Here is a 72,089-nt window from a genome sequence, read left to right as displayed (position 1 = left end):
CCTAAAAAAGGAAAATGTGTATTAAGCAGTCAACCCCTATGGGAGAGTTGGTCACTGCATAGACCAAATAAGGACTATGTATTTGGCGGGAGGGGGTGTTTGAAACCCCTAGACTCAATTAGACACAGTTCTGGATGGACAGCCAGAAAAAAGCCATCTTGGAACTATTGAATAGGCTGCCATCTAGATGGACATTGCATAACAGGAACAACACTCAGCAGGGTACAAGTACTAAACAGGTGTGGATCAGTAAGACACAGGTAACTTAAAGGAACAAAAACAAATTCATGCTACTGAAAAATGGCCACCTAAGAACAAAACCTAAAAACCCTGATTTAGGCTTTTCCTGAAAGTCTTCATTGGTCTGCAATTCTTGGCCCCTAACAATAATAGCAAAACTAAAACCTAAGGTACTTTGGTGCACAATCTCCCAAGATTCTACAGTAAGAGAAACTGTACTCCATGTTTTTTTTTAACACTGTAAAAGTAAAAATCTAAACCAGGGAGAGTTACGGCAACATAATCATGGAGAAAAGACGAGGAAAACTCACAGAAGGTGTGCTGCTTCTTCACGACAATACACCGGTTGACATGTCACGTCAATCACAGGCTGCCATCGGTGAATGTGAGTTTCAGCAGCTGAACCATCCACCCTATAATCTTGACCTGGCTCCCTCAGGTTATTTCTTGTTCTGAGTTTTGAAGAAATCTCTCCATAGATGGCGGTTTTCAAGTGATAAAGACGTCAAGGTAGCTGGGATGTCCTGGTTGGAAGGTCAAACACAAGATTTTTTTTCAAAGGGTTTGTCTTTGCAGGAAAAGTGGATGAAGTGTGTGGAGCTCTCAGTGGACTATATTGAAAAATAAAACAAACATTTTTTTGAAAACTTTTTTCTTTCCTACTGAGGTAGATAAATTATTTAACACCGCTTGTAAAATTACTCCACTAGGACTACTTTATGCCTAAGTAAAATATGTTTGATTGATAGGGTTTATTAATTATGTGTGCAAATTGTCTGTTTTTTAGTCACAGGATGAAAAAGTTACAGTACACTTGTTTGAAAATGGAAGTCTCATTCATGAAATGTTTGTCGAAAACGGTTACGCAGAATATATTTAGTGTTTGCAGGTAAGTAGGTCTTGCCTTTCTTACTACGATTGTTAAATGTTGTATATAAAGCACGTACAGAAGGTCATTAGTCAATATTTTTAATTTCAAATCGGTACTTTATTTCTTCCAAGTTCTGATCCAAATCCTTTATTCTGAACATGAAATGTACTGTATGTTATGTTTGTGTGTGTGCATTTTTTTAGTTTATTTTTATGGTGCTTTCACTATATTTAAATATCAAATATACTACATAAAGTAAATACTGGATTGAATTGCTAATGCTGCCAACATTAGCATTTTAACACGGCTTCTCACAGCACTATCCTAACATAGTGTTTCAGAAAATTTGAACAGCCACACTAAATGTGCTTTATTTTAACAGAGTATCCATCAATTTACAATAGGATTGTTTCTGTATATTACCAAAGTGGTCACAGATAAAATACCTGTGACTGAATAAAAATCAAAATGATCTTAACTTTGTCTAGAATGTGAAGCCAACAAGAAACATGATTCAAAGCAGCAGCCATTGTCAAGTTATGAAGTATAATTAATATCACACATAATAATTACAATATGTTTCTGAGGTGACTGTTAAGCACAAAAGTACTCAAAGTTTAATATCCAAAAGAAGCCAGGAAAGTCAGAAGTCCAACCAACATGCTGCAGAACATAAACCTGGCTCTTTTCACATGTGACCAAAGCCAGGGTTGCTATCATAGAAATCATAATCCAGTAGTGTCCCATGTCATGAACCAGTTTGATTCGCTCAATTTTACTCTGTGCTTATATATGAAAAAGCCTTTAAAGTAGCAGGACTTGGCACCTGCCCACACTGCCAAAAGTACCTGGTTTAATGACTATGGTATCACTGTGCTTGATTGGCCAGCAAACTTGCCTGACCTAAACCCCATAGAGAATCTATGGGGTATTGTCAAGAGGAAGATGAGAGATGCCAGACCCAACAATGCAGACGAGCTGAAGGTCCGCTATCAAAGCATCCTGGGCTTTCATAACACCTCAGCAGTGGCAAAGGCTGATCGCCTCCATGCCACGCCGCATTGATGAAGTAATTCATGCAAAAGGAGCCCCGACCAAGTATTGAGTGCATACATGGACATACATTTTTAAGTAGGCCAACATTTCTGTATTAAAAATCAATTTGTAATATGTAATATTGTAATATGTAACCACTTCTGTTATATTCTAATTTTCTAAGATACTGAATTTAGATTTTTTATTACCTGTAGACCATAATCAGCAAAATGAAAAGAAATAAATGCTTGAAATATATCACTGTGTGAAATGAATGACTCTGTATAATATGACTTTCACTTTATGAATTGAACTACTGAAATAACTTTTCAATGAAATTCTTAACTTATTGAGATGTACCTATATACTGTATAATCATATCTTAGTTTGATTGTACTCACAGCTACTCTTTTAGTGATAATCCATATGTCCTGTAAACCTTAGATTTAATGGGCTTCACTTTAACAGAGATTGAAGCCACAAATCATGACCTATGTTTATCTTTCTTGACAAATGGCCCAAAATCTCTACACCACCAACTTTACAAACACTGCCTTATTTTGATAAATGTATGTTACTTAACATTAGCAGCTCATTGCTCAACCTCATGCACAGAAAGCTCTGGCCCATAAAGTAAGTTTATGTTGCACCCATCTACCTGCATGAGAATATATTACTGTCACTTTACAACAGCTACTGTAAATTGTTGGGGTACAGAAAAATTAGTCTTGCAATGCACTTTTACATGAGGAAGAACCTCAGTATTTACATCTTTGTGTTTTTTAAAATTATTTTCATTCTTTAGCCAACATCATTATGGAAATTGTAAAATGTACTTTATTGAATGATTGATTGATGGTGTCTTGTCTGGTGTCAATATAAAAAATAAGCCGTGGGAAATGAGACTTGTATCAGCCGATTGTAGTGCTTACAGCGTAAGAGGAGAATAGCATAACAACACACAAGGACAGCTGTAAAGTGATATCCACTATGTTACTTAAATCACAAGCTGCAGAAACCTTGAATGAATGATTTTAAAGAATGCCACTTCCCTGTATTTTTTAAACTTTTTAACACACAGCCTGCATAAGTCAGTGTCTTTTGGGGACTGTAATTTAAGCCTATGTTACATGATACTGATAGTATGAAATGGCACTTCTCTATTTTAAGCTAATTTCTTCCAAAACAGATTTCTGACATTCAAGCATTTTGTAAAGCTGTGTTACAAATACATAGTAAAGTGCTCTGATTTGGTACATGATAATGCCAATTCAGAACCTTTAGACATCCTTCCTAAAAAAACATGTTTGGGCTGAAGAAGTCCTGTCTTAAATGACAAGGAATTGTCCAGATCATTTGGTTTCCTCTATGACCCCTCCCTAGGATCAGCAGAGTAACATAAACTAAAATATGATTCAGTTTATATTCTATGTAGCCTTCAATTTTAATTTTTAAAGTGCTCTAAATTTGTGCAATAAATCTTTCATCCATCCTGTTAAGTTTATATTTATAGTAACAACATGCATTTTGGTGCTGTGCCCACTTAGTGGCATTCACGTTTCTGTTTCTATAATAGAATGTACAACACACTGGATCTTCTTGTTGTCGATTCCATGTGCACTTGAGTTACTACTCCATTTAGGAATCACCCTCACTGTTTGACACTCAAAGTACAAAAAGTATCATGAAAACTCGACTCTAAGACTAAATGAAACATTAAAAAAGAAGTGATATAAAGAAATACATTGTTGTATGGATCATTATTTACTTTTATCAATAGAAAGAACCAAAAACAAAAAAACTGTAAATGTTGTCTCTGGGTACAGGCTGAGGAACAGACTGTGTATGGTAAGCCAAACTGACAAAGTATAGAATCAGGCCCCAGAAACACATGCCTTTCTGACAATGGATAGGAAAATGTTGTTCATTAATTAAAACATACTGAGACTCTCCACACCCTGCCAGATGTTCTGCTATATTCCATTTTCATTTTTTCCTGATATTTGCTCTGTTTTGTAGTTCAGTATATGGTCTGTACCAAGACTAATACCCAAAAAAAAATTGGTGTAGAGAGATAAGCCTTGGTCAGTTTAAAAATATTATCTATAATATGTGGTCTGTGGTGAAGATGTTAACATTAGGTTGTTTTCTTACTCCTTTCACATTAGTTTTATTCTTTTCTCAGCTTGTGTTCTTCAGGTAGTGTATCTTTGCTGGGATGAAGAGTGTTGATTCTTTCATCATTTTGGGACCCCTGTGTTCAACTGGGAGTCGTACCTCCACTCATAGGAAATGCACTACAGAAACAACAATAATAGTATTACATTTTATTTATATATTACAATGGATGAAAAATTACCACCACAACAACGATCACAACACAAATTTATTTTTATTACATGTGTTAAAGGTTCAGTCAGCCAGGTTCATGTCAGGCAGTGGTTGTGTCCTTTGAGTCTTGGGTTCAGCAGTTGTGAGGTACTCAAATAACTTTAAGATATTGTTTTGCTACGAAGCACTATGAGCTTTGAAACCCCTACTGCCCCTGTCCCAGTTCTTCATTTTTAGAGTTTGCTAGAACTCTCTCAGTAACTCCCCTGACACATCCCAAGAAATAGTTCACTCATAGACTGAGACAAAATAATAATTAAAACATACTCAAGAATGAAATGAGAACTATTATTTCATAAGCAGGTAGTATCTATGAGTGCAAAGTTTCTTGAATCTCAAACTTCACGCTGCTCCCAACCATGCATTTCTTACTTAGTCTCCTTACTGCCTGCCTAATGATTCCCTCATGTTGGCTGTGCCTTTGCCACTCTGCCCTTAGCCTTCTCAGCACTGTCCCCCGTCCAGTCTCTGTGCAATATAACATGAAACTGAATTAAGATGAGACGATTTGTCAGCTGTGGACATGGTTTCTGTTTTGACACTTTTGTCATGTGGAAGACTTGGTTTGGGTGCAGATTGTGAACCCACAGTTAACTTCTTTCTTTTGACATCTAGTACTTGTCTGTTCTTTGTAGTTCAGTTAAATTGTGACAGAGTGCCTGCTGCTTTAAGTGTCTAAAGGAATGTGATATCAAAAAACTTTTATTGATTTAAAATTTTTATTGTCTTCCAGAAACCAGGAATTTGAAGTCCAGAAGAAACTACGAAAATGTGTTATTGGGCATATGTCCTCCTATTTTTTTGTTGAGAACAAGTTGTTGTTTTTTCATTTATGAGTCTTCAGTTAAATTACTAGAGTTTGGTTAAAACGTTTCTGTACTGAACAGAAGAATATTGTTTATGTAATAAATAAATGTTACTTGAATAACAGGAATACTTAACAGTATTGTTTGTTGTCGCCTGAGTTAAGATCTCATAAACAGCACCGGGAGCAAGGCAGGATTCAGCTCATCTGTGAAACCTTCAGTTATACTGGAATCTTAAAAATCACAAGAGCCAACATTGCTGGCACGTCTACAAGCTTAGGCCAAGTCCGAATTATTCTTTTTGTTCATTTTTGCTCTGTCTTGTGTAATGTTGAAGCTCATGGAGGGTCTCTCAGCCTGTGTACTGTAGCATTCATTCAGATATGCAAATATGGTGTCACTTTCTTTGAAAATAACTGGGCAGAGACTTTATGACCAACATTTTTACACATTCACTTGTTCTGTAAGAAGTTTGTACCAAGATACCAAGGTCAGGCATCTGTCAGACTCTCACCATGGTTTGTACTTAGCTGCAATCTGTTTCACACTGAGAAGCCCAGCACTGTAAGGGGCTGTAAAACTGGTAACATCTGTACTCGGATCCTTCCTCTTCCCAAGTTCTAGTCAAGACAACAAACCATGTAAAACAAAATGCCTAAACTAGTTGGGAGTACATTGTTGTTGTCTCCCTCTTTGTTTCTATCCAAGGAGTTTAGTCCCATCTAACAGTCAAGATTCAAGCTTTAGTTACTGGTGACACACAACATCTGCATGAATTTGGTTCACAAAGGCCTAGGCCTACAGTTGAGGAGGTGAGTATAACTTAAATATTTCAATAAATCTTTAGCCCTCATTGCATGACAGACCATCTGTGTTACTTAATTGCTGTTATTTTTAGGAAAGTGAAGTTGCTGATCATTTATGGTACAGTATGACAATAAGGAAAAGTGAGTGTGGTACATTACCTGGGGACTGTTGCACTTTCTACTGTAAGCATTTGTAAAATATTTGTATGTCTTAATGTTAAAGGTGGAATGGCCTTCACATGAAGTTCATAAATGAAAACCAAATTAAATTAAATAGCAGCACTTTGGACTGTAATGTGCGGACATTTTATGGTTCTGAAATAAGCATTTCTTATGCAAGCTTGATGTTGAACCGTGGCATTGATTGCAGCTGGTGAGAAATTAAATTGTAGGACATAGCCATTTCTTAGGTAAGGTGGTTCTGCTCGCTGATCATGGGGCCGGGGACTGGAGATGTGTTGCATGTTGATTAGTACATGTAAGGTAGAATTTAACTGCACGCGTGACATGACTGACCCTATAAACCTATGCCACTTAACCAAGTGGAAACAAACCTAAAGATAAAAGGATAATGTGTGGACATCACTGAGGTCTTAAGTGTTGGTGTTTCTGTAGGTCCATCATTTTTAATTTAATGCCACAGAAGTTGGTTGGCACAGTGGGCAGCACTGCCACCTTGTGGATCAAGTTTCTGGGGTTCAGTGTGCGGGTCCTGCTCCATGCTACCTCTTCCAGATTTGGGAGCCTCTTGAACCTGACAAAATAACCAGAAGAACCGGCAGATGGGGACAAAACACACATGGAGCAAGGGAATGGTGTAAAAGTGTTCAGTGCTTTTATTAAAACAAACCAAAACAAAATGGTTTCCATATAGTGCAGTGCATCAAAACATTTTCAATAAATAATCCATAAAAATGTGAAATTGGTGAATCCTTTAATGAATAAATCCTTTAAAATGAGGTTAAAACTATGGCAGGAAGTTGTCCTTTTTTAATAAAAAAAACAAAACTGCCTTCTCAATTTAACTGCCGGCTCCCCTGCTTATCCCATACAGGCCTTGCAGTAGGGGAGTCGCCCTATCAGCAGATGCAGCTGACCTTCAACTGGTCTGGTTGCCTTCCATCCCCTACCTATGTACAGGTCTGTCACCGGACCGAGACTCGGGTCCCCAGCGACCAGGGCACAACACACTGGGACTGTCCCTCCCAAGCCTCCTCGACTTGACTTCCATGGTGAGCCGTTCAACCTCCTGGTCGCTCCTGCTCCTCGGAACTGTTCAATAGGAGTGACTGCTTCCAACTGCCTCGAGTGTCGGCCATATACTTCTGGGGTGCCTGCTGTCCTCAGCTTGCTCATTCACAAACCGGCTCCTTCCATCTCCTGCCCTCTGTTTCTTCCAACCTCTGTCTTTTTTCTTTATTTCCTCTCTTCCCCACTCGCACTTCTCCTTTTTATATGGGGACATGGCACAGGTGTGGTGATTAGCAGCTCCCGGGAACCTCTCCCACCACACTACCACGTGCCCTCCTTAACGGAGCGAGTTCAGGAATAATTTATTAAAAAAGGCAATCGGCCCCAGACCTCACTTTACCACATTCAGACTCTCTGCCTGGTCATCTACATGTTCCTTCTGTGACAACTTAAGTTTTCATCCTGCATCACTTGCTACCAATCATTTAGAAATTGAGCAGAAACCTGCAAAATTAAGTTGAATGTTGAACCTGTGAAGCAGTAGAACCAGGTTAATGATGTAGACAATGTGGAGGAAGAAAATTCTGGAAAAGACTGAAAGGTTAAAGTTGGATAATACACCAGAAGAGCAAGTGTTGCGTCCTGAGTTTGTATGCCTGTTGCTCTTAAGGTTATGAATATTTTATATGGGATTGACAGAATTCCTAACACAAAGTCGAGACTGTTTAGGGTGGGTCAGAATGCTGAACCCCCACTGCAACTTTTAATTTTCTTAGTGAAAGAAAGTTCAAAATGTAGAAAGGAAACATGGATGGCTGCTTCCAAATTGTGCAGAAATGGGTCTGTAAAGATGTAGCATGAGAGTTGTGCTTGTCATTTTGGTTTTGTCCCAATAAGAGGAAAAATCTCTCGAGAGGTGAGGAGTGCTTTCACTGGCTGTGGTGTAACAATTGATGATTTGAAAGTTGAACTGCCACGTTTGCCACACCCTGCATTTTTAGTTTGGTGGTACTTCGCCCACTTCGATTCCTTCTGTTTCAGCTTCCATTTTACCAGTTTGGTTTAATCAGCTCCTTATGTCACTGATCCTTAGAACCTGCTTGTTACCTTTGTTTAGTCACAAACTTGGCCACAGTCATCACCTTTTTATTTGGAAAATTGTCCATTATTTAATGTTACTTAATGAAATACAATTCTCTTAACATTTCATTTTCATCGAGACATTCACCCAGTATACTCAGAATGGAGACGAATGCGGTCTTCTCTCCATTGTTCATTTTGACAATACATTTTGATTTTGTTTTATTCTTAGTCTTTTGACTAAATTGCATTTTAGTTTAACAAATTAATTTGTCGAGAAAAAGTAAATCTGTTTTAGTCGGCTAAAATTAAATTAGTCAAAATGAGATGGATGTCTTGTTTAACATATGAATATGCACAGGATATACTATACCTGTAAACTATTGTACAGTACTAACATGTACACGAATGAGCCAAACCACATGAAGTGATTATTGAACATAAAATGAAGAATCAGCATACAAAGGGTTTACTTCAAAAGATCTTGGTCTGTCGTCGCAGTTTTCTGGCCTTCAACATGACTTAGTTATGCTGCTGTAAGTTTTACTAAAAAAGGCCGAACTGAGCAACACACATTTCACTTCAGCATCAGGTTATGAAAGAATGAGATCATCATTGGACTATGCGGTTCATCTGACCAGGTGCACATTTTAAATTTATTCTCTAATATTTTATTTCTCCAGCAACTGAAAAATACTGCTTAAAATACTAAAAATACAAATTAAGACATTGTTACACCTGTACTGCTGAATTATCCATCCATCCATTTTCCAACCCGCTGAATCCGAACACAGGGTCACGGGGGTCTGCTGGAGCCAATCCCAGCCAACACAGGGCACAAGGCAGGAACCAATCCTGGGCAGGGTGCCAACCCACCGCAGGACACACACAAACACACCAAGCACACACTAGGGCCAATTTAGAATCGCCAATCCACCTAACCTGCACGTCTTTGGACTGTGGGAGGAAACACTGCTGAATTAGTAAATTCCAAAATAACGTAGGATACATACATTTAAACAATCCCTTAAAGATGTTTAACAAAATACTCTTAAGAGTTTCTCTGACAAACAAGATTTTAAGTTTGCAACATTTGCTATTGTAAGATTTATATCATTAACAAAACTTACTAAAAAGTAACATTTAACAGACTAGTCTATTTTTTTTTTTTTTTACATTAATCCAATATTTCTGAGCTCTTGTAAAAGAGCCTTTGCTGGGCCGTGTCCACGAGTGTTATTGCTTAGCTGTGTGCTCATAAACATTATTTCACCCTCAAAAACCAAACAAATAATACAAATTGACTGTTGGTGTTCAGATTTGTACTCGGCAGTGAAGCGATGCTGTTTTGCTGTACTGCATATGTACTTATCATATTAATTGGGATATGTACTGAAATCCTAAATCCATTTTATGTTAGTATTCACAAATGAAGAATTTGAGTTGGCCCTTTTTCCAAACTCACTGTAGATTTGCTACAATTCTCACATTGCTCATTGTCAGTGGGTATGGATGCCTTTGAGTGGGCGAATCCATCTGCTAAAGTGCTTGGAGTGTTTCTTAGCCACTTGAACCTAATGGACTGCCATTAATCCCTCCATTAAAGGACCGTCCGTCTTCTCATACCATCACAAAACCCAATCTGGAGTGGACTCTGTCTCTCTCAATCCCTTTTTCTGTCATCTGCAACTCTCAACTCGATTCAATGTAATAGTCAGACCAAAAGAAGTAATGTGACTTTGTAAAGCTCCCCCTGCAAGCCCCTAGGTGGAGATTCTATAAAACATTGCTGGAAAATGAACGGCTTTGTTCTCAGTTTAAAACAAATCTAGAAGAATTTATTTTAATAAACAAGTATCATTGTAGACCCCTTGGTTGTATGGGAGGCAACCAAGGGATTCATTAGAAATGACTGTCTCTCAAATGAACCAAACCAACCGTAAGAATATTTCTGCTCTTTGGAACAATCGCCCCATCTAATGCATGACTCTGACTCGAAACACTGAAGAACCCAGCCCTGCGTAATACGGAAGCTCTGAACCGCACAGTGAAAAAAAATTATGGGATAACCCTTATCTCGTACGTACGGGATGATGTTAGATAAAAATATTACAAAAGTGCGTTTCGGGGCTACCTAATTACGTCTTTACCAAGGCTTCGGCGCTTCAGTTTGACGTCACTTCCAGCTCTTGTAGCGCAGTGATATAAAAAAGCAGACGGCTGGGCTTTCATTTATGGGTTGGTTGGAGATGGGATTAACAGCAGCTTGCAATACCTGTGACGTACGTCAGGCACTGCCTAGAACGTCTGTCACGGCACGAAATGCCCATCGCATACCCCGTTACACTATGGTTAAGATGATTGGGGGGGGGGGGGCACGAGATAGTAAGTTGTACGCACTAAATTGTTTCCCAGGAAGAACAAAAACACCACATCTCCTCAGGTGCTCCGTACGAGTGAGCAGACGAATATCTGTAAACATAAAGCACGTACCCAAACCCTTACCCTTCATACAAGCCTAATCTTAACCACAGTGTAACGGGGTATGCGATGGGCATTTCGTGACTGACGTTCTAGGCAGTGCCTGACGTACATCACAGGTATTGCAAGCTGCTGTTAATCCCACCTCCGACCATTCCACACTCCTTTAATAAATGAAAGCCCAGCCGTCTGCTTTTTTATATCACTGCGCTACAAGAGCTGGAAGTGACGTCAAACTGAAGCGCCGAAGCCTTGGTAAAGACGTAATTAGGTAGCCCCGAAGCGCACTTTTGTAATATTTTTATCTAACATCATCCCATACGTACGAGATAAGGGTTATCCCATAATTTTTTTTCACTGTGCGGTTCAGAGCTTCCGTAGCTTAAGGCCCGAAGGAGTCAAACAAAAATGAATCTTACATCTGCATGTTCCCCAGTTACAATTCCTTCCATTAAAGCAAGCAAAGAAAAATCTTACATAATGCCTTAAAGACATGCGCTCTGAGGTTTGGGTTTGGCGCTAATCCTCTCAATTGTTTTCCTCAGAGAATGTTTCAAGCTATGAAGATTTTTTTTCTTTTTTAATCTAACCTTGATATGCCTGGTATCTCAGAACATGAGGCCTTCTTATCTGATGTCCAGTTCCCTTTAAGGAGCTGCACTTGGCTGTCACTGCCAGCTCCGGCATTGACGACATGCCACCATGTCGTGGCATTTTGGGAGCAGTTAGTTGAGCCTTCACGTCAAACTCCTCCATTAACATCTCTCCTCTTGAACAAGGCGCTGACCACCTTAACTGGTACACAGAACTCTGACCCCTCGTCGATACAGATGTTAAATTACGAGCTAAAATGCTAGCTAGGCGTCCTGAAAACTACTCCACCCTCACCAAACTGACTTCATTAAATCTCACAAGTTCCTTTTAACTTATCTACTGCTAAAATTAAAAATTCATAACAAATCACTCGACGTGTGGATGGCGGTTACTAAGGCCCTGAAATCCTATGTGGTGCAGCTTTCACTCCAATGTTATCAGCATTTTTAGGCCCAGTTTTACTTCTCTTTACCTGAAATCTCGGATGGCTGGCTGGGATGGGGTTTTGTTTTCGATTGTTGGGGATTGTACTGGGTGGGATGGTATTTTTATAAAGTGGTATTACGTTTGTAATTTCAAACTCTTAAAACAAAAAACAAAATTTGATCACCCAAAAAAAAAAAAAAAAAAAAAGATAAATAAACCGTGGTATTTGCTAACTGTAGTCCCCCATCACGGTCACGATCAGCCACCTGTGCTATAGGACTTTATATATTGTGGCACTCTGCTCTCCAAAAAGTTAATAATAATAATCATTTAAAAAATCAGCTCTGCAAATGTCACCAGACCAAAAGTGTGACAAGAAGTAAAATGTGGTTGAAGAGCAAGACTGCAAGCTGACCTCTTTGTCCCCACAGATGGCCACAGCTGGAGTTTCTCGCAGTAACAATGAGGTGGGCTTTGGGCCTGCACCTGACAGTGCACACCTGGGCACACTCCTCTTGGTGTGCTGCTCTTCAATGCCATAACTTCGTGAAGGGCACACAGCCAGACAAAGTTGCAGAAGGGCCATACTTTAAGAAGGGAATACCAGAGGCCGAACTTTACAATAAGGGACACAGCAGTGGGTGCCATGAAGGGGCTCCGCATAGGGAAAGGCAAAGTGAGTGCAGTTCACTGCAGTCAAAGGTCCCACTGGAGCCCGAATGAGAGTTTAGGACTCTCCAAGAAGGACCTGTAATCGCTGTGGCAGGTAAATTTGTGGAATCCAACTGCCAAAGTAGACATCAGGAGTTTCGGAGCCAAAGGCTTGGCATATTCGCATTAGAGTACCAAATATCACATCATACAAAGCCATATGGCAGCACCATAAGATAACTTTGTCAAATGTACGTCATTCTGTTCAGGGTCACAGGTGCAACATGGCATACCCTGGCAAGGTACGGGTCACAATCACCCCACAACAGCAATTTGCAATTGTGAGTTAATTTGGATGGCAGAGATGCACCGAGAACAAGCAAATGCCACTCGCAGAATAGTGTGATTCGAATCGGCACAGTGGCAGCAGCAGCAGCAGCAGCAATGCCATACACTGCCCAGCTCTGGGCAAAGCCAGAAAATAGCTAAGCAGTGGAGAAGAGACAATTTCACCTTCTGGTTATTAGCTGTCCTTCTCCCTTCCTTCCATGTCAGTGTATATAAACAGTCCTCCTCCTTGTTTTCTGTATCTAACAGTAAATTATTTTTATCTTATTTTTGGTACAAACCCAACCTCTGGGACTCCTGATTCACATCACTGCTGGAGCCAATCCCAGCCAACACAGGGCACACACACACACACACACACACACACAACAAGGACAATTTAGGATCGCCAACACTCCTAACCTGCATGTCTTTGGACTGTGGGAGGAAACCCACGCAGACACGGGGAGAACATGCAAACTCGAACCCGGGTCTCCTAACTGCGAAGCAGCAGCACTACCACTGTGCCGCCCTTCTAGAATACAGTTCTTAGTTAAACTCATTTTTAAGTTTTATAACACAGTAGAGGTTTTGGTATCTGAGACCCTCCAGCAGCACCACAGCTAACTGCTACCTTCTTCTCAGTCCAGTTTCTAACTGCATTTCCAGCACAGCCTCATGTGGATTGAATGCTGAACAAAATACAAGCCAAGTATAAAATTATTATTTATGTCATGAGGACTTATTTTTGTTGTGACTTTAAGGAGCACAAATGCCAGGACTACTCGTCCTTCAGCAGACTTGAAATTGCAATCAATTGATGACAGTAAACCAGCGGACTACGGACCACACGACATCACACGTATCAAATGTCCGTTCTGAATTATGAGAGTGGAATTGATATGAAATAACTCATCTCATGGATTTCTCAAAACCTACACAGTTTAATAGATATACAGTATAGTGCCCACTCAAGAACTGGGCAAAGTACAAACCAGTATAGGCTCACAGAATAACGAAACAGCCAAAAAAACTGTGCAGGATGCTCTTCTTTACAGTGTACTCTGGCGGGCATCAGACACAGGTGATGCGGGTGGCAGTTTGAAGTCGAGCTCGAGGCCTGCCCTTCAGCAGAACAGATATTAGGGTCCTTCCATGTGAATCTTCTGCCACATTGACAGAAAACATGAGCAGAATAAAATGGATTTGCTTACAGAGCAACATTTTCATTTATATAGCCATACGGATTTCCAGCAGCATCATCGGCAGTTGTTAGTTTTTAGTAAAATGTGCCCCGAGACCCCCCTGCGGTTCAAATTATTTCTCATTAAGAGATCATGTGGCACCTTTACCAAGGAAAGCTGGACACTGTTATCAATAAACTGTCACAAGTGGAGATACAGTGATGCCTGAAAACATCAAAGAGGAACAAAGACAGCAGCTTATCTACGGCAATCCTCTTTACTGAACTGACACCTCAAATTAAAGTCAAACCAGGCATGTGCTACAAAATCAGTGACTTTTATTAAAATATTCTGAATGGCACGAGCAAAGATGAGGGACACATGAATGACAGGACATAAATAAAATCAAACCCATACCACACACGGGTTTTATCGCCTTTCCCTAAATAAAAAAGAGCCAAGCATAGACAGTTAATACGTTCAGTTCAGCACATGCTGCTTTAGAAGAAAGCTCTCCGCCTCTTAGGACATCCAACTGCGCCACCAAACTACTGCTAAAGGTCCTCACCAGTCCAGTGACACCTCGCAGAGCCTCCTTTTTAGTAGATGCCAGTGACCATTAGCACCTTCAACAGCATACACACGTCCACATCAACCGCAGTGCGCTGGTCCCGTGGATTTCACAAATATTTCTAAAGATAATTTACAGTGGTAATTTAAATTAAATAGATTTTAAAAGTACATGACCTCTCCAAAATTTACATTAAGCATAATTTTTCAATTCTGAAACTGTGTATAATACATGTTATATACATCTATATATATACACACACATAATTAGCAGAGGTTCTGTTCCTACAGCACTGGCACAACGGCAGGCTTAGAGCTCACTGTTTGTGTGCATACACTTCATTACGGTTACAAATGTAATTCATCTTTGATTTTTACGTGACTAAACTGTGCACCAACACCACCGGTGTTAAACGTGTCCATCTCTTAACAAAAAACAACGTACAATTTCATGGTCACATTTGTGTGTCGACAATGATGTTTCCATCTTTATCTTTTATTCTTACTCTCCCTGTTGGGTAGTGAGTTTCCTGTTGTCCGCTGGCATACACCGTTTTAACGGTTCCGTCCGGATACTCTCTTCTCTTGTACTCCGATGTGTGAAGTTCCCTTTGACCATTGATGAATTCTATAATTTTGTTTCCGTTTCTGTAGGAAATTTCAGAACAGAAGAACAAAGTTAAACACCTAAATATTCGACAACCGTTCAGCTACACACATACCTCACACTGTAAGCAGCAACTGTACAATATAATGAAACACATGCCCAAGATGGCACCATTTATTGCTGTGCTAACACTAAAATAAGAACAATGCAGTACCCACCACTACCTACCACAACTGCCTTGCGATGTCGACACGGCCCTACTGCTAACATTTCTATGCTACAAAAGACACCTTTCAGGTCTTCATATCCCATCACACTTTACATCGACTTCCATTAAGCCTCATCTATGAATTCTGTCCTAGTCCAGATGGTGCTGTCTGTCACCCATCACCACCAAGATCAGGGCCATCTGTAAACAACACCAGCTTGCTAGTTACTCTCCTCAAAGTTACTTACAGTGCCTTGCAGAACTACTCAGACCTTTGACTAAAATGAGCAAACTTTACTGAGCATCAAATCCTGCACTAATGTTTATGTTTTAAAGGGCTGAATGTCAAAATTGTTTTATATTGGGGGGGGATGATTTTAAGGAAATAAAGAACTTGGAGATATGTTGTTTGTGGAAGGGCTGGTTTATACTTCACGCTCAGAATGCGTACGCGCGCGCATCATGGCTGCCAAGCGTCCTCTGAACACATCCTCAGAAATGAATGCGATATGTGCGCAAATCGCAGTACCAGCAAAAAATCAGGGGGAGCAGTGCGTTCAAGTTGGAATGTGACGTTAAGAGTCTCCGTGACAGCAAACCGCAGGTCCTGCAGGGTCGATGTGCACACTGAAGTTTGATGAATGGTTCGATGTGGTGCAGCAAATCATCACACTTACAGTAAATGCTGCCATATAAATGTATTCATGGTGCTTTTCTTCATCTATTTCTTGCACAGACAATACTAGCATCGCATATTCCCCATCGTAATACATTTTAAAGGTCTCACATTCCATCTTCTGTGCCATCGTTTCTGCACCTTCACAATACCATCAGAATGTACGGCAGCATATTTGAGCCACAGAGGAAAAAAAATAAAAATCAGGGACACGGTGAAAAAGTCTCTTGTGATTACAGTGGAAATTTCGATTTTCATCTCGAATTTTCCACTTTAATCTTGAAGTTTATTTTGTCATTAAAGCAGAATGTCGTAAACGTCACCTTAAAACCGACCCAATTATTAATTGCTACGTGCCTCTGGGGCTTCCTCCTGCACTGACAGCAGCGGCAAGCAGCACTGCCACACCAAACACATTAAATTAATGATAGTCCAGCTCTCTGCAAATTTAGAATCCTTACATTTATACTTGGTATCACTTTCATGATGAAATGTGTTAAAGGATACGTTACATTTTACACATAAATTGTTAAATGACTGCACCTCAAGAGACCCGTCTGTTAAAATCCTGAAGTTCACAGATGATATGACAGTCATTGGCCTCATCAAGGACAGTGACGAGTCTGTATACAGACGAGAGGTCGAACAGCTGGCCCTCTGGTGTGGTCAAAACAACCTGGAGCTGAACAAGCTTAAAACTGTGGAGATGACAGTGGACTTCAGGAGGAGCCCCCCAGTGCTGCCCCCTCTCACACTACTACTCAACAGCATTGTGTCTGCTGTGGAAAACTTTAGGTTTCTGGGATCCACAATTTCCCAGGACCTAAAGTGGGAACTAAACATAAACACAATTGTTAAAAAGGCCCAGCAGAGGTTGTACTTCCTGCGCCAGCTCAGGAAGTTCAACCTGCCTCAGGAGCTGCTCATCCAATTTTACTCTGCAGTAATCCAGTCTGTTCTCTGTTCATCTATCACAGTCTGGTTTGGCTCAGCCACAAAACAGGACAGGAACAGACTTCAATGGACAGTCAGGATTGCAGAAAAAATCATTGGTGTTAATCTGCCCTCCATTCAAGATTTATACAGATCTCGAGTCAGGAAACGGGCAGAAAACATCATTGCAGACCCATCACACCCTGGTTACAACCTTTTTCAACTTCTTCCCTCTGGTAGGCGCTACAGAGCACTGTACGCCAAAACTACCAGACATGTGAACAGTTTCTTTCCTCAGGCCATCACTCTCATGAACACTTAAGTCAATCTCACAGCATCAGGGACAATACTAGGTAAAACCAGAGTCCAATTCCTTGTATGTGTACATATACTTGGCCAATAAAGCTGATTCTGATTCTAATAATCAATATTGTTAATAATTACACGTGGGGGCTACACAGAGGCACAGTGGTCCCTGCCTGGAGTTTGCATGTTCGTCTGGTGGGTTTCCACAGTGTGCTCTGGTTTCCTTCCAAGAACATGCAGGTTTGGGGATTTGGTGAGCTAAAATGACACTAGTGTCTCTGTGTGCTCGATGAGCTGATGCCCCATCCACAGACTGTTTCTGCCTCATGCCCAATGCTTGCTGGAATGGGCGCATCCCTGGATTGATGGATGCAATCATTAAACATCCATCCTTTTCAGAGATATTGTGGCACGGTGTCCTGAATTTAATGGATGTTTTGGGCAGTTTACAACATAGTGAAGTTGAACTGAGCACAAAGACATCAGAAGGCCCACTCACACACATACCAACACTCATGTGACGTCAGATTGGAGCTGCAAATTAACACAACCTGAATCTTATGAGCGTAAAGGAATAAAGCTGTTTGACAGATCCAGCATCTGGGTTTGAATCCTGCACGCGCCCAGCAACTGTTCATGAGGAGCTTCCAAATTCTCCCAGCAAAAACGGTCTTTGGAAGAGGAGGGATAATCTACCACTCAGAAGGTTAATTCAAAATCTCCAACTACACTAACAAACACTAAAGCAAAACCACCATAAAGGTCTCAACTAAGAAAAAAGTAATATAAAAATGTCCAGTCACCTGCTTCGCATACCAACGAGGAAGCAAGTCATTTCTACAGTGTGAGCCAAAATGAAGTACCACGTTTCTTAAGGTCACTGCGTGAGACAGAGGCAGCTGAGTGGGTTGCGGTGGGGGTCCTTTGATAGGCGATCCCTTTTGTAGTTTTCAATTGGCAACATGTCTTGATCCGGCGTGCACCGTGCTTTCGCTGTTGAAGCGTTCTTCAAAAACAATGAATCCATCATACTACACAACACGCCTTCCATACACACTTCAGCATTCCTTGCTAACGGTGACGTCCCAAATCGGAAAACAATTCTTCAGTAGGTAGCTAAATTTAGACAGACGGGTACAACATTGAACAGAAACTCTCCAGGCCGTCCTCAGACTGTACGAACACCTGAAAACATCTAAGCTGTAAGGGCATCAATTTTGCAGTCTCCTAGACATTCAATGCGTAAACATTAGGCACTTCCAACACGTCTTTGAGGAGGATTTTGCATGAGGACCTTAATTTCCACCCATGATGGTAGTGCAGGAACTCACTGAGACAGAGCGGGGGAGCCGTAGAGAGTAGTGCACAAACATACTGCACACCGTTCATCGAGATGCCATTGTCACATGGAGCGACAAGGCACATATCCATTTAAATGGTTGCGTAAATAAGCAAACCTCTCTCTATTGGGCTGAAATCAACCCTCGTAAACTTCATCAGAGACCCCTGAATAGTGAGTGTATTACAGTGTGGTGCACCGTTGCAGAATGTGGCATTGTAGGCCCTTACTTTTTTGAGGAGGGGGGAGCAATGCTCACCATCACTTCAGAACGTTACACTGAAATGCTAGAGAACTCTTTGTGGCCCCAACTAGAAGAAATGGATTTGGTAGATGCCTGGTTTCAACAGGATGGAGCAACAGCTCATACGGTGTGGAGATCCATGCAAGTTTTGTGGGAGATGTTTCCGGGGAAGCTGATCTCCCTGCGCAGAAATGTCGGGTGGCCTTCATGTTCTCCTGATCTCACTCACTCACTCTTCTTGTGGCGCTATCTTAAGTCAAAGGTGTACACACACCAACCTGAAAACCTTGAAGCCCTCAAAGATGCTATTCACCACCAGGAAATTGCCGCTATTCCCCTTGAATGGCTGAACGAGTCCTGTGAGAGTTTAGAAATCGTCTCAAAGAGTGTATCACTAATGATGGCCACCACCTTGAAGACATCATTTTTAAAACACAGTGAAAAAAATCTATTTTGTATACCGTTTCTTAAATCATAATGAAATTTATTTTATCTTGTAGTGATTTTGTAGAATCAACGTTTGAAATGTGGTACTTATTTTTGGCTCACCCTGAATTTATAACTTCAAAATAAACTCTTTTAATTCAATTAAATTAATATTATGCATATGTGTAGAATGAATGTGAATGTGTAAGACAGGACTCACTGTGCCACTCTTATTATTGTGCCATCAGGCAGTAAGCTTTCTTCCTGGCCATCTGGATACACATTCTTTATAGTCTGGTCAGGAAAAGTGATTTCTTTTCTTCCATCAGGAAAGTGTTTTTCTATGAACATAATCAAAAAAAAAAACAAACTGGTTCATGGACTGTGTATATTCCATTTCTCTGACAAGAAGAGGGTTGCCAAAGGCAGAATAGCTGAAAAACAAGAACAAGTCAGGACAAAGACACAACTAACACACCTGGGACAGCTAGTTCTATAAAGTATTGCATGCACCTTACAAGTGAGTATCATCATGGAGTCTAGCATAAGGTCTTCCATAAATCCTTTTCACTTAATGACAGTTTAGACATGTGTGTAGGTGGTAATTGTGTTTCTAAACAAGGTCACAGAAGTGTATTACTACACACCTAATACTATGGAAATGGCATGTTCTTAACATTGTGCAGCACAAGTCCAGTTGCCATCACAGTACAGCCCTAAGCACACCCTCATTCGTGTTTTTATTTCAGGTACTTCATGGTAAATCTTACCTATTTGATTGTTAGGAAACTGCAAAACCTCAAGACCATCTGGATAAGTAGTATGGGTTGTCTGTGCATCAGCATAAAAATATATCTGAAAAGAGAGACAGCAACCTTTAAGTTTACTAATACTCGCCCCATTTAAAGCAAAACACCACAAGGTACTCACCACTCTCTGGTCTGCCATGATTTGTTTAATATCACCATTGAAGAATGTCACTTTTACCGTTTTTCCATCAGCACATACTTCCTTTCTGCTTCCATTGGGGAAAATGATGACTTGGTCACCATTTTGTAGAATCTGTTCAATCTGTAAATATATTAAAACAATAATAGCTGTTGCAACACATCTTTTGTAAAGAGTATTTCTGATTAATTTACAGTTCAAGGGTTCAACACTGCCTGTATCACTCCACTGGAATACAAATGAACAAAACACAAATCTCAGTGAATGCATTTTAAATAAAACTGATATGGGAATACCACCTTTAGAAAACATTAAAAAGTAAACTAAAGAAAAAACACATTTTGTCATGTAGTGTAACATTCAAGTACAAATGATTTCTGATCAATATTTTATTTTCTAACACATCTGACTAAGTTGACATCCCAGCTACCACTGATGTTGAGCTGAACCTATTACTGTTATATAAAAGTGAACTATCAACCTCTTTGATTTGTATAAATCCTACCTTTCCATCAGCATGGTTTATTTCCTGAAGGACTTCTTGTCTTAAACCACCTGATGAAGTAGTCTGTGCAAGAAAAGCAATTAGAACAAATACGGTGCTATAATACATTAAACTTTTTCTTGTTTATATATGACAAAGGAAAATTGCTTAAATCATTTAATGCAACAAATAGTTCTACAATTGTCATAGAATGAATATAAAACTAATTAAATATATTCACTAAAATAATTAATAATATTACTTAGCAGTAATTTAGTAAATTAAAAAGACAAAAGGCTTACTTGATGTGGTTTTGTAGCCATTCCTGGATAGACTACATTGTGCAACTGTCCAGCAGTTTCTAGTGCCTCCACCTGGCATTTATCTGCTAACACTGGCATATTTTTTCTTGCTTCATGTTCTGAAAGTATTATGCATTTTATATTTACACACACACACTTTATATTATACATACGTATATATCTATATATTTATCTATATATCTATGTATATCTCTCTCTATATATTATATATATATATATATATATATATATATATATATATATATATATCTATATATATATATATCTATATATATATATCTATACATATATATATATATATATATATATATATATATATAAACACATACATACAGTGGAACCTCTGTACACGTACAACTCGGTTTACAACCAAAACGTTTGCCAAACTTTTGCCTCGGTTCATGACCACACACTCGGTACACGAACAAGCCAGTTTCCCTTTCGGTTTGTGCGCGCCGATGATTTCCGCACCTGTTGCATTGTTCTTGGTCAGACGTGCGTGCGTGCTTTCGCTGTGAACTCTTTGTGCTCTATTTCATTTCCCTTCCGGTTCGTGTGCGCCGATTACTGTATTTAAGCACGTGTTCAGCCTCTCCCTGTTCATTGTTCTCAGTCAGACGTGCGTGCTTTACCTGTGAACTCTTTGTGCTCTACAGTATTTCGTGTGCTTTTGCAGTTAACCATGGCTTCTAAGCAAGTGAAGAGTGGTGAGAAGAAAGTGTTGCAATGTTACTTTTGTCTTTTTTTCAAATGTTTATTTTTTTTCCATGTGCTTAAAACTCATTTAAAAAGAGTGTTTACAGCGATCGGGTTGTAATGCTATTAGTGTGAACTCCTGCAATGTTACTGTCTTGGTTGACTTTTAAATAAAGTTCGGATTTGTTGAAATGTTCCTTTTATCCCCCCCTGTGCTTAAAACTCATTTTAAAAAAAAAAGTGTTTATACCACGATCGGATTGTAAGGCTATAGCGCGAACTGCTGCAATTTTACAGAGAGAGAGAGGGCTTGCGTGCTTCTGAGAGACAGAGGGGGAGGGGGCTCGCATGCTTTAGAGAGGGGGGGGGGCTGGGGAAGCTGGTGTGCTGCTGAGAGAGAGAGAGAGAGAGAGAGAGAGAGAGAGAGAGAGAGAGAGAGAGAGCCTGCACGTGCAGCTGAGCAGGGAGCCTGGGTGTTTGTGTCAGTGTTATTCAATGTTTTTACATTAGTTTACTATTACACTGTGTATTCTATGGTGTAATTAACTATATTTGTGATTAAAAATCTTTAAAAAAATATATTTACATACAGTTCGTATGGTCTGGAACGGATTAATTGTATTTACATACAATCTTATGGGGGGAAATTGCTTCGGTTTACGACCAGAGGTTTGGAACGAATTATGGTCATGAACCGAGGTTCCACTGTATATATGTATACACACACATACACAAATGTATGGTATATACAGTGAATCATCAACTTTCACAGGAGTAACGTTACAAGAAAAAAGTGCAACAGTCAAAGATGCAAATGTTAATAACAGAAATTATGGGAAATATGGGGTTAGGTTTCCGCAACCACCAAAAACTGTAATATTTTGCTAGAGATTGCTCAAAAGAACACTTTCCTGCACAGAATTCTTTATAACAAAATATTTCTTATAAATGTGCACTTTTCGAAATATCCCATAAAATGCAGTACCCAAAATAAAATTGGTATCATACAAAACATTTTTTCTTGCTAGTCCTTCCCTGAAATTCTGACAAAAAGAAAAAAAAACTTTAGTCACGACACCAAGATTGGCAAAGTCTCAACATCGTCTCTGCACTCTCTCCTTAACTCCTGTCTACAAATTAGAAGGATTCACATGCATTTCACATCCATTATCATGGTTATAAATTTAAGCAAACAGAGTTTGCTGTGTGGTCCCTCTGTTTTTCAGTCTATAGTTTACAGGTAAAATTCAATTAAAAGGAATATCTTTACAAAGAAATTTTCATTACAACAAAGTGTTTTTATGGTCCCGACAGTTTCCCCATATGACACGAGTCTGTACAAATCTCATTACTACAAAGTACATTCAGCAAATACTTTCATTACAACGAAGTGACCTAGAAATGCCTGAATGATCATCCACAGAGCAGTTAGTTCTGTGGTTGCAGCTCAGTTGTACACAATGATCCCCAAACAGAAACACTGTAATTTTTATTTCTTTCTTTGAACTTTGCCCGTACTGTTTTTTTTTTTTGCTGTTTTTGTTTTTAGTGGTTTTCAGTGATACCTTTTACTTATTGCTCGTCAACATTTGAAAAACATCCATTGGAATTTAACTCATTGTCACCCTCCTATAGAAACGGCAGACATGAAAAAACGATAACAGTTCATATTAGAAAAAAAAACCTTTACATTTTTGTAGCTCTCGATTCCAGCAAAAAGAAAAAAAATGTTGCCAGTGAATTCGGAATTTTGCCATCAACACTGTCAACTTTCTTGAAAGACTGAGCAAAAAAAGAAGAAAAATATCGGGTTGCAAACGTATGCAAACTGCTGCATTTGAAGATGCAGAAAAAGCCGTTTTTATGTGGTTCAGTGAGGCTCGTTCAAGAAACATTCCTATTAATGCAGCACTCATTCAAGAAAATGTGAGGTTTCTAAACCCTCTTGGGACCTCCCAGAACTGGATAACATGCCATAGAGCATCCAGAAGTGCAATCACTGCGTCTGTGGAAGACTGTTTATCTGTTGCCAGGGCAACAGTAGGCTCAACACTCTGCTGTGGTTCGCTGGTGAAGCAAACAGAAAAGATCTCGATGGGTGATGCAAGGAACGTTGTAAATGCAGGGAACAGGATTACTTGGCCACTAATCTGGTCACAACCCTGCCTGACTGCTGTGTCTGAGTATAGGAGAGTGGCAGATCCCGCTACAATAAATAACCATGCTGCTCCTGTTTCAAGCTGAATAAAGTTGTTTTTGCTAAAGTACTGAGACTCAGCCTCGTGTTTTGGGGGTGCAAGACAGGGACTTATAGCGTGTCCACAGTCTTTTAGGATTCGCTTCTGTGGCGCTTCACTGCAGCGCTGTCAGCCTGATGTTGCCCTGTCCTGGCAACAGACAAACAATCTTCCACAGACGTGGCAATCGTGCTTTGGGACGTGCACTTCAGCGCAACATTCCCGTCGGGTGGGGGTGGGAGGGGATCACAAAAGAGTTCAGAAACCTCACAATATGAAGAAGAAGAAAAGGATGATTCGGCTTCTGATTGATAACTATGCTGCCCACAAAATGCTTCCACATTTAGGTAATTTCGCATTGAATTCCTCCCACCCAATTGCACAGCAGTGCTTCAGACATTGGGTTTGGGCATCATTCGCACCCTGAAAGTGTATTATTGCAAGGAAATGCTGAGAAAAATTCTCATCAGCATAACTTGTAGACAGGAGAAAATTTAAATTAACACAAAAGAATCTACTGAAATGATTGCAAATGCCTGGACGCAAGTTTAAAAAAGCACTATAGCAACAAATACAGAATCTCATTATAACAAAATATTTTTTAGGTCCCTGGCAGTTCATTGTAACGGAATTTTACCTGTATATCTGAAATGTGTTATCATTAGTTTTTTGGGTTTTTTTTATTATTTCAAATGTGCCATCATTAGTCAAGTACACTATAAATTCAGCAGACTCATTATTTGTCAATACTTTCAACTTAGAAAATTATTGAATCATCTATGAAAGTGCACACCATAAACCTTCTAATCCAGGCTTCAATCTTATAATATTTATTACAATAACATAAAACTTTGTAGACCCACTGACAGACCACTGTGCTCTTCTGCTTGAAATACTGTTTGCCTGTGCCGTGGTTCATGGCAGTGTGCCTAGAATGTGGACCTAGAGTACTGGCACAAGTGTTTGATACTGTAAGAATGTAGTGTTTTACAAAACAGAAACTGTAGAAATTTACTAATATATATTTTTGTGCAAGTACTGCATGGTGTTAATGTTAGTTTGCATTTTAACTTTACAGTGTTTGTAATACATTGGGTTTTTAAGTGTAGTGTGATTAACAAGAATAAGCTGAAATGAATCATGCCAGCAGCCTCGGAAAGTTTCATTTTCAATGTTTTTGTAACAGAAACACAACAAAACACACAATATCTTATACTATAATGTGCAAAGGAGCACATACCTTTTATTGGTGAACAGCTTTCTTTTGGTCTCTCTGCTGCCACTGAAGCAGATGTGGTTGCACTGAATTTTACTAAGCCTGGAGGACTCTTAAAAAAGAACAAAGTCACATTAGTGAACTCTAATTAATGTCAGACGTAATATATATACAAATCGTAATATTACAATGAATATTATGATTATCATAATTAATCTTGTTTGCTGGACTCCAGTCAGTTATAACACAAAAATTAGCACTCAGTGTCTTTCTTGCATCTCATGTGTAGTTATGAAATAAATGTTCATTATCAAATAACTTCTTTCAGAGCAATCATTCCAAATAAGTTCAACACAAAAGATCTCATCTGATAGCTGCCATTGTCACCTTACTTACATAGTCACATTACTATTAAATAAAATATCTTTCAGCTTTTATAAGCCTTTATAAAAGGTTAAGGAAAAAACAGAAAAATGTGAAAAAGAAGTGAGACACACTGGTTAAGTACAACAATTCATAAAAAGCACATTTACAAATAAATGTCAAATATGTTATCAGATGTATTAATATAAAATTATGAAGCATCATAATATTGTTCCACTAAGCCCCGAGGCATTTTTGAAGTCAGCAAACAGTACATTAGCTCAAATGTAATCCACACAATCATTTCATCAGATCCACTGTTATTTAGATTTAGTGAAGGAAGATTTATAGAAATTTCTAGAAATAAAACAGCATAGGAAGAAGAACTGGAAATTTCATAAGATCCAGCCACCCATCTAATTTCTTAACAAGCTCATTCAATACACATTGAACGTAAAAAAAATACCCAATCATGAGGAACATTACTCTGTATAACAAGTTATTATACTGAAATTATTACTAAATCAGCATAACATAACTGATCAAATTTTCTGTTTAATAGGTTTTATAAAACCAGCTGATTTCACGTGTAACAAAGGCATACATATATTCTGAAACTCTAAAGTTCTATTTTAAATCCAAAAGAAACTTGATTTATTAGAACACAAGTTCTGATAAATACTATTACATTGAAAATAAATGCCTAGAAATGTAACATTTTAGCAAAAATGAAAGACTATTTGCCTTAAATTTTTTCACATTTATTAAAAAATTGTTTACATTACCATAGGCTTTAGCTTTTGATTGCAGGATACCACACTGTCCACCTGTTTATGTTTCTCATTATCTGCTTCCATTTTTTTCCAAGCTTCAACTCTAAGTCTTTCCATCACCTTGAGTTCATTTCGGAGGTCTCCATTTTCTTTTGTGAGAGACTCCAATTGTTTTTTAAGGCGGCTGAAGGTATTTGACCACCTTGTCTCTTTTCGTTTTAGTTCTTCTTGTAATTCAGTCACTTGCTGCTTTAACACCTACAAAAAGAATTTTTTAAATACTGCACAACCACCACCACCAATTAATGAATAATTAGTCTCTAAGTCACCTTTAGGATTTTTTTTTAATTAAATCAAAGCAAATAAGGAGTATTACCTGCATTTCTTCGCGTTCTTTTTTGTCAGGGATAGCTCTGGCAGCTGCGGCATATTTTTCAAACACTTTACGCTCTTTTTGTAATTTTCTCATTTCTTCTTTTTTATATTCTTCCAAACGAGTTAGCTCATCTGCTTTTACTTTTTCAAAATCTGCTACCTTTTTCCTGTAATAATGCAACAGCTAAAATAAAATTCTTTAGAAAACTACTCAAACTGCTTATTAACACAACATTAATAATATGGAATAAAAAAAGAATTGTTAACGCAGTAATAAACTGCTTTGCACATATTCAACTGCATTGCATCCTAGCGATCAACAAACCATATGAATGTACATAAAACATGCTGGAACCAAACTACACAACATTTCAGTACATTATACAAGTGGCTTATCTGTGCATCATTTTAGAAAGGTTTGCCTTTTTTTCTGTTCAAACTGCTATTTCACTTGAAATGGAACGAAACCACAAGTAAACTGTATGTGAGCCAACTGTGCACTGATAATATTCTATAACCCAATGTCCCTATACAACTGGCTATCACCTAAGCCAACAGTCTATTTCTCATATAATGTACCCCTTTGACACTGTTTTGCTTATTTCTTAACAGTGTGCTGTATTAAAGAGGCATTTTCCTGTTCAAAGACCTTTGGACTGTGTTGTATCCCATTTTCTTATAACAGCTAGTGTATTAATGCAATAATACCTCCACTCTTCTGAAGCCTTATTACTCTCCTGGCGTTGGTTTTCCAAAGCAGAATTTAAAGTTCTAAACTTCTCAATTTCAGCCTCCAGTTCAAGACATCGCTTATTCAACAAATCAGATTGTGCTTTGTTCTCTGAAATGAGGATGAAAAAATGTTCTGCTTTATAGGTTTTATTTTAAATACAATCAGAATAAATTAGAACACTTTATTAAGAAAACAGTTAAGGATTACTCAACACTGTGAAACTGCTTTATTTACTAAAAACCATTCCTCCACTCAATCTTAATCACAACTTGATTGTGTGTTTAGGACCTCCTCACACAGAACCTGGTACTTGCCTGCTTTCACTTGCTTTTCAATCCAGGTTCCAAATCTGGTAATGTCTTTTGGTCATAATGAATTACTTTATAAATGTTTAAATGCATACATATACAGTGGTTACAAAAAGAATTGCCCCCTTCAAAATATTCCCTTTTTTTGAAAAATATTTCTTTCCAGCTTTACTTACTCAATGCAACCTATAACCTCCAATTGAAAGATATCACAACTACAGTTCAGAAAAATTATTAAAAAAATCAAAAACAAGACATACTGAGATTAATAAAGGATCACCCCCCCTAATGTCAATATTTTGTTGAGCCACCTTTTGCTTTAATGACAGCCTCGAGTCTGTTGGGATACTTCTCCATCAGCTTTGCACATCTTGACTGAGTAATATTTGCCCACTCTTCTTTACAGTTTAACTGTTCAAGTTCAGTCAAATTGGATGGTGAGTGTTGGTGGGCTGCTATCTTCAAATCTTTCCAGAGATTTTCGATGGGATTTAGGTTTGCGCTCTGACTGGGCCACACAAGGACATTCACTTTTTTCTCTTTCAGCCACTGTGTGGTCAATTTTGCTGAGTGCTTTGGGTTGTTGTTGTGTTGAAAGGTGAACATTCTGCCCATCTTCAACTTTCTGGAAGAGGGTAGCAGGTTTTCCTCAAGAATTTGATGGTATTTTGCCCTCTACCCTAACGAGAGCCCCAGGCCCTGCGTCAGAGAAACACCCCCACAACAGGATGCTGCCAACTCCATGCTTTACTGTAGGTATGTTGTGTTGTGGATGGTGAGCTGCACTGGATTTCTGCCAGGCGTACCATTTGGTATTGAGGTCAAATAGTTTGATTTTGGTCTCATCTGACAATAAGATCTTTTTCCACTTGGCATCACAATCTTCAAGATGCATTCTGGCAAAGCTTAAACGAGCCTTAATGTGGCCTTTCTTGAGAAGGCCACCCTCCCGAACAAGCCACAATTGTGGAGCACTTGTGAAATTGTTGTCACATGCACACAATGACCACTCTTCCTGTAACTCCTTCAAAGTGGCCACTGGCTTCTTGGCAGCCTCTCTTACCAGTTTCCTCTTTGCTCTTCCATCCAGTTTGGAGGGACGGCCGGATCCAGGGAGGGTCCTAGTAGTACCAAACACTTGCCACTTCTTTATTATGGACTTTACTGTGCTCCTTGGGATTGATAAAGCCTTTCAGATTTTTTTGTATCCATCTCCTGCCTTATGTCCGTCCACAACTCTATCCCTGAGATCTTTTGAAAGTGGCTTGCTACCCATAGTCAGTTGTTTGCTGTCAGTTACACTACCAAGCAAGGGAATGAATGCTCCAGGAACAGACTGTTTTTATGCTTCACTAATCACACTGATTACAATTGATCACAGGTGGAAGCCAGTAACCATGGTCTGCAATGGAAATGGTGGTTACTTACACCTGAGTGAGTTTAGGAGGGGGGTGATCCTTTATTAATCTCAGTATTTCTTGATTTTTATTTTTTTTAATTATTCTGAACTGTAGCTGTGATATCTTTCACTTGGATGTTATAGATTGCATTGAGTAAGTACAGCTGGAAAAAAATATTGGTTTGTGTGTTTTCATTTAAGGCTGTAAAGCAAAAAAAAAAAGGGAATATTTCAAAGGAGGCGATTCTTTTCTATACACACTGTAAATAGCCATATTGTATACATTTGTAAATTTAATAAGTGTCACTAGTGGGTTCAAATGATCCGTTACTTTAAAAAACATATTAAGAAATTATCAGCATAATAACAACGGATGTACCATGTTTTTTAATACCTTATTCAAATTTTAGGTATCCATTAAATGTATTAAAAGATAAGGTACACTGAATTTGAAATATGCACACTATACAAACATTTCAATTATATACCATACTTTTTAGCCCAGGAAAAGTCTTGTTCTCCACTGACAATGATTCACTGCCACTAGAGACCAACAAACCTAAGATGTTATCCATCATCTTCACCATCATTTCTCAGATTTTATTACATTATGATACAGCAGTGTATTTATGAAAGAACATTCTTTCTAACCTGGACTTTGCTGGGATTCTGTGCTGGTCACAGTATTTTGAACTACCGCAGGCTTGTTCTTAGGCTTCAGAGATGGAAAAAGCTTCACCATTAATTCTGATGCTGGCTGCTGTTCTATTCTGTTATCAAGAAAAGTATCTCCTGATTTGCGGTCACCAGTCTTTCCATTTGCCACCTTTCTTTTCATCTCTTTATTTGCTACAGTTCGGTCAATTGCAGTACAATAAATATGCAAGCTATCAACAACTTCATCATTCCCAGCATGTTTGTCAAACACCTCCAGATCATTCCAGGTATCATCATCATCAAAGGTCAAGGGATCTATATTGCCTGGCTGTAGTTTACATTTCTTTTCAATAACAGTCGATTCATCACTTGTATATCCAACCTCATCCACACCATCACTTTCATCTTCACTCTCTTTGGTGTGATCTTGGTAAGCGGTTTTATCATAGAGGTTGATATGTTGACACGGAGTAATCTCAGATCTCAATACTCCTTGATTTATGCAGGGTTGCAAAGCTGTATCATCTTCCTCCACCTCTGAATCTGAAATATCCTGACAAGATTCAGAACACCTATTTGCTCCTTCTTGGTCATTTGTAATGCTTGCACTTTTTTTTGAAATGCAATTTAAAATAACAGCCTTGTTGCTGGCTACCGGTGTTCTTTTGGAGTCTAGGGTTTCTTGTATTATTTGGGATAAAGTCTGCACTTTTCCATCTCTTGTAAATGGGCTGATTTTAGCAGTTTGCTGATGTTGTTTTAAGGTCTTAATGGGTGTAGAAGACAATCTATGCCCTGTTTGCCCCTGCACATCCAAATGCAATACCTTTTGCATGAAAGAGGAGTTGCTTGAAAAGGATATTTCATCTGCAGCTTGCTCCAACATTTCAAATTCATTCAATTCAAGATTCTCTTTTTCTTTTTCTTCATCCCACTTTTCAATCTTCTTTTGAAAGGATAAATCAAATGAATACTCCTGTCCAGATGGTGGAACATTTCTTGCAGTTCTTGAAATGCTATACTGTTTATTTCTTTCATAAGTCATTGGGTTTAAACTAGTAGATGAATGCATTTTAGCACTTATAGAATCACTAACTTTAGAAACCTCCTCACTACTCCAATTAGTTTTTACAGGAAATGGTTTCACTAGTGTTTTTTCCACAGGTTTTACTTGTATTTTTGTTTCAGTTAACAGTTTGGGTGGAACTTCAGCAGTGTTTTCTCCACTTTGGTGCCCAAAACTGTTAGTCTCTTGTATATGGTTCATTTTGCAGAGAGTGTGAGTGTCTGCCTTTTTTTGCAGTCCAATATCTTTACCAGAGAGATTTTTTTTCTTTAGCACAGATGTTTTGCGCTGTACTTGTGGCTTGTTTATCTTTGATACAGATTTTGCCTGTGCAACCTTTTCAGTGTTACTAGGTTGCATTTCCTTACAAGGTGGTTTAACTGGAAAACTACGCCTTGTGAATCTTGCTAAACCTTCCCCACGCTTCAGAAATGGTCTTTTAATGTTGCCTTTAACTTCAGCTTTAGCAGACATCTGAAAAATAAAAAGAGCAATTAGAAAAACATGGGACTACTTTGTCTAGATATAGCAAAGATAAATTAAGATTAAAGTTAACTGCAAATTACAAATGCTAGCTAATTAATGTATATTGCAATTTAATCATGAAATTTTAACCTGCCTTCACTCTGCTAAATTTTAGCCAAATATTTAATTAATTGACTTCTTTGTGAAGAAGAGCCTAGCTTTTCATAATGTACAGTGGTATGTCAAAGCAAATGCATCACATGAAAAGATTTGTTTTTGGTCAAAAGGATATTTAGTAACTATTTGACATATTTATCAAATTTCTAATAAAAAACAACATTGAAACAAATTAATTATTCATTCATTTGTATTATTTAAATCAACAGTATTGTACACAAAACGTTAGTATAGCCCTACCTTCATAATTTATCAAATGTCTAAAATTAGAATCAGGTACATCCAAACAATTGCAAATGATCAGAGAGCCATTACCCAGTATTATGGAGAGCTTCATCTTATTTGAATAACAGAAACCTATGATATTGTTTGGTTTCAGCAATTGAGCTCAGATGGTCTGGGAAGGGTTTTAAAGCCATTTACGTGCATTATGTAATGAATCACTCTACTGTGTGGAAATATCAGCTATGAATCCAGAAAATTTCAACCCAATGGTAATCTATCAAAGACAGGTAGTCTCTTTAAATTCAGGCTCAGAGCTGATTAAAATATGCCTTGAAGAGTTTTCAAGAACCCAAGGATAGGATCAAGGGATTTCCAGGAAAAGTCTTACCTCAGCAACAAAGTGCATGAATAAACCATCCAAAATGGACTGCACAATTTGGCCAACCTGAGAAATGAACAGGAAGAGGAGGAGGAAGGACTGGACTTTCCAGAAAAAAAGGTGAACATAAGATGCAGTCGGGGGCATGGCAAGGTAGTGCCTGAATGGATTATGATGGGAGGTCCTGAACAGAGAAGAAGTTATGGGAGTAAATAAAAAAAATCTATGAGGAAGATGTGGCACCATGTGAATGTTACATGGGGTCATTTGCTCACTTCATGGAAAAGAAAGTTGAGAAAGAAATGCAATACAAATTCCTGTGGAACCATTGTGAATAGAATGATGCAATGAAAGGCTGTATGCAGTTCAGAGGGATATCATGGCCTGATCACAGCCTGGCACGAAGAGAAAAATGTTTTTGTTAATATAGGAAAAAACAAATGCATGCTAGCTACACAATTACACAACACTGACAAGAAGGTTTGCCAGAAACTAGTCTGAGAAATGCTGGAATTTAAATGTACCGCACTATTCACTGAAAACAACAGCACTTGAAATCAGGGAATAGCAAGATTGCTCTTGAGGAACCATAGCTTCTGTACATGCTTTCTCTTCTTTTGATCCAGAAGCATAAGCCAAGAGCCAAGACGTATACTATTAAACAATGGTTCAACTCACTGTCCTTTACAGTTAGGAGATGTGAACTTTAGTACAAGAGGAAAAATTGCTGAGAAAATGGGAATTAAAGGTTTAGTGTATATCGAATATTTAGAGTTGTATATGTAAAAGGATTTTGGTAGAACTCGAAACGGAGAGATGGTGGAGCTATATTGGAAGCCAGAGTTAGAAAGGATCAGATGGCTAGGACAAATCTATCACATGCCCAAAGAGACACGTTCCAAGAAAATGATGGATGGCAGACTAGAATGAAGGAAATAAAAAGGATGGAAAAGACAGCATGGAGAAATTTATATATCTATTTGTAGCTTTTGTAGCATTTGTATGCATAGTAGTTTTTATTACTGAGCTTTCAGCTCCTGCCAGGAGCCGTCATCAGAGGATAATGATTAGACATACAAGAATCAAAGGCAATATATAGCAAAATAAGGCAGGGGGGAGGGATGGTAGGTTGAGTGTTGGGGGGGCAGGTAATGAGGTGGGGTTGCGATGGGTATTGGTTGTAAAGTTTTATTTATTATGAGGATGTTCTTCTTAAGTTTGTATATGCTGGGTTTATGTATAAATGTCTGTTAGTGGCGTTTTCGTTTGATAGCCAAGATTCAGCCAGCTCTCTGGCACTTTTAGTACTGGCCTTAAATCTTACTTGTACATTGTCCCACTTAAATGTATGTCCGGTTGATTTTGTATGCGTATAAATCAATGATTGTGAGTCCATCCTTCTGACGGTGTTGCGATGCTCCTGTATACATGTTGCGATTCTTTTTGAAGTTTGTCCTATGTATTCAGATCTTTTCACTTCAAACGGATACCCCAAGACATTCATTAAACAATGCCTACACAGGAGACGCCAGAGAACCCAGCAAACAATCGACTCGAATCTGGCCCCCCATCCCATCTGGCACACACTTCCTTATCATCACTGAGTGTCAGAAGGTGCAGAAAGTATCCTGTCCAAATCAGGCGTCAGAAAAGCACACAAGCGTTCGAACAATCTGCGCACTGTCCTTTTTAATGCCAAAAACAAGAAATCGGCAACAGAAACACAAAACGCAGTTTATAGCATTCCATGCAGTTCTTGCCCAGCGGTATACATGGGACAAACATCAAGAATCGCAACACGTATACAGGAGCATTGCAACGCCATCAGAAGGAAGAACTCACGATCACTGATTTATACGCATACAAAATCACTGGGACAATGTACAAGTAAGATTTAAGGCCAGTACTAAAAGTGCCAGAGAGCTGGCTATCAAACGAAAACAACATTAACAGACATTAGGACATAAACCCAGCATATGCAAACTTAAGAAGAACATCCTCATAATAAATAAAACTTTACGACCAATACCCCCCCCCCAACACTCAACCTACCCCCCCCCCCCACCTTATTTTGCTATATATTGCCTTTGATTCTTGTAAGTCTAATCATTAACCTCTGATGACAGCTCCTGGCAAGAGCTGAAAGCTCAGGAATAAAAACTACTTTATGATACGTGATTCATTTTCTCCCTTTGTGGATCTCCAGCTACACACACACACATACACTGCTCAAAAAAAATTAAAGGAACATTTTTGAATCAGAGTATAGCATCAAGTCAATGAAATGTCTGGGCTATTGATCTGGTCAGTTAAGTAGCAGAGGGGGTTGTTAATCAGTTTCAACTGCTTTGGTGTTAATGAAATTAACAACAGATGAACTAGAGGGGCAACAATGAAAAGACCCCCAAAACAGGAATGGTTTAACAGGTGGAGGCCACTGACATTTTCCTTCCTCATCTGTTTTTTCACTAGTTTTGCATTTGGCTACGGTCAGTGTCACTACTGGTAGCATGATACCTGGACCCTACAGAGGTTGCACATGTATTCCAGCTTCTCCAGGATGGCACATCAATACATGCCATTGCCAGAAGGTTTGCTGTGTCTCCCAGCAGTCTCAAGGGCATGGAGGAGATTCCAAGAGACAGGCAGTTACTCTAGGAGAGCTGGACAGGGCCATAGAAGGTCCTTAAACCATCAACTGGACTGGTATCAACACTTCTGGGCAAGGAGGAACAGGATGAGCACCGTGGAGCTCGATTGGCATTTGCCATAGAATACCAGTATTGGCACGTCAACCACTAGTGCCCTGTGCTTTTCACAGATGAGAGCAGGTTCACCCTGAGCACATGTGACAGATATGAAAGGGCCTGGACAAGCCATGGAGAGCGTTATGCTGCCTGTAATGTCGTTCAGCATGACCGGTTTGGTTTTGGGTCAGGGATGATCTGGGGAGGCATATCCATGGAGGGACGCACAGACCTCTACAGACTAGACAACGGCACCTTGACTGCCATTAGGTATCAGGATGAAATCCATGAACCCATTGTCAGACCCAATGCTGGTGCAGTGGGTCCTGGGTCCCTCCTGGTGCACGACAATTCATGGCCTCATGTGGCGAGAGCATGCAGGCAGTCCCTGGAGGATGAAAGAATTGATACCACTGACTGTCTCCCACGCTCGCCAGACCTAAATCCAACAAAAGCCCTCTGGAACATTATGTTTCGGTCCATTCGACACCATCAGGTTACACCTGAGACTGTCCAGGAGCTCAGTGATGCCCTGATCCAGATCTGGGAGGAGATCCCCCAGGACACCATCCATCATCTCATTAGGAGCATGCCCCGATGTTGTCACGCATGCATACAAGCATGTGGGGGCCATACAAACTACTGAGTATGATTTTGAGTTGCTACAATGAAATTTCGGCAAAATGGACTAGCCTGCCTCATCATTTTTTCACTTTGATTTTCGGGGTGTCTTTGAATTCAGCCTTCTGTAGGTTGATAATTTTCATTTCCATCAAACAATGTGGCATCCTTTCATTTCTAACACATTACCTAGTCCATATCAATATAGATATCCAGCAGGATTTTTTTTCCTATTGAAATCTGAGCTGTCTTCAAAGTGTTCCTTTAATTTTTTTGAGCATTTTTTATGTGAGTATGTATGTATATATGTAATTACCCCGATCTACATGCTGTCAAATAAACGAACCACACGCCGTGGCGCAATGTTAGGGGCTTCGCCTCTAGCGCTGATGTCCGAGGTTCGATTCCCGTAAGGGAGTGCAGTGAGTGTGTACGCCTGATGAGCCCAGAATTAGGGCGAAACACGTGTCGCGTACTCTTTGCATCATTTGACAGTAAACTATTTTTCAACCATTCTATGATCTGCTTCGCACAACTGAGGGCACCGTGGTGGATTTTAGCTGACTTGCTGGCCAACCACAAGCGTTACCTGGTAGGTAACCACCCATACAATCAGATTGTGATTCAGACAACGAATGCTGTGAATATATATATATATATATATATATATATATATATATATATATATATATATATATACACACACACACAACCCCAATTCCAATGAAGTTGGATCGTTGTGCAAAACGTAAATAAAAACGGAATACAATGATTTGCAAATCCTTTTCAACCTATATTCAATTGAACACACTACAAAGACAAGATATCGAATGTTCAAACTGATAAACTTTATTGTTGTTTTGCAAATCTTCACTCATTTTGAATTTTATGCCTGCAACACGTTCCAAAAAAGCTGGGACAGGCAGCAAAAGACTGTGAAAGTTGAGGAATGTTCAAAAAACATCTGTTTTGAACATTCCACAGGTGAACAGGTTAATTGGAAACAAGTGTTTGTCATGATTGGGTATAAAAGGAGCATCCCCAAAAGGCTCAGTCGTTCACAAGCAAGGATGGGGCGAGGTTCACCACTTTGTGAACAACTGCGTGGGCAAATAGTCCAGCAGTTTAAGAACAACGTTTCTCAACGTACAATTGCAAGGATTGCTAGGGATTTCATCATCTACTGTCCATAATATCATCAAAAGATTCAGAGAATCTGGAGAAATCTCTGCACGTAAGCGGCAAGGCCGAATACCAACACTGGATGCCCGTGACCTTCGATCCTTCAGGCGGTACTGCATTAAAAACCGACATCATTCTGTAAAGGATATTACCACGTGGGCTCAGGAATACTTCAGAAAACCATTGTCAGTTAACACAGTTCGTCGCTACATCTACAAGTGTAAGTTAAAACTCTACCATGCAAAGTGAAAGGCATATATCAACAACACCCAGAAACGCCGCCGGCTTCTCTGGGCTCGAGCTCATCTGAGATGGACTGACGCAAAGTGGAAAAGTGTGCTGTGGTCTGACGGGTCCACATTTCAAATTGTTTTTGGAAATCATGGACGTTGTGTCATCCGGGGCAAAGAGGAAAAGGACCATCTGGATTACTATCAGCACAAAGTTCAAAAGCCAGCACTTGTGATGGTATGGGAGTGTGTTAGTGCCCATGGCATGGGTAACTTGCACATCTGTGAAGGCACCATTAATGCTGAAAGGTACATACAGGTTTTGAAGCAACATAAGCTGCCATCCAAGCGACGTCCTTTTCAGGGATGTCCCTGCTTATTTCAGCAGGACAATGCAAAGCCACATTCTGCAAGTGTTATAACAGCATGGCTTCGTAGTAAAAGAGTGCGGGTACTAGACTGGCCTGCCTGCAGTCCAGACCTGTCTCCCACTGAAAATGTGTGGCACATTATGAAGCGCAAAATACGACAACAGAGACCCCAGACTGTTGAGCAACTGAAGTTGTACATCAAGCAAGAATGGGAAAGAATTCCACCTACACAGCTTCAACAATTAGTGTCCTCAGTTCCCAAACGCTTATTGAGTGTTGTTAAAAGGAAAGGTGATATAACACAGTGGTAAACATGGCCCTGTCCCAGCTTTTTTGGAACGTGTTGCAGGTATCAAATTCAAAATGAGTGAAGATTTGCAAAACAAAGTTTATCAGTTTGAACATTCGATATCTTGTCATTGTAGTGTATTCAATTGAATATAGGTTGAAAAGGATTTGCAAATCATTGTATTCTGTTTTTATTAAATGTTTTACACAACGTCCCAACTTCATTGGAATTGGGGTTGTGTATATTATATATATATATATATATATATATATATATATATATATATATATATATCCATCCATTTTCCAACCCGCTGAATCCGAACACAGTGTCACGGGGGTCTGCTGGAGCCAATCCCAGCCAACACAGGGCACAAGGCAGGAACCAATCCCGGGCAGGGTGCCAACCCACCGCAGGACACGCACAAACACACCCACACACCAAGCACACACTAGGGCCAATTTAGATTCGCCAATCCTCCTAACCTGCATGTCTTTGGACTGTGGGAGGAAACCGGAGCGCCCGGAGGAAACCCACGCAGACACATTGTATATCTCTATAGATAGATATATATCTCTATTTATATATCTGTATCGATATCTATATCTATACATCTCTATAGATAGATAGATAAATTTAGGCCAGCTTTTTACATAAGCTAATTACATAATATTTATGGCCCAAGTTCAGAAATTGGAAATTCAAGATACAGTACATTCAATAAATAAAGATAAAAATGTAATTAAGTTTGAGGATAAGAAGAATTAATATGGTTTGGTGAATACCTTCAGGAAATCTTAACAGAAGTGCCAGTATAGAAATAAACTTAAAACGGATGTGTTGCAAAAACATTTAAGGTAGAACGCTAAGTTATGAATATGTAAAATTCTTTTGGACCTGTCCTATTAGACACTATTAGTATTTTTTTCACATTACAATAAAAATACTACTTGAAGACATTAACCAGCTACATCACATACAGTAGATGCATTAAACTAAAAAAACCCACCTATGGGAGGGGCCAAGGAGGTCGGGTGCAGTGTGAGTTGGGTAGTGGCCGAAGGCGGGGACCTTGGCAGTCTGATCCTCGGCTACAGAAACTGGCTCTTGGGACGTGGAATGTCACCTCTCTGAAGGGGAAGGAGCCTGAGCTAGTGCGTGAGGTCGAGAGGTTCCGGCTAGATATAGTCGGACTCACCTCGACGCACAGCTTGGGACTCTGGAACCAATCTCCTTGAGAGGGGCTGGACACTCTACCACTCTGGAGTTGCCCCCGGTGAGAGGCGCCGAGCAGGTGTGGGTATACTTATTGCCCCCCGACTTGGAGCCTGTTCATTGGGGTTTACCCCGGTGGACGAGAGGGTAGCCTCCCTCCGCCTTCGGGTGGGGGGACGGGTCCCAACTGTTGTTTGTGCATATGCACCGAACAGCAGTTCGGAGTACCCACCCTTTTTGGAGTCCCTGGAGGGGGTGCTAGAGGGCATACCTTCTGGGGACTCCCTCGTACTGCTGGAAGACTTCAATGCTCATGTGGGCAATGACAGTGAGACCTGGAAGGGCGAGATTGGGAGGAATGGCTCCCCTGATCTGAACCCGAGTGGTGTTTTGTTATTGGACTTCTGTGCTCGTCACAGATTGTCCATAATGAACACCGTGTTCAAGCATAGGGGTGTTCATATGTGCACTTGGCACCAGGACACCCTAGTCCTCAGTTCGATGACCAACTTTGTGGTCATGTTGTCAGACTTGCGGCCACATGTCTTGGACACTCGGGTGAAGAGAGGGGCAGAGCTGTCAACTGATCACCACCTGGTGGTGAGTTGGCTTCGATGGTGGGGAAGAATGCCAGTCAGGCCTGGTAGGCCCAAACGTGTTGTGAGGGTCTGCTGGGAACGTCTGGCAGAGCCCCCTGTCAGAAGTAGCTTCAACTCCCACCTCCGGCAGAACTTCGACCACATCCCGAGGGAGGTGGGGGACATAGAGACATGGAACATGGCCCATTCGGACTCAATTGTTGAGGCGGCTGACCGGAGCTGTGGCCATAAGGTGGTCGGTGCCTGTCGTGGCGGCAATCCCCGAACCCGTTGGTGGACACCGGCGGTGAGGGATGCTGTCAAGCTGAAGAAGGAGTCCTACTAGTGCTGGGCGGTATACCGGTTCATACCGAAAACCGTTTTTCATTTTTTTTATGATATGGATTTTTCTTATACCGCAACACCGGTTTAAATTGCCTAAACGACGTTCGGAACTTGGCGCAGCGGGAAACTGTTCAAGTGGGGACCTTTTTCACTGCTACACCGCTAAACACAGATTTGTTGCACTAGGGCTCTTTTTCACTGCTACACCACCAAATAGTGGGCGGTAGCATAGGAATGCTGCGTGGTGAAAATGGACAGAGAGCCAGGAGATACTTTAGTTTTAAAAGGTCAGATGTGTAAATACTGTTTCTATACTACTGGATAATACTGCAAGCCAAGTTGTACTTGTTTCATTTGTTTTCAATACAGTGTAATGTACCTGGGTACTGTGTAATAGTGTGGCGACATGTTTTCAAACCCCGTCATAAGTTATATAGCACATTAAATGCTTTGTGTTAAGTGATTCTTAAACTGACTTCTTCTTGCACTAAGAGGAGGCGCCGGCAGCGAACCCCGCACAGAATACATTCACTTCATGATCTTCCTTCTCTCTGAACATTTAGAATGCTAAAATAAATACTTAATATAATTTTCATGGTGAAATGCATTAAAGCATGCATTAATCATATGGGGGCACGGCGGCGTGCCTGCCTTGCATTTGCATGTTTTTCTGGTGGGTTTACTCGGCGCTTCAGTTTCCTTTCAAAGTCATGTAGGATGTGGGGTTTTGTTGTGCTATATTGACCCTACTAGTGTATGTTTTGCTTGTATTTATCCTTCGATGTGCTGGCGACTTGTTCAGAGATGGGCGCAACTCTGAATGGATGGCATAATTAAACATGTATAACAAAGATATTTTTAAAGTTCTGAACACTCCGTGGGCTAAGTTTATAACTAGTTTTAATTTCACAAAGACGTTTATCGTGTGGTGATTGGTTATGTGGAGAAAGAAAAAGGATGGATAGGAACTGGGGTTTTAGTACGTCAGATAGAGACAGCATGCGTGCAATAAATTAAGCCCGCTCAGAAGAACATGCATTGAATTCTGTGTTCGTGTCTCCGACCACCAGATCACAAACCCAACATTTACACAATATTTAAAGTTAAACCTGTGCAATACCCATTCATACATCCAGTTTTTTGGAGCCTCGTCACACCTGCCATAAATGTCTCTACACTGAACGTACACCTGGGGACCCCTTACTGCCAGGGAGCAGCACTACCGCCTCACTACCGTGCTTGTTTAATACCTGCTTTAATGCATTTCATCATGAAAATGATATCAAGTATTTATCTTAGCATTCTAAATTTTTAGAGAGCAGGAATACCATGAAATGAATAGATTCTGTGCGGTGATTGCTGCCTCCTCTTAGTGCATAGGAAGTCAGTTTAAGAAGCATAGTGATTAACAACTGGGTCGGGGAACACAACACAAAGCATTTAATGTGCTGCATTAACTTATGACGGGGTTTGTGAAAATCAAGTAAATTAAACATTGATTTTAGAATGAAGTTTAGTTTATGACATTCTACTTTAATTATGAAGTAAACTATGAAAATAAAGTGGAAATGTTGACTTTAATCTTGACATAAGCGTCAAAATTAAAGTGGAAATGTCGAGAATAAAGTCAGCATGTCGACTTTATTCTTGACATATACCGGTAGTTTGTTTTTTTTCTTCCCTCTTTACTGTATTTTTTTTTTCTTCACCGTGGCCCTAATGCACTTCCGTAGGGCTATACCACACATAGCATTATACAGTAAATGCAAGTTGCAGTTATTTTATTTATGTATATAGCTTAGCTTGAAGCAAGGCCCATATTAATGCAGTTTGCCTAAATGATGGTACAGTTGGTAAGGATGTCATCACAAAGTTGTACTTGTTTTATTTTATTTTAATTTGGTGAATGCTGTGTAATGCACCTGGGTTTGAAGTCTTGAAGTAATAGTGCAGCTATCAGTAATAATACTATTATTTATTTTATTGTTATTATTTATTAGTTTAAATATTATGCGGTTTATTGATGGTAAAGTTGTTTAAAAAGTCAGTTTAATGTGTCAGTGGACAGAGATTGTTAACATTAACAGAAAGTGTAGTTGGTTCACAAAAAATATTTACTATTTATTACTTTTCTAAGACATGTTCAGTGCAATACAAGTTTTGACAAACACCTCTGGATATTTTACTAAGTCTAAATGCCTCTTTGGATGGTTGAAAATATGTTGTCAAAATCATAGTTTAAGTTTTTGCAAAATTTGTTCAATAAAAAGGTTCTATATTTTGACTGCAACTGTCATGCAATGCGATTCCTTCTTTTCATTAGTGTCACCCCCTTGAAAACTATCACTTTATGGGGCCATGCAAACCTGTATTAATACTTGTGTGCACATTAAAATGTTTTTTTGTACAATGTACAATTCTCATAACAGTGGAATAGGTTATTCTTAGCCAGTCTACTGCAGTAATTGCAGTGGAAAATGTGGTTAACATTCACTCATGCATGGGGAAAAAAATACAGTGAAACCGGGATAATTTAGAAAAATACCGTGATATAGAATTTTGGTCATACCGCCCACCCCTAAGTCCTACAGGACATTTTTGTCCTGTGGGACTCTGGAGGCAGCTGATAGGTACCGGCAGGCCAAGCGGAATGCGGCTTTGGTGGTTGCTGAGGCAAAAACTTGGGCGTGGGAGGAGTTTGGGGAGGCCATGGAGAACGACTTTCGGACGGCTTCGAGGAGATTCGGGTCTACCGTCCGGCGTCTCAGGAGGGGGAAACAGTGCAGTGTCAACACTGTATATGGTGGGGATGGTGCGCTGCTGACCTCGACTCGGGATGTTGTGGGTCGGTGGGGGGGAGTACTTCGAAAATCTCCTCAATCCCACTAACATGCCTTCCAATGATGAAGCAGAGCCTGGGGACTCGGAGGTGGGCTCCCCCATCTCTAGGACTGAGATCACCGAGGTGGTCAAAAAACTCCTTGGTGGCAGGGCCCCAGGGATGGATGAGATACACCTGGGGTTCCTCAAGGTTCTGGATGTTGTAGGGTTGTCTTAGTTGACACGTCTCTGCAACATCGCATGGACATCAGGGACAGTGCCTCTGGATTGGGAGACTGGGGTGGTGGTCCCCCTCTTTAACAAAGGGGACCGGAGGGTGTGTTCCAACTACAGAGGGATCACACTCCTCAGCCTCCCTGGAAAAGTCTATTCGGGGGTTCTGGAGAGGAGGGTCCGTCGGATAGTCGAGCCTCGGATTCAGGAGGAACAGTGTGGTTTTCATCCTGGTCGCGGAACAGTGGACTAGCTCTATACCCTTAGCAGGGTCCTGGAGGGTGCACGGGAGTTTGCCCAACCACTTTACATGTGTTTTGTGGACTTGGAAAAAAGCATTCGACCGTGTCCCTCGGGGAATCCTGTGGGGGATACTCCGAGAGTATGGGGTACCGGACTCCCCGATAAGGGCTGTTCGGTCCCAGAGCTTGGTCCGCATTGCCGGCAGTAAGTCAAACCCATTTCCAGTGAGAGTTGGACTCCGCCAGGGCTGTCCTTTGTCACCAATTCTGTTCATAACTTTTATGGACAGAATTTCTAGGCGCAGCCAGGGCGTTGAGTGGGTCCGGTTTTGGTGGACTCAGGATTGGGTCACTGCTTTTTGCAGATGATGATGTCCTGTTTGCTTCCTCAGGCCGTGATCTTCAGCTCTTTCTGGATTGGTTCGCAGCTGAGTGTGAAGCGGCTGGGATGGGAATCAGCACCACCAAATCCGAGACCATGGTCTTCAGCCGGAAAAGGGTGGAGTGCCCTCTTAGGGTTGGTAGAGAGATCCTGCCCCAAGTGGAGGAGTTCAAGTATCTCGGGATCTTGTTCACGAGTGAGGAAAGAATGGAGCGTGAGATCGACAGGCGGATCGGTGCGGCATCCGCAGTAATGCGGGCTCTGCATCGGTCTGTCGTCATGAAAAAGGAGCTGAGCCGGAAGGCAAAGCTCTCAATTTACCAGTCGATCTATGTTCCTACCCTCACCTATGGTCATGAGCTATGGGTAGTGACCGAAAGAACGTGATAGCGAATACAAGCGGCTGAAATGAGTTTCCTCCGTAGGGTGTCTGGGCTTTCCCTTAAAGATAGGGTGAGAAGCTCAGTCATCCGGGAGGGGCTCAGAGTAGAGCCATTGCTCCTCCGCATCAAGAGGAGTCAGATGAAGTGGCTCGGGCATCTGATCAGGATGCCTCCTGGACGCCTCCATGGTGAGGTGTTCCGGGCACGTCTAACCGGGAGGAGGCCCAGGGGAAGACCCAGGACACGCTGGAGGGACTATGTCTCTTGGCTGGCCTGGGAATGCCTTGGGATTCCCCCGGAAGAGCTAGAAGTGGCCGGGGAGAGGGAAGTCTGGGCATCTCTGCTCAAGCTGCCGCCCCCACGACCCGACCTCGGATAAGCGGAAGAGAATGGATGGATGGAAAAAAACTGAGCTTCAAAAATTTAAATCCAAAATATAGTGAAAAGTCAAGCAAAATGACACCTTTTATTGGCTAACTAAAAAAGATTACAATATGCAAGCTTTTGAGGCAACTCAGGCACCTTTTTCAGAAGAAGGGGCCTGAATTGCCTCGAAAGCTTGCATATTGTAATCTTTTTAGTTAGCCAATAAAAGGTGTCATTTTGCTTGACTTTTCACTAAATCCAAAATATAGTAATCCCAAAGCATGACAACAGCAGAAACAAAAGCATCAGCTGTCCAAAAAAGTTAAACATGCGGCAAAAAAAAAAAAAAAAAAAAACCTCACTCTGCAGTGTAGCTTCATTTAATCAGTTTTACTTACTTGCATTTCACCATGGCATTTTATTATCCTTTTCTCAATGTGGCAGCAAGAAGATATACATACATACATACATAATGTACAAGCGCGCACATACACAGGCATATTTTAAAGAAGGAAAAAAGTCAACACAGAAATTCAAATTAACATAATATTGTATTAGCCACAGATTTCTAGCATTTATCCATTTGCATGAATGAACTTGAAAAGCTAAATGAACAATTGCTTATTTCAGCCTTTTTTTTACATGATAGCAAGTATAACTAGCTCTGGATTAAAAACTGTACTATTCTACTGTACAACACAGCAAACATCACATAATAATAGAGCTCCATTTTGTGTTCACAAAACTTCATTGGCATATTATTTACCAAAGGTAAAAGCACACAGGTGATTTACTTCTAAAGAAATAAAGAGAATGGTCCTGGTTCTAAGCAACAGCTAAATAAATAAAAATCTGTAAAAATGGTCATAAACTACAACACATTTGTGAATTCACTTTCATAAATTCCACTAATTCAAAAAATGAACAAAGCAAAAGGATCAAAGAAAACTGACCTTTACTGGTTCTGTACACTTCAGTCTTTCTTCTTCTAGCTTTAACTGTTCTTCCAGCATCTCTTCAAATGACTGCATTTTCATCCCAATTCCAGGTTTAATGGGCCTAATAAAGGAAACACAACTAACTTCTGAGTTTCCTTATTAAATTAGGAAAATAAGAATATTTGCTATTATACTCATAAGACATAACAAATGAGCATGACAGGATGTTATAGTCTGGAAGTACTTCAATTTGCCTCTGGCCCTTAACATCCTGCATTATCTAATGTGCATGAAGTAACACTGAAAATGTGTAGAAATGTAACAAGTATTTAAAGAAACCTGAAATCAAAATAGCACCATATTACCACATATGTATCATGCTTTATACGAGTTCACCACTATAGCACCAAGTCCTAGTAACTCCAGATATCTAATCTATTTTCCTACTTAAACCCTGTGTTACTCAGATTATGAATTCTTCCCATCTACCATATATTGAAAATACTGCTTCTTCCTCCTTTGTGTGCGTTGTTTACCAGAAATATGAAGGTTGTAACAATAAGCATCATAATGAATGAATAAGGCTTCAAAATAAAAGCCAAGTAAATCAAACATTATTTATAGGCATGAATACCATACCATTTTCCAAGCCACTTAATCCTGAGCAGGGTCACAGGAGACTGGAGCCTATTCCGGCAAACAAGGCAGGAACAATCCACAGGACAGGGCGCTAGTCCATCGCAGGTGAACACACTCACACACACACACACACACACACACACACAGCACATACTCACTCGATCATGAATAACTTAACAATGAAAATGATTATTTTTTTATATAGTTTATTTTATTAAAATCAAAAAATATTCCACACATGCAAGTCAAGTATAACAAAACTGGTTTGAAACAATTCGTCCCCCACCCATAAGAAAGAGAGCTAGGTCAGCAGAGTAGCACTTTAATAATAATTAAAAATATGTAAATAAATAAATGAAGAAAAATAGATAGAATAGAAAAAGAGGGGAGAGAATTCACTTCCTCAATTTAAATGCTTATTCTGAAATATAATTTATCAGATCCTGCCAGGTTTTGAAAAGGTTTTGTTCAGATCCTCCAAGTGAGAATTAGATTTTTTCCAATTTTAGATAATATATAACATCATCTATCCACTGACTTAAGTGGATTCTTCCAGTTAAGCAAGACAAGTCCACATGTCAATAGTGTAGTAAAGGCAACTACAGTTTGTTTGTCCTTCTCCACTTTAAGCCCACCGGGAAGTACACCAAACACAGCTGTTAGTGCATTAGGAGGGATTGTGACACCAAGGATGTCTGAAAGACATTTAAAGATTTTTGTCCAAAATTATGTTCATTTGGCGCAGGCCTAAAACATGTGACCCAGTGAGGATGGAACTTGATCGCAATGTTCGCAGGTTGGATATTGCCCGGGAATCATTTTGGACAATTGTAAACGAGAGAGATGCGCTCGATATATAATTTTATATTGAATGATTGTATGCTTTACACATATGGAGCTCGAGTGAATTCTGTGCATTGCTACCTTCCATTCCTTTTCTGAGATGATGAGAGATCCTTTTCCCACTGTACTCTGGGATCTTTGAAAGGGAGGGACTTTAAATTGTTTTTATATATTATAGAAATGCTGTTTGAGTCCTCAAGACTGATCAATATTTCTTCCGGTGAGGAGGTAGGTGGGAGGTGAGGGAAATTGGGTAGGTTTTGTTTAAAAAAGTTTCTAATTTGAAAGTAGTGAAAGAAATGTGTTGCTGGAAAGTTAAACTTGGAGTATAATTGTTCGTTGGATGCAAAGACGTTGTCTATGTACAGATCTCTATGTGATTTAATCCCAGATGTTTTCCAGACATTACAAACTGCATACGTTTGAGAGGGTGGAAAAAGGTGGTTCTCATGCAGAGGTGCCACAGATAAAAGCTTCTCTATCTTAAAATACTTCCTACATTGGTTACATTTTCTGAGTGAGTGAAGCACTATTGGGTTGTTAGTATATCGGCAATGACTTGTACTTATTGGGGTATAAAGCAAGGAATATAAAGAAGTACTGCAGGATTTTATTCCTATTGTGGACCAAGCCTGTGTCTGCTCGCCTACTTGTGTCAATGTCCATGTTTTTATAGTTTGTATATGCACAGCCCAGTAATAAAATTGAAAGTTAGGTAAACTCATGCCACTTTCTTCCTTAGGTCTTTGAAGGGTTGCCTTTTGGATACAAGGATGTTTTGAATTCCAAATAAATTAGGTTATGGTTGAATCTAATTTCTTAAAAAATGATTTATTGATATATTTTGGAATGTTTTGAAATAGAAAGAGAAGCTTAGGAAGGATATTCATCTTGACAATGTTATTTCTTCTAGCTAAAGTTAGATGAAGGGTAGACCATATAATTATTTTGTATGACACAAAAATGGATTCATGTATTAAAAAAAAAAATCAATGATACAATATTAACGTTATGCTTTTAGACATTAATTAAATGCTACAGAGCTGTAAATATACTTTTATATTTATATCCTTGTATTGTCTTGCTAGGGCTTTTGAAAACAGCAACAATATTTATTGTAAGAAAAACCTATAAAAGATACATACCTTCATGTACACTTGTCTTCTTGATTTAAATGGTGGCTTCAATAGATTGTACATTTATAAAATACAGTTAGTTTAACATTTTGAGATCAAAATAATGTACAAATATAGACATATTAGCTGTTCTACCCAACTTCACCAAGAAGAGTGACAAAACATATGTTACATGCATAAAATAAATAAAATGCAGATCTGACACTTATGACTTCCTAAATAGTAGGAGAAGGACATAATCTTTTATTTAGCACAGTTGTTCTAAAATTGTGAAATTTTACCCTAAAATAACATGTAAGATTTAGAGAAATAGAGATAATTTTGCAATAAAGAACAATTCATAGAATAGTAGTGATTGTTATCTTAACAGTTCAGTAATAATATTGAAATGTCATAGAGCATGTAGAATATGCCATAGTCATAATATACAATTGACCACTGAGAGACAAATGAGGGTCATACGGCACACACACTCTTCATCTTGTTGAGCAACACTCCAGATGGATACTCACAAAGTGTCCATCCCCTCTTACTTGCTATCTTAAAAACCTTTTGTTAAAATCGACCTCAAGGAATAAATGTGTCGATTATTATTTGCCCTGTGCAAAAATGGAACATGACCTTTTTTGTTTGCTATAAAATGAGCATTCAGGAAAGTGGGAACTGATTTTTTATAAGATCAACCATTAGAGTTACTCAGTAGCAAATGTAAAAATCTCATTTTTTTTCAGCATGCTTAAATAGTTAAAAATTCTGAATAGTTATTGCAGTCAACATAAACATGTAATATTGGCATTTTTTGCTACAATATCGTTTCAAATTCTTTTGAAATAAAATCACATCAGTATCCAATTGTGTTTTGGAGATATTAAGGTTAAAAGGTACACACATTCAACAAAAAGGCAACTTTTATTGACGTTGTTTTAGTTTTGGTTTTTTTTTATTTTTATGTAGAAAATGTTAAAAAAATTTTATCAACCTATAATTAGCGTTAGACTATTATTGCACTTTCTTTAGACTATACTGAAAATAACTGCAAATTTTAAAGAAATTTCTGGAGTGGTTTTCATGTGATGCTCGAAAGACAGACAGAAACAAATTCAATTTTATAGGTATATATAAGTGTATAAAACAATAAGATATATAATATAACTAGGTTCTAAGTAAAGAGCCACTCCTTCCAAGCAATTTCCATAAGATCTATTGACTTGTTGCTGCTATCTAGCAGATATATACTGCTATCAATTTAGCATTATTTCAGATGATAACAGCAAATTTCAATGAGGCAGTCTCAGTTTTTATTTTTTCCTAGACAAAAAAAGAAACAACAATCCCAAATCAAAACCACATTAATAAGAATATTGGGTATAGGCATCCGTTGAAGAGGAGAGTCCTCAGATGTTTTTCTTTAAAAGGTGAGGGACCCCACAGAAGGGCTAAAGGTGGGAAATTCATTCCACCAGCATGTCTATTATCAGTTGTTCAGAAATGCCACAGTTATGTAAATTTGACTGCTTTAACTACGACCCTGTGCAATTTTTCTTTGATGGTGGTTATTTACTGTATTTTTGCCTCAGGAAGACAGCTCCTGCCTGTGTGTGTGCAGACGGCGCTTCAAAGTTAGACACACTGTTGTCACTGCTTCTACTTTTATCATGTTGATTTGCTGACTAATGCTGATAGAAGAGCTTAATTGGGCACTGAAACAAACACAATGCACAGACGAAGCAATTCACTTTTCTTCCATTATATTTGCTAATATTAGACTTTTTGTGAAACCTGGAAATAGGCAAGGTGCCCCATATAAACAATCAACTTTGGTCAATCACAAATGTCCTTGCAAAGCATTTTTCTCTCAGTCAGACAGATTGAAAACAATTCTTTTTCATGCTATCACTCATTCCATGCGTAACAAAAGCAGCCATCTTTCTGGCAGCATACTGTAGCTGAAATATTTCAGTTTGTTAAAAATAATTTTGCTACCGATTTGTAATTTTATTTATGTACTCCATTAAATGATTTCATTTTTTAAAATCTCACCAGTTTGCTCCTGATGGTGCACTTTTAAAATACAATAACTTAAATTTAACAAAAGTTACACTGAAATATAGGTTAACTAATTAATTTAAATGTTTAGGGCTTATTGTGGTCAACATTTTTTGATATACAGTATATTAGTGCAATGCTATTTGAAATGTCGTCCTGCATTATACTTAATACAATCAGCAGAGTCTCCTCCAATAAAATGCTTAGGCCCAAAGAGGACAATGCAGTGGTGACATCCGAGTGTCTGAATACCTAGACAACTGGAGTAGCACAGTTGGCATATACAGTAGACATACTTTTTTCATCAAAATAGTAGTGGAAGTAGTGTAGTAGTACTATCACGTGTTTAAAAAAAAAAAAAAAAAAAAAAAAAAAGTTCATAGATCAATCCTTGACTAACATTTCCTTCGGAATTCCATGTTTCAATGCCAAATAGATTAAAAAAATCTGGTCTTTATCATTGTGCTGTACAAAACTAATTAAGGGGAGGGGGTGGATGGAGGGTTTTCAACTGGCAAAAAAGACAAACCAACATTAAAAAAAAAAGGAGCAAGGATTTAACATACCGGTCTTGTGACTCAAGCAAATCCTCATTACAAACAAAATCTTTTTCTTGCTGGCATATCTGGGAACCTCCATCTAAGAAATCTGGGCGAGCTTGAGATTCACCATAACCATGACAATCATTCAGTTGTTCCTCAGTATGCTCAGTATTCAAACTCCCATTACTTGAGTCTGTTTAATATAAAATAAAAAAAAAGTTACAATTATTTTTAAAATAAGAAAAGTTACTTGATATTAGTAAAATTGTAACAAGCAAAAACAAACTGTTTTTAATAGTACAAAAAAAAAAAACTAACAATACACATATAATTTAAGATTTAAGCAGTTAAAATACTCAGTCATTTAATTTCATTTCATGATTATGTTACAATAATTTGTTTGTGTTATAGCAACAAAATTAATATTTATTCTCCTTTATACTTTCTGGTTTTTCTCATCTTTTCTTCATATTTGTTATATAAATATTTTAAGTCCAAGGATACTGTGGCTTTAACATTTTTTAATGAAATGTTTACTTTTAATGATTTAAATTACTGTATATCTGAATTGAAATGCTGGATACATCAACCATTTAGTGAACTTGCTAGTCTTCTTTAAGACACAAAACCAAACATAATTATCACATTTAAATATCCTGCCATCGTAATTCACCTAATGTACTCTGAAAATATTTTTCTTCAAGTTCTGGACATGGTGCTAATTTTTCATCAGGAAGATGGATCTTGTCTACACACATCATAACACTTCCTGTAAGATAATGAAAATTTTCAGAAACATTTTTCTGTATGGAATGATGTATTTCAGCAACTTGTTCATAAATGCCAATTTTGGTAATACTCAGTGTGCCAGAAATTTCTTGATAAGACAGATTTCCAGATCCCCCAGTGAGATGCCACACTTCTGAATTGTTCCTAAAATCTTTAAGAGTTGGGAAAAAGAAATTGTAAAAATGCTTATTGATTTGTGACTGAAAGGATCCCTAGTGAGTTTTTTTTACAACCTCTGCAATACCACCATAGTAATTGATCACAAAGGTTGATAAATAAAAAAAATGTTTTCACTATTATACAGATTTATCCAGAAAACATTAGCGTATGTAGATTCCCTTATAATTCCACAATGTCAGATAAATCAACAGTGAACTAGAGTTGAAATTCAAACTAGAGAAATTAAAAAGGCATAAATAGTTAATTAATAAAAAATGTAACCTTGGCAATAATACTATTTATGCAAAAATTGCATTTTTTTAATTTGTACTTTTAATAAACACAAATTATTTAATTTGGTAATTAAGCTTAATTCCAGAAATATATAACAATTAGAAACACTTATGGCAATGTGGATCCATGTGTTTCTACAGAAACAATTTAGCATTTTTCTAGTGCAAAGTATACAGTTGTTCAATAAGTGTGAACTATAATGATTACACACACATTCAAAATAAGCACTTAGTATAAAAGCAACTGTCTGAGGGTGTGGTGTTCTGCTTTGTTTAGACCAGCTAAACTACTTTTCCACATGTCTTTGATGCTCTAATTCCCAACACTTTAATTCAGCAAAGAAGCACACTATGCCACTTTTTAAAAATACTTTACAGCCAAGTTACTGTAAGATTTCACAGTACATTTCATGCAACACCTGAGTAACTGTCAATATTAAAATACCTCAAAGATCTAAAACATAATATCAGTGTTTAAACTTGAATATATAAAGCTTAAATTGTCCATACAGTAAAGGAGCATGATTGTCTAATGGACCTTAGGCCTGGATGTAAAACAGGTTTAGTATGGCAAGACAGAAACATAAATCTAGCAGTTTACATACTTAAAATGCCTACAAAACATTGAATTACTGCATCATTATATTGAAATAAAAAAAAATAATTTTAAAACATTTTCAGTGTTAACTGGAAAAGTAATTATGTATTAATGAAACCTATGTCCCAAATTTCCAGAGAAATGGAGTGCTGTGCAGGAAACCTTCACTTGGCAACCAGCTTGGCTCTTAACTAACTAGCAATGTAAAATGTCACAAACTAAAGAAATACTGTAGTAGCACTTAAAAAAAGTTAATTCTACAATATTTTGCCCATACTACCTTTGAATGCAATTTAGCTTGCAGTTGAGCAATCATACTTGGCTAAATTATTTTTGATAAGCAGGAAACATAGAAATAACACCAAGCAGAAATTCACATTAATTAAAACCTGACAGGTTTGGGTTAAATTGTTTGCTGTTACTATTAATTAGCACAAGTTAAAAAGTGGTGAAAACACCCTGAAATATTGAACAGCTGAAATGCTCTCAACTAGAGACATTCTTTAGTTACTTCTGGAAAAACTGAATCCTTCATGCAGACCCTGACTGAATATTTTTATCAAGGAGCATTACAGAAAAATTGGACTAATAGTGCATCTCCAAAACACTCTACATGTTGTACATGATTGGAGAGATTTGCTTAGCATTTCAAAAAATTAATAAATGTGTGGCCAGTGTTAAAGATTTTGAAACACTAACTATACAGATTTTATTTTGGAGTGATGTGTAGCTGGAAATGTGTAAGGTTGTTGCCCTATCCAAAATTATATTTTGTTTTATGCCCAGGGCGGCCCATATAGGCATGGACTAACTGTCACCCTGAACTTGATACACCAGTTATAAAATAGATGGCTGGACAGACAACTGTAGCCAAGAGTAGAACAATCAGAGGATAATGGGAAGCCTCTGTTCCTTTCTCATTGCTGTTTGGCACTGTATTAAAAACCAAATACTCTCACTACTCACTCAACTGACAGTTGACTGTTTATATCATCGTGCTCTCAAAGCAAAAAGAAATCATGAATTGCTATTTCTTAGTTAATTCTATAATGACATAAAAGTAGCAATAATGAAAACCTTTCCTTTTTTATCTTGAAAGATTTTCCTGCTTTATTAAATTAAAATAAGTAGGTGAGATACCTGCAATCCCATAGCCCAAATTCTTGCCCTGAAAGGTCTGCTGTAAAGGTTGTCTCCAGAGTGAATTCACGGTTTAAGTTTAAAGTGACAATAGGTAACTCATGTTATGCAAGCAAGTGTTTTCCAAGTCAGTTCCCCAGGAGTGGAACTGTTGATTTAGAAGGTTGTCATTTAAATTTTAGATTCTGAAAACTGATATTTTAAAATTTACCTGGTACTTTTTGCCTAGGCTGTAGAATTTAACCTACACAACCAGTGATCTGGTAATTGTAAGACCCTTGGCGATAATATGGAAAGGCATGACTTAATCAGCCTGCTGGATGACAAAGTTTGTTTTCATTCACTTACTAAGCTGCCAGTGACTGGTTGAAGTTCTTAAAGTGCTTCAAAGATTTGCTGGTGTTTCCCTCCACTCTGCAAAAGTGTGTTTTACCGTCTTCCTTTGCTTAGCTAATTGTGACGCTCTCTACTCATTTATACATGCTACTGCCCTCAGTTGGAAATGAGCATACTGCATAGGGCCTGGAGAGCATTCACACAGTCCTTCCTTCTTCAACAAGTAAAACCAAAGGGGGTCCAAGGCTGTTTTTTTCATAACTATGTATATCTATTAGCTCATCTTTTGTAATCATCCTTTGAAGTAAGCGTGTATATTTAATTTGACAATTATTTGTGATTTACTTTATGATTATGTATATTGTATGCATTATACATTCATTTGATTCCTAACACTGGAAAAATTTGATAAGCTTTTATCATATTCCTTATTGACTTCTGTAATTCTATATTGGCACAGTTGACAGGCTCCTCCTATAACCTGTCACAATTTCAAATGTCTACGTTTCTTAGATCTGCCCATTTCATTCATCCATTCAAAAGAACTCTTAAGAATAATCTGTTTAAAAGGGCATTTAAATTACACTAACAACCATACACTTTCTTGGCATTCACTCCCTATGACCAGCCCCTAATAATATTATTATTATTAATTTAGCAGAGACCTTTATCCAAGGTGACTTACAAAGCAAGGGATAATAGATACAAGAATGAAGGGGCAAAAATCAAAGCAACAAAGAACAAGACAAAAAAAGCAAGCCCAAAGGAGTACAATTACTACATGATTATAAATACAACACATGGGGGCAGTTGGTAAGGAGCACATACTGATACAGCGCATTGCCACACCCACCACATGACAAACCAACTCAGGATCCCAGATTAGTACCCGAGTGCAGCAATGCAATGGGTGACACCTCAGCACCACACTAGTTCAGATGGAATGGAACAATGTGAGGTTTTTTATGGTGGCTGGAGTGCCAATTCTGCCACCAACCCCGAGGTTTTCCCAGCAGGTTGGAGGGCCTACATGCAGGGCTGGATGCAGTTTAACATCATACCCAAGTCGGAAAAACAACTAGACTAAGACAAAAACACAAAAATCAGTATCCTAATGTCCTCGTCAGTAAAACTGTAGCTACCGTATAGGAGAAAAGCTAAGAAGATCCAAAATATTTAATGAAAAGGTGTATTTTCAAAAAAGCCTAAATGCAAGTCAAATGGGTGCAGTTTGAACAAATAAAGGGAGATATACAGTAATTATGTATCTAGGGCTAGGTTTCTTTGATCATCATCTTCTAGAATTATGCATTTTATTCCTTTTTATTTTTTTTGTGTGTGTTGGCCCAGGTGTTTGCTTTATTTATTTCTCTTTTATTTAGCGTTTCACACTTCAATCATTAGCTTTCATCCACTCCCTTTTTCTGTGCTTTTACTCCAATGGTGTCCATTTTAATATGTGGAAGTGCACAGAGCATGGGAAAGTCACTTTACATTAATACTTTTTACAGCAATTTATAGTAAATCTAATATTCTTTTTTATTTTAAATAAAGGAAGGACTATAAAAACAAATAGTATATTACGTGGCATGATGATCACATCATAAATTTAAAATAATTACTGTCAAAGCTTTGAAACACAGAGACACTATAAAAAAATATTGTCAATAATTACCAACATAACTTGTTACAGTTCATAAAATGTACTCACCTAAAAAGAGATACAAGGCTTTTACATTCTTGCAGGATATCTTTGCAGTTATATGGCAGCTGACCCTTGACGCCTTGAATGTTTATGATTTCCACGTGTTCTTTAACCTTTCTAAAGCATTGCTATACATTTGGTGTAATAAACATCCATAACTATTCCTTGCCAACTTTCAATTAGAACTCAAACGTCTTAGGTGTCTACAGAACTTGCAGTTGCACTCAAACCAAGCTGCTCACATAAATGTGCCTACTGTAAGGTTATAGTCTGCATTCATAAAACCCCAAATCTAATAAAATAGTTATTGTAAACTTCAAGAAATGTTCTTTATTCAATGCCTCCCTATTGCATTTGCAATTACTCTGCTTTTTACTACTATAAGTGAATTATAAGTTATACTTTAAATACTTAAAAAAGATGTGTACAAATGGGGGAAATCAAAAGAAAGATCCCTTCATACTTCCTACAATTTCAAAGTTATTATATATAAATGTATGTACTAGTCTCTAACATATTTTACGTGTATTTTTAACATATATAAAATGTAAGGCCAACTGTTTATGTCCATGCTTTTCATCTGACATCTCTTACCTAAAGGTACCTCTTGAGCAGAAATACTTTCTACAAGTTTCTTCTGTTCTTCAGTAACTTTCTGGAGCTGGTATGTCTGCTGCATTTTTAATTGCCCCTGCTTCTGCAGTTGCCATTCTTTCAACTGTAAACAAACAAAAGTTAAGAAATTAAAAAAAAAAAAAAAACATTTTAACCTTCAAGACAGGTATATACTGTATGTGGCAAACAAACACATGAAAACACAAACAAACTGAAAGTGCAACCAAAAAGGATAATAATCCCAGCAAAAAAATTCAATACAGAAATGATTCACTATAAAAGGTGGAAATAGATGTATAAGTAAGGAGAAACAGGACAATTCCAAGAAGGCATTTAACAGAACTTGAAAGTCCCCTAAAAACACACATCTACCTATTTTTAAGCTTGAAGCCTGAACTTTAAGCAACAGTGCTGATTGTTAAGAAGTAAATGTATAGGATGCAGCAGCTGCACCACAAATTCCATGTCGGCTGAGGTGCTGATCTGCTGGACCAAGGCATACAGTCATATGAAAAAGTTTGGGAACCCCTCTTAATTCTTTGGATTTTTGTTTATCATTGGCTGAGCTTTCAAAGTAGCAACTTCCTTTTAATATATGACATGCCTTATGGAAACAGTAGTATTTCAACAGTGACACTAAGTTTATTGGATTAACAGAAAATATGCAATATGCATCATAACAAAATTAGGCAGGTGCATACATTTGGGCACCCCAACAAAGATATTACATCAATACTTAGTTAGCCTCCTTTTGCAAATATAACAGCCTCTAGACACCTCCTATAGCCTTTGAGGAGTGTCTGGATTCTGGATGGAGGTATTTTTGACCATTCTTCCGTACAAAATCCCTCCAGTTCAGTTAAATTTGATGGCTGCCAAGCCAAGAATTTATGAACCTCCTGGACTCTTTTGATTTGAGACAGCTCGTTAATCAGCCTACACATAAAGCAGGTCATACGTTAGACTTAGTAATTACTAAAGGACTAAAAGTTGATATAAAGCAGGTCATTGATATTGGTCTATCAGACCATTTTCTTCTACTCTTTAATATAGAAATAATGATAGAAAACACTCATGAGAAGCATATTGTTAAAAAACGGTTCTTTGACTCATCAGCAGCTTTAAAACTTTCAAACATTCTAACCAATCAGTCCGTTTATAGTGCCAACTATAATAGCGAGGAGAATGTAAATAGTAAGGTGGAAAGATTTAATACTAAAGTGAGGGCTGCTGTTGACATAGTTGCACCTGAAAAGACAGTTAAAAAATCTTCTAGCATTGTTATACCATGGAAGACCCAAAGAGTGTCTGATTTAAAGAGAACATGCCGTAGAGCGGAGCGTAAATGGAGGAAAACTAAACTAACTATTGACTATGAAATATTAAAAGTTAAAATAACAGAATACAATAACACAGTCCGTCTTGAGAGGCGCTGCTATTTCTCTAAGATTATAAATAACAATGCTAGTAATCCCAGAGTCTTATTTTCGACAATTGATCATCTGTTAAACCCAGGTAACTCAAAGGAATGCCTCCTAAGTACTTCCAGTAAAACCTGTGAGGCTATCGCTGTATTTTTCAATCAAAAAATTAATGATATTAGAAATAACATAGTATATCTCCCCAACACTAAGGATCCTCCTAAACCCCAGTACCCCATAATAAACAAATTAAAGTCTTTCACTAGGATAGATTTACCTGATTTACATAAAATAATTTCTCAAATGAAACCCTCCACCTGTGCCCTTGACCCAATACCAACAAATTTTTTCAAAGAAGTATCGGGCGTGCTTAGTGATAATGTTCTTGACATAGTAAATTCGTCATTAGATACGGGGGTCTTCCCAGACTGTCTTAAGACTGCGGTAGTTAAACCCCTACTTAAGAAAAATAATCTCGATCCCTCTGCTCTTGAAAATTATAGACCCATCTCTAACCTGCCTTTCTTAAGTAAAATTCTAGAGAAGGCAGTCATTATACAGTTAAATGAGCACCTCAATAAACATGCTATTCTTGATAAATTTCAGTCAGGTTTTAGAACAAATCACAGCACAGAAACTGCACTCGTTAAAGTAGTAAATGACTTGCGGGTAAATGCAGACAGAGGCCATTTATCTGTTCTCATCCTCTTAGATCTGAGTGCTGCATTTGACACCATTGATCATAATATTCTTAAGAATCGCCTTAGTCAATGGGTGGACCTCTCTGGCAGTGTCTTAAATTGGTTTGAATCCTACCTGGCAGGGAGAAAATTCTTTGTTAGTTGTAATTATAACTCAAAGACACATGATATTCTATATGGTGTTCCACAAGGCTCTATCCTGGGTCCACTGCTCTTCTCAATCTACATGCTTCCATTAGGTCAGATTATCTCAGGGCACAACGTGAGCTACCACAGCTATGCTGATGACACACAGCTGTATTTATCAATAGCACCTGATGACCCCAAATCTCTTGATTCGCTAACACAATGTCTAACTTGTATCTCAGAATGGATGAATAGTAACTTTCTCAAATTAAATAAAGAAAAAAACGAAATCTTAGTGATTGGCAATAATGGATACAATGAGGCTATTAGAAATAAACTGGATGCATTAGGATTAAAAGTCAAATCGGAGGTAAAAAGCTTAGGGGTAACCGTTGATTGTAATCTGAATTTTAAATCGCATATTAATCAGATCACTAGGACAGCATTTTTTCACCTAAGAAACATAGCAAAAGTTAGACCTCTTATATCATCGAAAGATGCAGAGAAATTAGTTCATGCGTTTGTTTTCAGTCGGCTAGATTACTGTAACGCACTCCTCTCAGGACTACCCAAAAAAGACATCAATCGTTTGCAACTAGTGCAGAATGCAGCTGCTAGAATTCTTACCAGGAAAAGAAAATCCGAACACATTTCTCCAGTTTTGATGTCACTACACTGGTTACCTGTGTCATTCAGAATTGACTTTAAAATTCTGCTTATGGTTTATAAAGCTTTAAATAATCTCGCCCCGGCTTATATATCGGAATGTCTGACACCTTATATTCCAAATCGCAACCTCAGATCCTCAACTGAGTGTCTCCTTAGAATTCCAAGAGCAAAACTTAAAAGAAGTGGTGAGGCGGCCTTCTGCTGTTATGCACCTAAAATCTGGAATAGCCTGCCAGTAGGAATTCGCCAGGCTAATACAGTGGAGCACTTTAAAAAACTACTGAAAACACATTATTTTAACATGGCCTTCTCATAACTTCACTGTAATTTAATCCTGATACTCTGTATATCTAATTAATTAAAATAATATTCATTCAAAATCTGTACTAACCCCTACTCTCTCTTCTGTTTCCTTTTCCGGTGTCATGTTGGTGGTGGCGTGCGCCACCACCATCTACCCAAAGCACCATGATGTTCCAACAATGATGGATGGATTAAAAGCCAGAAGTCTGTATGACCATCAGCATCAAGTGACTCCGTGAAAAACCCGAACTACAAAGAGGACTTTTTCATTTATGTTAGGTAGAATGCCCAAAGGGGACTGGGCGGTCTCGTGGCCTGGAACCCCTACAGATTTTATTTTTTTCTCCAGCCTTCTGGAGTTTTTTTTTGTTTTTTCTGTCCACCCTGGCCATCGGACCTTACTCCTTTCTATGTTAATTAATGTTGTCTTATTTTAATTTCTTATTTTGTCTTTTATTTTTCTTCTCTTCATTATGTAAAGCACTTTGAGCTACTTTTTGTATGAAAATGTGCTATATAAATAAATGTTGTTGCTTCAAATCATCCCATAGATTTTCGATGATATTCAAGTCAGGGGACTGTGACAGCCATTCCAGAACATTGTACTTCTCCCTCTGCATGAATGCCTTTGTAGATTTTGAACTGTGTTTTGGGTCATTGTCTTGTTGGAATATCCAACCCCTGCGTAACTTCAACTTTGTAACCGATGCTTAAACATTATCCTGAAGAATTTGTTGATATTGGGTTGAATTCATCCGACCTTCGACTTTAACAAGGGCCCCAGTCCCTGAACTAGCCACACAGCATGATGGAACCTCCACCAAATTTGACAGTAGGTAGCAGGTGTTATTCTTTCAATGCGGTGTTCTTCATCCGCCATGCAAAGCACTTTTTGTTATGACCAAATAGCTCAATTTTTGTTTCATCAGTCCAAAGCACTTTGTTCCAAAATAAATCTGGCTTGTCTAAATGAGCATTTGCATACAACAAGCGACTGTGTTTGTGGTGTGAGTGCAGAAAGGGCTTCTTTCTCATCACTCTGCCATACAGAAGTTCTTTGTGAAAATTGCACTGAATTGTAGAATGATGTACAGATACACCATCTGCAGCAAGATGTTCTTGCACGTCTTTGAAGGTGATCTGTGAGTTGTCTGTAGCCATTCTCACAATCCTGTGCATATGCCGCTCCTGTATTTTTCTTGGCCTGCCAGACCTGGGTTTAACAGCAACTGTGCTTGTGGCCTTCCATTTCCTGATTACATTCCTTACAGATGAAATTGACAGTTTAAACCTCCGAGATAGCTTTTTGTAGCCTTCCCTTAAACCATGTTACTGAACAATCTTTGTTTTCAGATCTTTTGAGTTGTTTTGAGGATCCCATGCTGTCACTCATCAGAGGAGAGTCAAAGGGAAGCACAACTTGCAATTGACCACCTTAAATACCTTTTATCATGATTGGACACACCTGTCTATGACGTTCAAGGCTTAACGAGCTAATCCAACCAATTTGGTGTTGCAAGTAATAAGTATTGAGTAGCTACATGTATTCAAATCAGCAAAACTACAAGGTGACCCAAATTTTTGCACAGCCAGTTTTTCACATTTGATTTAATTTCATACAACTAAATACTGCTTCACTAAAAATCTTTGTTCAGAAAACACCCCAGTACTCAGATGTTCCTAGGAAATGAAAGACATACCACTATTATCTTTTTTGTTGAAGGTAAATTATTATGCAGGCTGAGAGGGTTTCCCAAACTTTTTCATTTGACTGTACAAGCATTACTGCCTGTGAAAAGGTAATACTGACATTTTAAAAGGTTCAAGCTAGTATCACAATCTATGTCCTTTTTTATAACAGTTAAGAAAAGTTGATGATCGGGGATTTGTCATGTAGTGCCTAAAAGAGTATTATATAAACTAAAAAAAAAAAGAAACATGTTTCTTTGCAGGGGACAGTCATACACACACCTACCACCTACTCATACATCACCAATTTACTGTTGATAATTTAACCTGCACATCTTTGGGATTTGAAAATAAAACTTTAATACTGTCAGTACTTGAATATTTTGTTAAGTAAATAATACACACAAAAAATGATATTATAATAATTGTGATAGCATAGAAATGCAGTTTGATTAAGTAAATAAATAGCAGGAAAAATCTTTCTTTGAATTTCTGTAGAGCCCACAGCTAACCTAGGGTGGCACTAGGCACATTCACTCATTCTGGAGAAGTTTTTGGGTGACAGCACACACCCCAGTGTACCCAGAGAAAAACTCCCATAAACATGGGAATAGGAAGAGCAAACATCATCTAGCACTAGCTAGAGTGAAACCCTCAACCACCATGTCTCCTACATGCCTGTAAACAAATTCCCTAGTATTCACATTTAAAGTTGATATGGTTGCCCTTATTATAAATTTTGAAGTCAAATGGTGAATATTAACTACAGACTTGGCAAAAAAAACTGTCAACATGTGCTCACGAGGTGAATAATTGCATAATAACACCATATGAATTACTACTTGATGTAATACAGCAATTATTCTCTTCATGAGGTGGATTATTAATAGATACTGCAATGTATTCACTTAATGAAAATAAGGAAGCAGCAATTAATCAAATCTTGCTATTTAAAAGTAAGTTCACATTGGTAGGCATTTTAGAATGTGGTTTCAAAAATTTTATAAGGTCCATACCAACGTTTTAGCACAACTTTGGAAAAAAAAAATTAAATGAAAAAGCTAGCAAGCTACACATTTCTTACAGTTAACTTTATTTTATACTGTAGAAAACACTGTATTAATAAAAAAAATTCACTAAGCACAAGTGTTGTTACCTTCTCCAGTTTTTGAATAAAGGAGGAAGAACACTGTCCATTTGCATCTGCAGCATCTTTAACAGGGTAGTCTGCCACATCTTGATTGAAGACATCAGCATCATCCCACAGGGAGAGAGGATTACCATCAAGTGAAGGTAATTTAAGTGCATCAAGGGCATTATGAAAACCAGTGCCTGAGAGTTCCGCCTCACCACATGCAGAAGAAATATTTTTATCCATAAATGAATCCACACTAATACAGCTGCTATTGCTGGATACAGGTAGAGGGGAAAACTGAGTAATAAAAGAGTCATTTTGGCCCTCAAGCAGCCATCCCGTTTGGTATGCATTTGCATTCACTGGGTCAAATGGTGGGTTTAGAATTACACCAGCCCGGGAAGTGCTTGGCATCCAGCAAGCCAAAAAGTTCATTTGAGTTTGTAGCTCAGTTGTCACCGACATTTTAATTCTGAACAGTCAAAAAAACATGTTTTGAGGACATACTGTTAAATCAGAGGTCTTGGTTCAGAAACTGAAAGAAATAAAATAAATTTAATATGACATAAAACAACATCTGAGGGAAAAAAATTATACAGTGTATGAATCCTTTCAAAAAGCTCGAACACACAAGTCCCATAAAATGCTTTACCAGTTGTTTAAGAATACTGAACATTATACAGTATAGCATAATATTATTCATTTTATTTGCCTAATTTCATATGAGAATTATTTACTATAGTCTTACTTTAGCAATTTCAGATGCTGGTATAAAGAACCTTAGCACCAACTAAACAGAAGCTGTAATTAGGTGAAAACTGATACATCATGCTCTTGAGATTATACAACTGATGTAGATCAAGCTGCCAGATGGCTTAAGAATAAATACATCAATGTTTTTTTTTTTTCTCAAATGCAAAGCATTTTGCAGTGTGATAATCAGTTGCTAACAATATAAATAGCATTTCAACACGGCAAACTATACATAGACTGTTGTATAGTGTTTTTGTATATTTTTATATTTCAGAAATATTGAAAATAAATTACTTAGTAATTGTAACAACGTGGCAGGAAAAAACATCTAGCAGACAAACTTTTAAGGTGTCTTTGCTAATGAAAAAAATGCTTATGTACCGTAATCATATAATTACATATATATTTATCTGCTATTTGAAAAACATTTTTTCCTTAGATATTTTCAGTTTCTCAGCATTATTTAAACTGATTACTTTCGATAAAAATTCATTCCCTTTATTTGTATTTTCTTTTTGACTCATACAGTTTAGATTATTAGATTATTAACAGATTCTTACTTGCTGATACAGGATATTTTCAATAAACAACAGTTTGGTAATTTTTCTGCGTCTTTATTAAGTAGCATTTGTGTATGTTTATTATACATTAAGATAACTGAAAGGATTTTAGGGTTGAAATACAGTACAAGTAATTCTTTTAGTTTCATGGTGATCTGATAAATCTGCTTAAGTATATACTGTATATACGTGTGAATTTTGACCAAAGTCAAATCTAACTAGCCTTAACATACATATTTTTGTGTTATTTTTAGTTTCTCCCATTAAACTTGGCAGACAACTGACCATTTATATCTATACACACTTGCATCCCATTATACAGAATGTATAACACAGTATGCCTGTATACACACTTGCATCCCATAATACAGAATGTATAACACAGTATGCCTGCACATACACACAGTCACACAAATCCACTTGTTCTTCAGTTCTGTACCCAGTTTTCCATGACTGGAAGCTCAGTGTTCCAAAGCAAAACTGAAATTAATTAATGGGTGACCTTTCCCAATTTTCAGACAAAATGTTAATATTTGGTTACTAAAACCATATTATTTACTAAGTGATCTGAAACGTATTACTGTCCTGTTGGAACTAGCCAAATCATTTTAAAAATAAGCCAACTATCATTCTTTTAAAAAGAAACGCAGCTAATGCAGAATAGAATCACCAATTTAAAAAAATATGTATTGTTCGTACTCGTACAACAACATGTGTAAAAGTAGTATTGATCAACAAAAAAATACCTGTACAAAAAAACAGACAAAGCTTTTTACATTGGAATAATCCCAATCATATATAAATTGTGCACTTCAGCAACTTACATTTTTATTTCCAGATAATTTTATTTAACCGTTTGAGACTTGCGCGTTACCTAGAAACCTATTAATTCTGCATGCATTGTGTACAGTATAGTGAAATATTCAATTCAGGTCATCCTGTAAAATATAAAAACAATGTTCCCCTGAAAAAACTAAAATGAAACATACCTCATTTAAGTAAAGCCTACTTATTAAATGCTCCTTCAGTGGTGCAGAATACAATGTCAGTCTTCTGTGACTTCAGAAAGCTATTTCGAAACAGGAAAAACATGTTAAAATCCAAACATACCGCCATGAAAACACAAGACCCGCGAGACGATAACGCCCAAGATGGAAAGATAAGCAGAAGTTGTGGACTTTGTAGTATTAATACTAGTATAGATTCGGCTTACAAAAGGAAACATCATGCCTGTTTTTACTACATTACCCATGATGCATTGCAAAACACAGAACGTTAAAAGCTTGCGTGGATGACGCATCTTGTACTTGGCTTCTGTTTACATAAAAGTAAGGCGGGAAGAGGGCGCTAAAACTATGGTGCTTTAAATAAGTTTGTGGAGTTTCGTTAACTATTTACTTTTATTGATTTTATTATATAGGTGGACGTAAAACACACTTGTAAAGTTAAAACATAGATGGAAATAAAGCGCAACATGGGAAAAGAATTGGACATTTTAACATCGCATTCCTTTTTTAACCACTTGCTATTTTTTGTAGTATTTATATAGCTGATGCTATTATCCAAACCGTGACTGCCTAGCTGAATTTGTTTCTCATTTATGCAATCGTAGCATTTAAACGCAACGTGTTCAGTATCAGTAGAGTTTATTTAAATTACAGTATTTTTAAGTGCTGTTTAACGTTTATCGTAGTGGTTGTAAATTGTGTTCCTAATGAACCTTTTTGTGACTTTTGGGTCAAATAACATCCAACTCCAGAATTTAAAAGGAAGTGGCTGGAATTTTTAATCATAAACGTTTAATCCAGAATTGTCCTTCAGGCTTTCTTCACTTTTTATCATATTTTATCTAAAGTGTTTATATTTTATACACAAAAATGTGTTTGTTGTCCTTTATCCGTTTTGTTACATTTCTGCTGGTGTTTATTTTGAAGTGGTTGACTTGTTAATTTATTCAGAGGCATGTCAGTAAAAGATTTGGGCCTCCTTAGAATTAATTGTCATTTGCACATGGGGCTGCCCCATTCTTTTTGATTTATCACAATTACCCGTATTGGAAAGTACAGAATTAAAGCTATAACAAAATTACTTTTTTTTTTTAAATGTAACGTTCAAATTTCTGAGTTATTTTGTTAGCATTGCAGTATCATGAACTAAAAATTCAGGGCCACTGTGAACTTTGCGTGTTCTTCCTGTGTGTATGTCAGTTATCACAGGGCCCTTTCTTTTCCTCTCACATTCCATAGATGTGCAAGTGATCTGATTTAGCGACATTGGCTGAACTGTATATGGTAAATATAAGTATATGAGTGAATGTGCCCTTTAATGAATTTGTGCCCTGCTTAGGTTTGCTTTTCACTTTGGACTACTGTCTGAATAAAAAGGTTCAGTAAATAGGTACATGTGTATGGTGGTTGAATGAAAGAGTAAAGTGTATATAGTTGAGATTTCATTGGACTTGAATTTGAAATTAAATGTAAAATGTATTCATAGGTGTAAAATGAATTTTCCAAAATGTTCAAACATCCAGTGTGACTAGGTCAGTGGCTTTTAATGGCTGTGTGTGTTGCATAGCCAACTCCTACATTCAAAAGGGAAATCAGTAACTGCACATTCTTCATCACATGGTTTTACATGACTCAAAAACATGTCTAGTGATTTTTGTTTCTGTTATTTCCCTGACAATTCATAAACACCAGTGCCAGCTTTGCCATTTAGGCAAACTAAGCCTAAATAGGGGCAGCATTTTTCAAAATAATAAAGCACATGACCTACGAAATTCCATCCATCCATTTTCCAACCTGCTGAATCCAAACACAGGGTCACGGGGGTCTGCTGGAGCCAATCCCAGCCAACACAGGGCACAAGGCAGGAACCAATCCCAGGCAGGCTGCCAACCCACCGCAGGACACACACAAACACACCGAGCATACACTAGGGCCAATTTAGAATCGCCAATCCACCTAACCAGCATGTCTTTGGACTGTGGGAGGAAACCGGACACAGAGTTTGCACACGGGGAGAACATGCAAACTCCACGCAGGGAGGACCCGGGAAGCGAACCCAGGTCTCCTGACCGCAAGGCGGCAGTGCCACCCACTGCACCACCGTGTTGCCCCAACGAAATTTCTGACTCAATACAACTGTATGACTCCCATTAATTCTATCATATTGTTTTATATTATCGCCTTATACTGGAGGTGTTTGGTCTTAACATATGCCTACACAAACTCTTTACAGGTGGTCTTTCATATCCAGAGTACACTGCACTCAGCTTCACAGACACTCTCTTTACAGTGAATGTACTTCTTTCTTCATTTTCTTCAGAAGCAATTCATAATTTTAATTTTGCTTTAATACAGTTCTCTTTCAACAAGTGTGTTCTTTATTTTATTTTCAATTCATTTTATTTGCTTCTGCTGAAGAGCTTGGACAGCACATCTGCCATGAAATTTCTGCTTGAGAGTGACCTTGGATGATGCAAGATGACAACATTGTGTATTGTAGCTATCCTCAATTTTGCAATGGTCCAAGGTTTGCAGATTAAACTGCCACATCTGTGGCAACCTCACCTTTTTAGTGTGGTTGTCCCATGCCCAGTTTTATTCTCTCTACATGTTTTTTATTTCTGTTTCAGCTGATGACTTTGGTTCAACCTACATATCATGTCATTGATAATTAGCACTTGTTGATTGTATTTGCTTCATGAAGCGCTGGGCTATATGCCTACAAATATCTCACATTTTTTATTGTAAAGTGGTCTTTGTTAGTTTCTTTCTTTAAAAACATTCAAATATCATATGGTATTGCTTCACTTTTTTTAAAAAAGGAGTGTTTTAAAACTGTAAAATATGCCCTTTTCTATTGTTACACTATTCCAAAGTCCAAAACAGAACTGAACTTGAGTTGCAAAGATGGTGGTTTTAAATAGTCAGACCAAAAGTGACCATCTTCTGACATAAGTCGATGCGCCGGAACCAGAAATGACGTCTTCAAAGTTGAGTCAGATAGGTTTTCCTGCGGCTGGTCTGTAGAGATAACAGGAGAAGATTTAGTGCACCCCACCACCCCCTGGCCTGGCGTGGAATTACCTTCACTTGGTCCATACAACGTTTTCCTACTCACATGTGTGTGACACATCATTTACTAGGAATTGTAAAATTCCTTAAAACACTTGTATATGTCAATGGATACTGAAATGAGAATATATAAATCAGTTCATAATCAATTTAAACTACCAGATTACAAACAAAATATTGTGTCAGTAATACTATAACAAAGGGTAATATAGCAATAATCCTACATTTATGAAACTCTTAACATCACAGAAAGGGTAATTTGATTGCCATGGGGTGGGAGGAGTACCATTTACAGCAAAAAAACTCTAGTGCTGTCCCTGATAAATACCCTGCCACATGAGAACCATTTTCAAATACACTACCATTCTTAAGGGTCTACTGGTAAGGTGCTTCGTCAAAAATATGTGTGAACATACCTGGAGTTGAGAATCCCAGAAAACTCAATCCATCAGTTTTCCAAAACTATTTTAATTCTCTGGGGTTTACTGAGTCTAATTATGTGTGAACAAAACCATAAAATTAGTGTCCATCACACAAAATCTCAAGAGGACCACACATGAAATGCACAACATTTCAACATGCAGTTGATATGAGTGAACTTTGAACATCTTGACCTCTTTCATTTTTTTTGGCAAGTTGAGCTGTCTGAATAGTGTCCAACATAATGTCCAACAAAAAAACAACAATTGATGGCGTGAGAAAAACCACAAAAGTAAATGCCACATAGTGGAGTATCTTCTAAGCATTTCAGCTTTGCCGATGGGTCGTCTGACTTGGAGCTCGTTCCTTCAGGTCGTCTCCATGAAAATGACTCCTTTTTCCACATGGTCATCCTTTTGAAGGTCCGGGACCGGAAGGGGCAGGGGCAGTTGCCCTAACTGAGCAGTTTCTCAAGACCTTGAAGGAAGAAAATGACAAGACCCCCCTATTGGCCTGGGGTAGTATCACATACCTGGGAAGAGCTTGGATGGTGATCCTCAGATGTGCATGCGTGACAATGTCCTCAAAAGTGAGGGCACTTATTCTCACCCTGAATACATCACACCTGACTAGACGCCAATCTAGTGTGTACTAGGCATTGCAGTCAAAGTAAAGTGAAGGCAGCAGCATTCCTCTTAACAGCATATGTGTAAATCTCAGGTGCCCTGATTGGATTCTCAGCAATCTCAGGCTGAATCATGATATCCTATACATGAAAATCCAAGACTTACTTCTTTCTGCAAAATGAAATATGAAATTTTAATAGCACATTATACCAACACCATAAAATGTTTCACGAACAGTGTTTTTTATGTATATTTTTTTCAGCTTAACTAGAGCATCATGAGTTAACCAAATATTTTCAATTAGCTTATACAAATGGTTTATAAGACCGATAATAACTGAAGTCCTATAACTTAAGGCAGCAGATGTTTTCTTGCATGGTTGCACAAATAGAAGGGACTATAACACATTGAAAAGAATTGATTTTCTAGAATCTGCTGATCAGACCTAGACAAAGAAGAAGATCCTTCTTCAAACAGATGGTAAAATATTGCATGAATTGCTTGGTTCTGTACCAGAAATTAGCATCTGCTGTCACTACATGCCCATTTGTCCTGTAACAGTTGAACTCTATACCCAAACAAGTAGACTTACAGTCCATCAGCATTATAATACATAACTTTAGTTCACTACAAACAACTGTGTCATCCAAAGAGACCTTGCATAGTCCAGCACAGCAGTCTCTCTCATATTTGTTTTCTGCAAATCAGTCTGACCAATTTTTTTTATCATTTGGAAAGACAGATATACTGTATGATATTGTGATGTTTCACCTTTCTTCCATCTTAAAAGTTCAATTAGTTTAATTACCTTTCCAAAAAGTTCAATTACATTTCCAGATGTGGAGTACAGCTGTCTGCAGGGATACTCTCTCATACCAGCTTTTTGAAATGCCCTCAAATCTTGTCTCTAGGTTGTTTAACAGTATGACTGTACATACACTATAGCATTAAAGCAGTTTTCATTCCACCACACTAAACTGTTTCTTTTGTACCATGATCTCTGAAGCTGATCTCTTTTAGAAAAGCTCTATTAATAAAAATAGGCTCCAAAGAGCACACCAACACAGACATCAGTGCCTTCAGAAGACAATCCCAAAAGTGAGAAAATTCCCAATTTTAATTCCAAAAGGCGAAGTTAAAAACAGAGCAAAAGGTCACAAAGAATAATCACAAATCCAATTAAACTCACCACACCATAAGCACATTCATAATGAACCACAAAGGATGTGGGTTTTCCTTAGCCTTTATAGGACTGAGGGCATTCCCTTGACGGTGATGGGCAGGTGGCCCCACCTTTTTGAGGACAACTCACAAAACATGGAACATAAAAGAAGATACAAAGAAACTAAATGACCAACAATATTAATGTAAACAAATGAATTAAAAATGAACAAAAAAGACATAAAAATGGCATTTGAACCCCAGCCAAGGCAGTAACAATGGCTGAAATATAACAGACAGCAGCGTTAATCACTGTGTCTCCCATGGAAAAAATAATCTTTTACAGCATATTGTATCATTACTATAAATGTTGCCATTTTTCATGTATTTCACATACACTTTTAATGAACAGATTAGAAAAAAATTAGATATAACCATACTGGAAACTTTTCTTTTACATTTTGTGAAGGTGTGAAATACTGTGAAAGCTGTGATATAAAATATTTTTGATGGGAAGAGATATTAGAATCATGCATCATTGCATCATACATGTGGACAAATATTGATTATAAAATAATCAGTTCTAGCTAAATCATAACATTATTATTTTAAATTAATAGGAACATTGCAACACAGATGTTCCTGTAGCAGCCCACTTCAACAGCCATGGACACTGTGAGAGGGACTTTAAAGTCACAGTGCTTATGGGCAACTTCAAAACACAGCAAGAGAGAAAAGAATGGGAAGTTAAACTCATGCTAAAATTTAATACATTACAACATCCATCCATCCATCCATTGTCTCCCGATTATCCGAGGTCGGGTCGCGGGGTAAGCAGCTTGAGCAGAGATGCCCAGACTTCCCTCTCCCTGGCCACTTCTTCTAGCTCTTCCGGGAGAATCCCAAGGCGTTCCCAGGCCAGTCGAGAGACATAGTCCCTCCAACGTGTCCTGGGTCTTCCCCGGGGTCTCCTCCCGGTTAGACGTGCCCGGAACACCTCACCAGGGAGGCGTCCAGGAGGCATCCTGATCAGATGCCCGAGCCACCTCATCTGACTCCTCTCGATGCGGAGGAGCAGCGGCTCTACTCTGAGCCCCTCCCGGATGACTGAGCTTCTCACCCTATCTTTAAGGGAAAGCCCAGACACCCTGCGGAGGAAACTCATTTCAGCCGCTTGTATTCGCAATCTCGTTCTTTCGGTCACTACCCATAGCTCATGACCATAGGTGAGGGTAGGAACATAGATCGACTGGTAAATTACTGCGGATGCCGCACCGATCCGCCTGTCGATCTCACGCTCCATTCTTCCCTCACTCGTGAACAAGACCCCGAGATACTTGAACTCCTCCACTTGGGGCAGGATCTCGCTACCAACCCTGAGAGGGCACTCCACCCTTTTCCGGCTGAGGACCATGGTCTCGGATTTGGAGGTGCTGATTCTCATCCCAGCCACATCACACTCAGCTGCGAACCGATCCAGAGAGAGCTGAAGATCACGGCCTGATGAAGCAAACAGGACAACATCATCTGCAAAAAGCAGTGGCCCAATCCTGAGCCCACCAAACCGGACCCCCTCAACGCCCTGGCTGCGCCTAGAAATTCTGTCCATAAAAGTTATGAACAGAATCGGTGACAAAGGGCAGCCCTGGCGGAGTCCAACTCTCACTGGAAACGGGTTCGACTTACTGCCGGCAATGCGGACCAAGCTCTGGCACCGATCGTACAGGGACCGAACAGCCCTTATCAGGGGGGCCGGTACCCCATACTCTCAGAGTACCCCCCACAGGATTCCCCGAGGGACACGGTCGAATGCCTTTTCCAAGTCCACAAAACACATGTAGACTGGTTGGGCAAACTCCCATGCACCCTCCAGGACCCTGCTAAGGGTATAGAGCTGGTCCACTGTTCCGCGACCAGGACAAAAACCACACTGTTCCTCCTGAATCCGAGGCTCGACTATCCGACAGACCCTCCTCTCCGTCCTGAATAGACTTTTCCAGGGAGGCTGAGGAGTGTGATCCCTCTGTAGTTGGAACACACCCTCCGATCCCCCTTCTTAAAGAGGGGGACTACCACCCCGGTCTGCCAATCCAGAGGCACTGTCCCTGATGTCCATGCGATGTTGCAGAGGCGGGTCAACCAAGACAATCCTACAACATCCAGAGCCTTGAGGAACTCCGGGCGTATCTCATCCACCCCCGGGGTCCTGCCACCAAGGAGTTTTTTGACCACCTCGGTGACCTCTGTCCCAGAGATGGGGGAGCCCACCTCTGAGTCCCCAGGCTCTGCTTCCTCATTGGAAGGCATGTTAATGGGATTGAGGAGGTCTTCGAAGTACTCCCCCCACCGACCCACAACGTCCCGAGTCGAGGTCAGCAGCGCACCATCCCCACCATATACAGTGTTGACACTGCACTGCTTCCCCTTCCTGAGACGCCAGATGGTG

The 72,089-nt window shown here is 38.6% G+C and overlaps 2 protein-coding genes across 3 annotated transcripts in view; one reads left to right on the top strand and one right to left on the bottom strand.

Moving 5' to 3' along the window:
* The window catches only part of rnf17 (ring finger protein 17), a 234,783-nt gene extending 233,654 nt beyond the window's left edge, over positions 1-1,129 (top strand). Inside the window, exon 24 of the mRNA XM_051926656.1 lies at positions 1,028-1,129. Coding sequence (XP_051782616.1) covers positions 1,028-1,120 — 93 coding nt within the window. The 3' untranslated portion in view covers positions 1,121-1,129. The remainder of the gene's footprint in view (positions 1-1,027) is intronic.
* A 13,270-nt stretch (positions 1,130-14,399) lies between these two features.
* On the bottom strand, positions 14,400-64,505 carry cenpj (centromere protein J). Of its 2 annotated transcripts, XM_051926172.1 has the most exons (17): positions 64,347-64,505; positions 62,066-62,579; positions 55,980-56,103; positions 51,039-51,305; positions 50,390-50,558; positions 45,175-45,280; positions 29,899-31,444; positions 27,516-27,648; positions 26,809-26,974; positions 26,445-26,690; positions 25,321-25,408; positions 21,127-21,245; positions 20,846-20,908; positions 20,323-20,463; positions 20,163-20,247; positions 19,613-19,733; positions 14,400-15,301 (listed from the first exon to the last, which is right to left on the bottom strand). In XM_051926172.1, the coding sequence occupies exons 2-17, from the start codon at positions 62,507-62,509 to the stop codon at positions 15,109-15,111; spliced, it is 4,011 nt and encodes a 1,336-aa protein (XP_051782132.1). In that variant the 5' UTR covers positions 62,510-62,579; positions 64,347-64,505; the 3' UTR covers positions 14,400-15,108. The 2 variants fall into 2 exon arrangements, with proteins under 2 accessions (XP_051782132.1, XP_028656408.1); XM_028800575.2 differs by lacking the exon at positions 51,039-51,305 and having other exon boundaries at positions 64,347-64,504.
* Between the last annotated feature and the right edge of the window lie 7,584 nt (positions 64,506-72,089).

This window comes from Erpetoichthys calabaricus, chromosome 4, assembly GCF_900747795.2.
Source record: "Erpetoichthys calabaricus chromosome 4, fErpCal1.3, whole genome shotgun sequence".
Lineage (NCBI taxonomy): Eukaryota > Metazoa > Chordata > Cladistia > Polypteriformes > Polypteridae > Erpetoichthys > Erpetoichthys calabaricus.
The sequence above is the reverse complement of the archived record's forward strand: the minus strand, read 5'-3'. Positions and strand labels throughout refer to the sequence as shown.

What these genes read in the sequence shown, in the direction of transcription:
- cenpj (XM_051926172.1), bottom strand. Translation starts at nt 62,509, where the DNA reads ATGTCGGTGACAACTGAGCTACAAACTCAAATGAACTTTTTGGCTTGC. An exon ending in AAGGCTTCAGAAGAGTGGAG is followed by an intron (nt 26,975 to 27,515) that starts GTATTATTGCAT and finishes GCATTATTACAG; the next exon opens with GAAAAAGGTAGCAGATTTTG. An exon ending in TGGCTACAAAACCACATCAA is followed by an intron (nt 20,909 to 21,126) that starts GTAAGCCTTTTG and finishes TTTCTTGCACAG; the next exon opens with ACTACTTCATCAGGTGGTTT.